Here is a 72089-nt window from a genome sequence, read left to right as displayed (position 1 = left end):
TCTTCAACTAAAGTAGTTCAATCTTTCAATTAAAGATGTAGTTCCATATTAAATACTGCATAGACTTACAGGGAGACTGTACCATTAGTTGATCCCTCATGTAAGAGATATCAAAGCAATGTAGGGTTGGGCTGTGTTTTTCTCTTTTGTTGTTCCTCACAGACTTTGGAATAAAATCCCCAAATCCAAATCATGCACATTTTGTAGATAAAATTGAGCCATATAAAAATTTTGGTAGGTAAACACTATATGTGTTTATATATATTTGTTATCAGGTTAAATGTGACTCTCAGAGTTTTATTAGAAAGTTCAACCCACTTGCTTTGTATCTCTTAACCATTTATTTTCCTTATCATCTGGGCTGTGAGAATGGTTATATGTTCAGAGTTACTTTTTATTGTCTATTCTTTACAGCACACCTGTGACTTAGAGAAATATGATTATTCATACCGTACAGATGGTGGGACTAAGGTATAATGCCATCTAAAACCCGAATAGCAGAGTCGGAACCAGAATTTATGATTCCCCAAACCTCATGTAGAGCAGTATTTCCTGTGATATCCCTGCCCTCTCTTTATTGCTTGTGAACAAAAGGCTGTGTATAATTGCAATCTTTATAAATGCCAATTACTTTTTCAGAATGGGTTGGGTTCTTTCACTGTGATGGGAATACATTGTTTATTAAACTGTAGATAATGGTTATCAGTATACTCAGAGATAAGTTTTAGCTGATTTTGGAAATCATTATCTTCTGTTTTAGGCATAAGTTTAATTCTTTCCTCATTTGATGTCTTGTTTGGGGCATGTTTGTTAAAACAAGCAGTGATCTCTGGTGGGAGAAATGTGTTGTTGGAAATAACATGGAGCTAAGCATTTAACCCTATGTACCAGGTTTGGAAACCTGCCAGCTTAGTCACCCAAGGCAAACGATGTTTTGTGCCAGAAACATATGAAAATTCAGATTAAACTTATTTTACTATGGTAAAGAAAAGGAGTACATAAGGAGGAAAATAATTTGGACTGATACATTTTTGGTCCTATTTATAAAGCAGCTATACATTAATAATAAAAAAGTTTTTTCCCCTCTAAAGACTAGGTATGGGAAGAAAAGATATTGGCCTAATGTATATATTTTTCCCGTTCCTGTTTTTCTGGGGCCAATTTTGGAGTCACTAAATTGGAACATATAGAATAACATCACAGGTGATTTTCCATAAGGTAGAAATCAAAATACATCTTTGCTGTACTTATCATCTATATAATATCCGAATCAAGATTTCTTAAAGGGTTTTCAAAGTGTAGTTTACCATCCATGTCATTCAGACTTTTCTTTCTGTCAGTTAATGAAGCGCAGGGGCTAACCTAATTCATATGATTCCCATCTGTCATCTCTGCAGCAGTGATGAAGCCCAAAATGAAATTCCATTCTTGATTTAATTCCTGTAGCTTGATATTAGTCAGGTAATCAAGCACAACTCCTGGGATCTTGCTTTTTCAGATGAGGAAACTAAGGTCAAGTGACTTGCCCTGGGTCACACAGCAAGACATCATAAGAACAAGGAAAAGATCCAGCAACCTTGGACTTTCTCAGACGTTAACAAGACCACTGAACCATACTATCTTCCCAGGTAATTGCCTTCTCTGACATCAAGTAGGTCACATTTTATTACCTCTAGTTTTTTCTTTCTAAACTGAATCCTTTTTTTCTTTCTTCTTTCTCTGCTTCTTTTAAACAGGCATTTAGAAATGCTATTCTCTGCTTAGTGTTTCTGGTAATTATCTTCAAGGAAACCAGAATACAAATTTAAAGTACTCATTAGCATGCTGATTAGAAATTTATCTCAAAGACTCAAAAGGCTGGCAGAGACCCCCAGAGATCATCTGATCCAGCCCCTGACTTCAGGCGTGCTTCACCTAAACAGTTTCCAGCAGATGGAAAACTATATTTATGACCCTCAAAGGGAGGGTCCCCAACCTCCCTTGGTAACACAACCCTGTGCTTAGATCTGCTTTACTACGTAATGGGTTGTGAGCACAATGTAGAAAAAGAAACTGCCCTCTCTTGTAATGTCAGATATTACTAAAATGACTAAGATTAAGCATAATTTATATTTGTATTCATATAAGTTATCTGACCAACATTTCTGACTTGATTTTGGAAGAGTCTTCCTTGTCATTTGGCATTCTTTTGACATAAAACTTTTTGTTTTACGTCAAACCATATTCTGGAAGAACCTTCATAATTTTAAACCATATTTTGGAAGAACCTTCCTAATTTTAATTGAGGTAAAATGTCTGCCCTTTTTATTTTTGTGCCTTTTGCTTCTTCTATGAAAAATGTGTCCCACAGAAATACTAGTACTTTCTCACGATCTCTATTTCACCACCCTAACCTGGATAACCTTACATTGGGTTTGAGGGAACTGTGAGACTTAAGAACTGTTTCTGATGGCTTAGAAATTAAAAGATGAGCTGGGTGCATGGGTACATCCTGACTTGTTCATGGGAATTGCCTTCATCACTTTCTAATTTCTTTAGTAGATTGTAGATAGGGCTTCAGAAAATCCCATTTCCATAATCACAATCCCATTTTGGCATCATTCCTTTCAGGGACTGATTGATCTCAAATTTGACATTTATGCTTCTGATCTAAAATACTTTTCTGTCTTCATTAAAGTCAGAATATACTTATAAAAATATTTACGAGTGGTCTCCTGAATCTCAGTTTTGAATGGCAGGAATAATTTGCTGAAAGAAAAAATTCCTAGCTCAAATGTGTCTAGGAGAATGGGGAGTTTATCCAAAGGGCTGGTCTCTCATATTTACACAACCTGTTTCAATGAGCTACATGAATTATATCATGGGCACTGAAAGTGGTGGGAACATTCTGTTATTTCTTCATAAGCCAAAATGTGTAAATGTATCAACAATGCCTGCAGATTTCTCAGAGACTGCCTTCCAGATTGTCTCTTTATTCTTCTTTTTTATTTACTGATTTTTTTTTTTTTTTTTTTTTTTTTTTTTTGCAGTACGCGGGCCTCTCGCTGTTGTGGCCTCTCCCGTTGTGGAGCACCGGCTCCAGACGCGCAGGCTCAGCGGCCATGGCTAACGGGCCTAGCCGCTCCGCGGCATGTGGGATCTTCCCGGACCGGGCACGAACCCGTGTCCCCTGCATCGGCAGGCAGACTCTCAACCACTGCGCCACCAGGGAAGCCCTTACTGCTTCTTTATTAAGACAGATCTATAGGACAGGACAAGCATTGACTTGAGACCTGAGTCATTGGGGTTCCTTGTAGAACTCCCACTGACGAACAGTGAGCTTCAGCAATTCCTCGTTATGGGGTCCTGACATCTATTTGTAAAATGAAGAGCTTGTAATGGATGACTTTTAAGATCCCTCTCACCTCTAAAATTCTAGCATAAGTGAGTGAACAAATGAAGAAATAAATGACTGAATAAATTATTGAGCATTCTGGTCTAGTTCTACCTAATTTGTCTTTTTTACAATAAAATTGAGTGGCATTACTCCAATATGCATTTTTGAAATGTATTTAAATTATATGCTAAATGTTGATTGAATCTTGTTGACTTGATGTAATAAATGTTTATTGAAACCTTTTTTGCCAGACATATGTGGAAGATAAAAGAAAAAGGCAGTCAGTCATTTAAATCTTTAAATATGTTGATTGTCAACACTATGAATGCAGCTTGAGACCAAAATTAAATATCAATTAAATAAAATTTGATTAAATACAAATGCACTGTATCCATAAGGAAGAATTTGGAACAAAGTATTAAACCAAGTCTGTTCCAATGAAAAACCCCATGTCAGGACTTGTCCAAATGTCTTTTACTACCTTTCCTAGAAATCTGCTACAGTTGATGTGAGAAAGCACCAAGAATACTCCCACCAATATATACATATGCTGTGTTGTGCTAGGGGGCACAAATCCTGTCTTGATTTACTCATGTGCAACTCCATTAACACTGTGAGAAATTCAGAGCAAAGTTTAGTTTATTTTTCAAAAAGGATCATGTTTTTACATATTCTAAATAACACACAAACTCTTTTTGACTGTAAAACCAATGATGTGCAGCCATACACATTTAGGCTACTCATTTAGCTTTTCATTGACTAAATGTCTGACTTGTTTGATTCATTCTCTATGGCAGATATTTTTAAAAGCAAGATTTGACAAAGAGAAAAATGAGGTGAATTTCTAGAACCATAAAAGCATGGAGGCAGAAATTATAGGAAAAATTTGAAATTTTAATGCCAAAACATGGTAAACATGCTAAAATATGGGAAAATGTCGCATACATTATTTGGCTTGAAATGGACAAAAATTATCTATGTGTTTGAGATAATCTCATTTGAATGGTATCCTTTGTTGAGTCAGATGGAGTAAGTGCTGCCTCTTCTGCACTGAATTTGGAGAAGTTGATAGAGGGGGATCCACGTGTAGATGTTGAGCCCTGACAAGAGATTGGAACCAGGAAGTAAATGTAAAACAGGCGGTCCTTCTCTAACTTTCCTTGCCCTGAAATCAAACCTGGTATTTCTCTGTGAGCAAATGTGGGAAGTAGCAACCTTAGACAGTCCACACTCTTTGATGTCCTGCCCCCTGAGCACACACAACCTACTCAGTCACAGTCACATGGTAATTGACAAACAGAGTCAGCATCATTGACTATGAAGTATGAACTCACTAAAGGAGTGTGTCTTCACATTTTCTGACTCAACACCTTGTTAGCTATATGACTTTGAAAAGCCTTTTTCTTTCTCTCAACTGTTTACATCTCTTAAGAAATAAGAGATTTTTTAACTTTGCCAATGACTCTTTCTGTCCTAAGTTTCTGTCTCTAAAAAAATGTTTAATGCTATGTAAGTTGACATGTTATTTTACCATAGCATTATTAAATATAAGGCAAGATATAGTGTGTAAGAATATAGTGTGTATATTCTGTACTGTAGCATTATTAAATATAAGGCAGAATGTATTGTGTAAGGTAGTTAGTGAAATAGCAAAACAGCTTATGGTCTACTCAAATTTGAACCTAAGTGAAACAGGAAACAAAAAAGGGGTTATCCACATTAATCCTTGGGTTATTTATTGACTCAGAACCAGGCTGTCTAGATCTATGTTGTTTACGGGGATGGATAATGTTGGCTGCTTTCAGATATATATAAAGCCTCGAAACTGAGTACGTCAAGTTAATACAAATGTACTAAATACACATTATGTCCCTTTGGCATTAAAAATACAGAAACACAGGTAATAAAAGATGCTACTGCATTATTAAGTTTTGACTAAATATTGATACATTTATATTCCAACAGGAAATGATTGAAGCATATGACAAGATAGTCTCTCTGAATCCAAGGAGCTTAGAATGGGATGCTGGGGAGAAAAGATGAACACAAACAAACCTGTAATGGATCCTCCCAATATAATAAATACCAATGTTAGACACATATTCCTATAACAAGTAAACTTCTATAAATATAATAGAATCAAGGACAAGAAAAACAGATTTTTTTTTTTAATTAAGGAGAAGGAACTTGGCTAATTGGGAGATAAGTGAGGTGGGGTGACTGACAGAGTGAAGATAACCAGGATCAGAATCAGAAAACACAAATCGAAGTTTTATATTTTCTCGTTTACAGATTAGTGAATTTCAGAGTGAAGTGATGACTCTTGAGGAAACATGGAAAGATAAGATCTAGGAATATTAACACAGAGACCTAATATCTTATAGTGCTTAATATGTGCTAGGCACCATTATGAGTATTTACATATATTAGCTCATTTAATTTTTTCAACAGCCATTTGAAGGTAGTACGAATATTATCCCTATTTTACATGTGATGAAATAGACATGGAGAGGTTCAATGACTTGCCCCATGTCTGATAGCTAGAAAGTGGCTGAGCTGGTTATAGACCTGGGCAGTCTATGTCCAAAGTCAGCACTCTCAACCGTGATGTTGTATAACAGCCAAACGAGTAAAAGAAGGTGTCCATTAAAATTATAGCCTATGACAGCAAAAGACTGGAGAATGGCAAATATTCTGGTTCTCAAAGAGGAAACTATGTTATAAAATACTTCAGAAAACACTCTTAAATAGATTATTAAATTGTGCTTTATTAATACTCAATAAACAAATTGTTGATCATGTGGAGTGAATGTTGTTTCCTCTGGAATAAATTACGCCAAACTCAACTCATCTTTTTTATCTTTCTGGTTGTTATAACTGATAAAATGTGATATAACAGGCATATTGTACCTTGATATCAGCAGAAGTTTTTCTGTCTTAATAAAGATTACAAAAATCTTCAAAAGGATCTTAAAAATGAAAATTAAATAAAATCTTGATGATTTTGTATAAATAGATTCATAGATAGCTACAATGCCTCAAAAGTACTTATAAGTGAATCAATACAAAGATGAATGGATGTCTCTAGTGATGCATGAAAACTTTTGTATTTGGATTAATATTATCCATAATCAAGAATAGGATGAGTGGACTGAGTAGGAATTTATATTTTTTTAAAAATGCTAAAAGTTTTACTTGACTAAAAGTTTGACGCATTTCAAAGAACATGATAGTCAAAAATGGTAATGCAGTAGAAGGGAGTGCTATCAGAAATTCCATGTACAGAACAACGGAGGTAATAGATGGCATAATTTTAGGATCGCAGGTAAACAATTACGTTCCATGTGAGTGACTCATAATGAAGGGAAATAATTAGGAGGGCAAACTGGATGGTAAAATTTTGAACATATAATGAATGAATAACAGAAGTTCAATCTGTAAAACGTGTGTGTGTGTGTGTGTGTGTGTACATTCACATATGTATATGTGGTCCAGACATAAGTATTGAGATTATGTTGATCTCTTTCTGAGAAACAGATGAGCATCATCAGGATGCTCTGATTCACATTTTAACAGGACCGCTCTGTCTCTATATTGTGACAAAAGAAGAGTGAGGTAAGGATGGAAACAGAAAAATAACATAGATCAGCGGTCTCCAATTTTTTTGGCACCAGGGTTCGGTTTTGTGGAAGACAATTTTTCCATGGACGGGGGTGGGGGGGGGATGGTTTGGGATCGCGATGGGGGAGCGGCAGATGAAGCTTTGCTTGCTCGCCAGCCGCTCACCTCCTGCTGTGTGGCCTGGTTCCTAACAGGCCGTGGACTGGTACCCCAGAGGTTGGGGAACCCCGACATAGATGGTAATGATCTAGAAGAAAGGTGAAGGTTACCTGGATTGGGATGATTCAGAATGGTAAAGTGCTATTTTTTTTTTAAACAACTTTATTGGAGTATAATTGCTTTACAGTGGTGTGTTAGTTTCTGCTGTATAACAAAGTGAATCAGCTATACATATACATTTATCCCCATATCTCCTCTCTCTTGCATCTCCCTCCCACCCTCTCTATCCCACCCCTCTAAGTGGACACAAAGCACCGAGCTGATCTCCCTGTGCTATGCGGCTGCTTCCCACTAGCTATTTTACGTTTGATAGTGTATATGTGTCCATGCCACTCTCTCACTTCGTCCCAGCTTACCCTTCCCCCTCCCCTTGTCCTCAAGTCCATTCTCTACATGTGTGTCTTTATTCCTGTCCTGCCCCTAGGTTCTTCAGAACCATTTATTTTTCTTTTTAGATTCCATATATCTGTGTTAGCATATGGTATTTGTTTTTCTCTTTCTGACTTACTTCACTCTGTATGACAGTCTCAGGTCCATCCACCTCACTACAAATAACTCAATTTCGTTTCTTTTAATGGCTGAGTAGTATTCCATTGTATATATGTGCCGCATCTTCTTTATCCATTCATCTGTCAATGGACACGCAGGTTGCTTCCATGTCCTGGCTATTGTAAATAGAGTTGCAGTGAACATTGTGGTACATGAGTCTTTTTGAATTATGGTTTTTTCAGGGTATACGCCCAGTAGTGGGATTGCTGGGTCGTATGGTAATTCTATTTTTAGTTTTTTGAGGAACCTCCATAGTGGCTGTATCAATTTACATTCCCACCAACAGTGCAAGAGGGTTCCCTTTTCTTCACACCCTCTCCAGCATAAAATGCTATATTTTTTTGGCTTACCATATCCTTAAAGGTGAAGTCAATAAGATTTGATGGTATTACCTGTAGGATATGGGACACCATATGCCAAGATATTTGGCCTGAGCTATATTTTATTCATAATAAAATTCCAAAATTTAAAGGAACCTTAGAAACCTTCTAATCAAACCTTTGATTCTTCAAAGGAATTCTTTCTACGATAACCTGCTCCTGCTTGAACACTTCTGTGACAAGGAACTCACTATCTCACATGGCACCCATCCTATTTTAGAGAAGCTCTGCTTTTAAAAGCTCTTTTTCTTATACCGAGCTAAAGTCTGTTCCTCTGTGATGGACAAGTGTGCTATCATGATTTATAAAAAAGAAATATATATTTGGTCTTCTTCCTCATTTCTCACACAAAGCTTCTAAAACTCTTGGGAATTCATAAGTGATAAGAGCAATCAATGTACGTTGACATTCATAACAAACACCTTTCAAACACACCTGAGTTTATGTTAATAAGGTGATTTTGGAAAGCCTCTAAGGATGCGGGCTGGTCATGAAGGGAAACAACCATGTGAATAAAGGCTTGGAACTTCCAGTCTCCTTCCTCCGACCTCTGGAGAGGGGAAAGGGGCTAGAGATTGAGTTCAGTCACCATGGGTCAATGATTTAATCAACCATGCCTATGTAAGGAAGGCTCCATAAAAACCCAAAAGGTCTGGGTTTAGGGAGCTTCCAGGTTGGTGAACCAGAACACATTCACATGCCACTGTGTCTGGGTCCCAAACTCCATGGAGACAAAAGAACCCACATTCAGGACCTGGCCCTATGTATCTCTTCATCTGGCTGTGGATTCCTTTAATATCCTTTGTAATAAACTGGTAGTCTAGTGAATAAACTGGTTTCCTGAGTTTTGTGAGATAATCTAACAAATTAATTAAACCCAAGGAGGGGGGATCATAGGAACCTCTGATTTATGGATGGTTGGTCAGAAGCACAGGTAACAACCTGGACTTGCGACTGGCACCTGAAGTGAGGATAATCTTTTGGGACTGAGCCCTTATGCTGTGGATCTGATGCTATATCTCTGCGTAGATGGTGTCGGAATTGAGTTGAGTCGTAGGACACCCAGCTGGTGCTGGAGAATGGCTTCATGTGGGAAAAAATCCCACATACTGGAATTCGTGTCAGAGAGTAACAAGTAAATGATAAAAGATGAAAAACCTGGTAGGAAGGCGGGTAAGAGAAAATGATGGAGGAACTGTATTTGTTTCTTCACACAAAACATGGTATGTGTCATTAGGTATATAACAAATATATTTTTCACTGCCTGAGCAGTTTGGAAGACTATTATTGGGTCATAATGACCATAGGATATTAGTTCATTATTTCTTAATGAGGTTTAAAAAGAATAACATTAAAACATCTTCTCTATCCACTATGCTTATATATATGTCTTGTTGATTCAGTGAGTTTGTATGCGATGATGGTGGTTTTGAACAAATGAAAAATACCATTGTATTCTAATTTATGGCACCTTGGTGTCCTAAGTCTCAGTTATATTTAAGTGTACATGCCCTTCAATAAGGAGTGATCTACAAAATATAAACCCGTAGTTTGGCCAGCAACTAATCAGAATGGATGCCAGTTTGCTTATCAGCTGCATATCAGCCTGCTTCAAACCAGGGGAGAATTAAACTATTTGAGTGCTGAGCTTAAATACTGCATATTTCTATTTTGTCTTTATTGTAATGAGGAAGCCCTGCCTTTAGCTCCCGCTGTGCACTTTTGGAGGGTCTTCCATATGGTTGCTAAGTATTTTGGCATTTTCCCAACTGTTACAATTGGGTCAGTGGGGGGGGATTGTGTGGGAGTAATAAAACAAGGGTGAGTGCAGCAGGGAGGAATACGATCACTAGACACATCACAGCTTATTGCCTCTCAGGCACTCAAGCACAGCTCAATGCTATTCATTACAACAGGCAGCCAGGGCAAACAGCCTTTTTGCTATAGAGCTTACCCCAAGAAAGGCCTGGACTTTCGGGGCAGAGGCTGTTTCCTGCTTATGTTTTTTTTTTGTTTGTTTGTTTTTTTCTGTTTCCTTACTTCTTTACCTTCCCACAATATCTCAAATAACTTGGGAATGAGTAATATAATTATCCCTTGCATACTACTATGTTATTCTGAGAAAGTTTTCATGAGCAGACTCTTAGCTAAATTTTAGCAGCAACAGCGGGATGATCAGTGGCCCTGAGGGCTTTGATGTCTCAAGAGGCGGAAAAATGGGGAAGGAAAGTCTGACTACCCCAAATACTTAAAAACCCTTGAGACATGATTCTTAAAGCCAGAGGTGACTGATAATACTGATACTATTATTGAGATGTCTTCCTATCATAAATCACATATTTGTAAAAAAGGTACCATGATTTTCATCCTGTGGAAGGCAGTGCTGCTTAAAGCACTAATAGATTGGGAGAAAAAAGTTCAAAGCAAAATTAAGATTCCAAAAAGCAAAATAATACATTAAACAGAGATGTGTAAACACAGAAAGAGAGACACACACACTCACAAAATGAACGATGAACTCAAGGTCTTGATCCAAAGACAGTATATTCCATATTTACGCTTATACACAGAAGGATTCTTGAAATAATTCATTATGCTTTTCCTTTCACATAATATGGAGCTTTTTTCCACAGTGAATACCAATGTACAGGTATGTAGTATTCTAATAGGTTCACAGTGTAGCCATAAATTTTTCTTGAGCACTTACAAGAAATTGAGATATTAAAGAAATAGAGTTGGAGACATTTAAACCGGTATACAACAAATGTGTATGGATTTCTTTTTTCATGTTTCCAGCCAAGAACATTAAATAAAAAATGTTGCCTTAAGGAAGCTGCTCCCCATTCCCTTCCTCCCCCGCCACTCCCAAGCCTAGAAACCGGATCCCCGGAGACCCACACCTGGTGGTCAGAGCCTTGGGCTCAGGGCCGCAGTGAGCGCCTCGGGCCCCGCAGGGGGCTGCGTGGGTGGCGTCGGAGAGACCGCTGAGCGAGTCAGGGCCCAAAAGAGCGTGAACTCCCGATACAAATACCACCGGGGCTCGGACCTCAGCATTAACACCAGCCCCTGCACTTATGAATGCCTTGATACAGACAGCAAGGGGATGGTCGTAAATCAACTGGTTCCAGGACGACCCATGCTTGTCCTAGGATTCTGGTGACCCCCCTACTTCCAGCTTCTCCAGGGCAAGAAGAGCGCTAAGTAAGGCTCATCTCTGTCAGCATTCAGCACGGAACCCGCACCTAGAAGCCACATGACACCGCCCGCAGTCTCCCACGCACTGCTGCCGCCTCTAGCCTCGCATGATTCGCCACACCGGGACGCCGCAGGCGGGAGAGCGGGCAGCAGCTGAAGTGAGGGCAGCGGCTGCAGCTTCAGGCGCCGCAGTACGCAGGCGCGCGCGCAGATCGCGCAGGCGCTGCCTGGAAGTGACTTCTCCAAAAAGTCTTAGTTCGCGGTCACCTGAGCTGAGGGCACCTCCGCCGCGGCAGGGTTCGTGGATACCCGCCCTCCGCGGGTCCTGTCTGGAGACCCCGCCCTCTTCCCTTGCCCATCCGCTCCGCCATCCCGAGCCCTCCAAAGGCCTGTCCTTTCCCTCCGGTCCATTCCCAGTCGCGGGCCGGACCGGGCCGATCCGGGCTGCCCGGGCGCCGTCCCTGACCATGGCGTCCCTCTTCAAGAAGAAAACCGTGGATGGTGAGTTCCAGGCCGGGCCGAAGGGGCCCAGCTCTGTCTTTTCCCGGCGTATTTTGGGGGCTTCCGGCCGCGATTCTTGTTGCTGTCCCAGGGGGCGGGGCTGGATCAAGTGGCCCCACAGGTGACCACTTGACCTACCTCGTGCGTCACTTTTCTGTTTGCCTATCTCTTCTGACTCGCCCCACCTCAACCTCACCTGGCTTCCTCTCTCTGATAACGTAGTCCTTAACAGCCCCGCCCCCAGGTTTCTCCTTTAGCGGGATCCTGAGCATCCAAGGAGGCAGGATGCGGCTGGCCCTTGAGTGTCATTAGAGTTGGTGATTTGATGAATTTCATATTGGTTTCCCCTGCTTGGTTTACTGCTCCTTCAGTTTGGAGCCGTACTACTTCTGGGCATCCCAACCGGAAACCTGTGTTGAGGTGGGGGAGGGTGTAATAGGCTACTGTTACAAAATGAACTTGGGTACGGGCCGGTCTTGCCCTAGGAACACCCCATCAATAGAGACGTGAAAAAAATGCTTCTTGACTGACACCGGTAGAAAAATTAAAGAAATCCAGGGGAAGTGCCTGGATTTAGTTTTCATAGTAGATTTTTCTCCCTTATGATTATCTTTTGCTATCTAAAGAGATATGGTATGCATTACATAGAAGTTTACATTTTAAGATACTTGCATTGCTTCAGACATTGAGCTCAATGTCATGTTAAGGGGAAAAAAGTGAATGTACAGGAATATACAAATGGGTATTTATAAGGAATGACTGTAATATGTGTTTATATAACTGTTTAATTAGTCTTGATACTTTCATTGACTCTACTAGGAATCAAATTCATTCAAGTTATTTAAAAATCGTGTTTCTCATTACATGTTGAATCTAGGTTGTTGCTGGTTCAGTCGAAGAATCACTTCTTTGTAAGGGTCTAACTCTGCCACAAAAGGAGCAGTGGTAGCTAGACAGTGATTGGTACAAACAGGGTGCTCAGTCCAGACCTGGGGTAACTCCTTCATTCCTTTGTAGTGACTTTTCCAATGCCAGCACAATTATTTTGTGGAGGATGACAAAAACATCATCTTTACCCTGCCACCCCACCCTTTACTTCAATACATAATGTCATTTTACCCCTAATTTATCACAGAGCATAATAATATTTTTGCTTATTCTAAGTGGGTGAAATTGACCTTTTATTAACTGAGAAATACCACTTACAACACCTGAAATAACTACCAAGTTGGGATAGGAAGTAATACAATTATGTGAAATGAGTTTTATGTGTGTTTTACCTGAGACTCCTATTTAATCTTTAACATGGCACTTTAGCTTTTCAGTGTTTCAATACCAGTAATATGATTTTCAGTCATTGTATAGTACTCCAGGGGAAAAAAAGGTTCATTTTTTTTGTTTCAGTTTTATAGAGTGAGAATTTACTAAACAGAGGAAAAGGGTTGCATCTTTCTTACTGTGATGTTACGAATTAAATTTTAAAAATTAACATTAAAAGCCAAACATCCTAGCCTTAATTGCTTGATATCTGTCCAATATTTACAAAGACATGAATATCAGTTCTATATTTTCAGTTCTGTGCTTCCTGGTGCTTTTGGCAATCTAGTGACTATTGTACTTGAAGTATAGAGCAGAAAAAAAAAAAAGACAATGAGGATGTGCAGTGAGGGTGTTTAACTGTATATTTATTTGAAGTTGGGTTAATTCATCCAAGAAATAATGTTTTTGCTAAATAGACTTATTTGCGAGAAAAAGATCCTAAGGACTTTTGGAAGGAACTATATTACTGTCTTAAAGATCTGTGTATGAAATTTCTGAATATAAATTTGGCCACTGTGTACCTTTACTATAACTACCAAACTGCATACTTGATGTTTTCTTAAATTATCATGTCAGTTCAGATCACTTAATGACATCTTAACTGTCTATCTGTACTTTCATTATTTTGATCTAGAGATTTACTGATGTTTTTTATTCTTTGTTTTATCAAAAATAAGGTGTTTCGTTTAAAAGGTGACAGCATTCTTCTTAGCAATAATGAGGCTATATATTATGAAATTAAATGTATTCTTATGCATTTCTCCCAGATCCTTAGACTCGTTGATTATTGATCACAAGATCTTTTACTGTATGCTATCTTTTTATCTGTTTCAGCAGTAATGAAATTCTGATATAAAAGGAAAATATGTAACTGCTTATAGAGCTGGAGAATAATTGAATCTTTTTGTCTTTGGATTGGCTAGAAGAGTTGCATACTATATCATTAAAGAACACTGCACATGTAAATTAAAAAGGGAGACAACATTAGAGCACTTATTACTATTCAGAGTTATGTTTAATTCATTTTTGACATGAAGATGAACAAGTCTCTGCAGTGTATACTTTGTTACAAAAATTAATGAGAATTGTACCTCAATGCTAAAGAAGAGATTCTTTTGAATTTGAAATTACAGTTGAGTACTTTTACTGATTTATAAGATATATACATATATATAAGGCATATATATGGCAATGTGTTTATCTACAGTTTTTTTTTTGTTTTTTGTTTTTCTTTTGTTTTTTTCCTAAGTGGACTAATGGTGACCTATTTATTGAAGCTAATTATGAACCTGTGAATCAGAATGCCATGAGGACTTGTCATGAATGCACAACTAAATATGCCTCTTAAAAAGTGAAGTTCTTGGGCTTCCCTGGTGGCGCAGCAGTAGAGAGTCCGCTTGCCGATGTAGGGGACACGGGTTCGTGCCCCGGTCCGGGAAGATCCCACATGCCGTGGAGCGGCTGGGCCCGTGAGCCATGGCCGTGGAGCTGCGCGTCCATAGCCTGTGCTCCGCAACGGGAGAGGCCACAACAGTGAGAGGCCCAAGTACCGCAAAAAAAAAAAAAAAAAAAAAAAAAAAAAGTGAAGTTCTTTGGGCACTATATACTTTTTGTCTGTTATCCTCAACAAAGACAAATTTGAGGTATTACTCTAAGCCAGCACTCTTAGCATTTTGTATCAGTATCTTATTTCGTACAAAACCTATAAGTACTATTATTATCCCCACTTTATAGGTGAGGAAACTGAGAGGCAAAGGACTAAGTAACTTGCCCAAGATCACACAGCTACTAAATTAACTTGGGTACGGGCCGTCTTGGGTATGGGCCTACAGCAGAGCCAGGACCTCATCTCTTTGGGTATTATCATTGTTATTTCTTCTTATTGGAGAACCTGTGGCACAGTTTAATTTTGCTGTTCTTGCTAAGTACATGGAATTCTCAGCTTTTGGTAGGTACCATGTACACCTACTTTTTGTCTGTGAGCCAGACTCTTTTCTCTCAGAATTAGTATTAGAACTTTAATTTCTAATGGTGGTAGAACTGGAAGCAACCCTCCTTTTCCTGACTCTCCCTTAACCCAGCATTTTCTTAGGAAATATTTTCCAGTCTGTTTTTGCTCTTCATCAAAACCTCTCAAAGGAGTGGTGATGTCTCCTATCTTCACTTCTTTACTTCTCTGATGCCCCCCATTGTACAGTAGTTTGTTTTACATCGCATGTAATGAATGAGATCTTGCTAAGATCATCAGTGACTTCTAGATCACCAAATCCAGTGGTCATTTTTTAGTGATCGTCTCTTGGGCTTATGTTTTGCATTTGATTTTGACAATAATTTCTTCCTTGAAATTTTCTTTCAGCTCGCATGACATAACACTGTCTTAATTTTCCTCAAATTCTTCTGACTACTCTTTTTCTTTTTCCTTTTATGTTTTTCTTTCTTTTTTCCTTTCTTTCTTCCTTCCTTCTTTCCTCCCTCCTTTCCTCCTTTCTTCCTTTCTTATTTGAACCTGCCCTTTAAATGTTAGTATTTTTCTTGGTTCCATCTTGAACTACCACTATTCTAATTGTGCACACTCCCTACATGATCTTATCTAAACTCTTATTATTTTAGATATAACCCAAGTGCTGATGGATCCCAATTGTGTATCTCTAGATATATTTTTCTGAGTTTCAGACCAATATATCCAATTGTTTGCTAAGTATCTCCGCCTTGATGTCCCAAATACCTCAAATTAAAACAGATCCCAAACAGAATTCATCACCATCTCCTTCAAGTCAGTTCCTTTACTGGGTTCTCCTCTTCTAGTGTTTGGCAGTTCTTGATTTTGCCCTCTACCTTCAATTAATTACCAAGTCCTGTTCCTTTTGCCTCTTAAATGTTTGGCACATATGATCTTCCTTGCTCTTATTCAGATCCCATTTATCTTACACTTTACTACATCACTTTTCTGTGTTTCTTTCCTGTAATTTCATAGCCTTTAAATCAATCTATTGGGTTGGCCAAAAGGTTTGTTTGTTTTTTTCTGTAAGATGGCTCTAGTAGCACTTAGTTGTCTTTAACTTCATTTGAAACAATTTTGTTAGATTGTATGTAATGGCTGTCATATCAGCGTGCATTTAAAAAAAAGACTTATCTGGGCTTCCCTGGTGGCGCAGTGGTTGAGAGTCCGCCTGCAGATGCAGGGGACACGGGTTCGTGCCCCGGTCCGGGAGGATCCCACATGCCGCGGAGCGACTAGGCCCGTGAGCCATGGCCGCTGAGCCTGTGCGCCCGGAGCCTGTGTTCCGCAAGGGGAGAGGCCACAACAGTGAGAGGCCCGCGTAACGCAAAAAAAAAAAAATAAATAAAAAAAAGACTTATCAAAATTGGTGAATTTTTGTGTAGCCATTTTAATATTGAAGATGGAAGAAAAAACAACATTTTCGGCATATTATGTTTTATTATTTCAAGAAAGGTAAAAACTCAACTGAAATGCAAAAAATGATTTGTGCAGCATATAGAGAAGGTGCTGTGACTGATCGAACGTGTCAAAAGTGGTTTGCAAAGTTTCCTGATGGAGATTTATTGCTGGACGTTGCTCCATGGTCTGGTAGACCAGTTGAAGTTGATAGGGATCAAATCAAGACATTAATTGAGAACAGTCAATGTTATACCACACGGGAGATAGCCAGCATGCTCAAAATATCCAAATCAAGTGTTGAAAATCCATTGCCCCAGCTTGGTTATGTGAATCACTTTGATGTTTGGGTTCCACACAAGTTTAGTGAAAAAAAGCTTCTTGACTGTATTTCTGCATGTGATTGGCTACTGGAACGGAAGAGATCATGGGGCAAGCGAAATGAACCACCACCAACCACACCAAAGGTTGGTCTTCATCCAAAGAAGGTGATGTGTATATGGTGGGACTGGAAGGGAGTCCTCTATTATGAGCTCCTTCTGGAAAACAAAACGATTAATTCCCACAAGTACTGCTCCCAATTAGACTTAACTGAAAGCAGCACTTGACAAAAAGCATCCAGAATTAGTCAACAGAAAACACATAATCTTCTATCAAGATAATGCTAGACTGCATGTTACTTTGATGACCAGGCAAAAACTGTTACAGCTTGGCTGGGAAGTTCTGACTCACCCGCCATATTCACCATACATTTCACCTTCGGATTTCCATTTATTTAAGTCTTTACAAAATTCTCTTAATGGAAAAAATTTCAATTCCCTGGACTGTAAAAGGCACCTGGAAGAGTTCTTTTCTCAAAAAAATAAAAAGTTTTGGGAAGATGGAATTATGAAGTTGCCTGAAAAATGGCAGAAGGTAGTGGAACAAAATGGTGAATACGTTGTTCAATAAAGTTCTCAGTGAAAATGAAAAATGTGTCTTTTATTTTTACTGAAAAACCAAAGACACTTTTTGGCCAACTCAATACAAAGCTGCCTGTGTGATTGATTTATATGAAATCCAAATCTTACTATGCTACTCCTAAGTATATATCCATTTATTGAGTCTCTAGCACTAAAAGGATCAAGTGAATGCTCTTTAATAAGGTATGTATGGCCCTGCTTGATCTGGTCCTTGTCTTCCTTTCTAGTCATGTCATTTTACTCTCCAAGAACACTTCTCATATTCATTTGTATATACCATACTCTTTCTCACTCTGACATATTTTAAATTATGATGACTTTATGCATAGAATTCTTTTTTTTCTTCCTCTAGCTTACTTGAACTGTCTCAGGTTTTTTCTTTTTCTAGAAATTCTTCTTTGACGCCACCTCAGATTATGTTAAATGCCTCACTCCTTGTGTTCCCCCCATCTGCTTCCCGATTTGCATTCACCAGCACCAAAGTAGATCCTCACGCACTTCCAAAGTTGGATTATGCTTTTTCTAAGTTTTTCCTTCTTTCCACATTTTCAAGGTTGCAGAGAGTCTTCAGTATAAATGAAAATAACTGCAGCAGTTTAGAACTTAAAGAGTAAATTCCAAAATAGTAGCATTTACTAACCAAAAGTTGTGTTCCCAGTATCCAGAGCTTACTATAGTCTACATCCATATTATCGCCACTCACCTCGAACCTTAGTACAAGTTTAGAGATAATTTGAGGAATGTTACTGACAGTAGAGGAACAAAGCTTCTTGGGTTTTGCCTCATTGGGGTGGTATCCATGTATGCTAGTTTTCCACAGTTCAGAACCTGTGAAGTTTTGACTAAGTTGGATAAATCTGTCAAGAGTCAGTTGTGATGCCACATTTTTTATAGCTCAAGAAGGAATACAATTTACCATCTATATAAATTAGATCCCCTTCAGAAACATTCTGCTTTCTTCCAAGTAAAATACAAAATTCTTATGGTGCTGCCTACAGTAAGTACCCAGATCTTTCCTAGCGTGTTGTGTGTTCCCAGAGTGATTATTATTCTGAATATTTAAAAACTCAAATTGCTTTCTGTTTGGTCCCTAAATTCTTGGCACACCAAAGAAAAATAATTGAATAAGGGATTCAGGAGCACCGTTCTCTCTTCTGAGCATTTTTTCTGAGCAAAAATTCTCCATACTTTATTTATTTGTTTGTTTGTTTTTAGGAATGTAGACTATTCTCTTTTTATTTTGAACAATTTCAAATCTACAGAAAAGCTGAAGTGACAGTATTCAATGAACACCCATATTTGCACTGCCTAAATGCACCAATTATTAACATTATGCCACATTTGCCCGCTCTCTCCCTCCTCTATGTGTGTATGTCTTTATATGTACTTACATACACACATGTGGGTTCTTGTTGAACTATTTAGGGTAAGTTATAGACATAATGAAACTATCTCTGAATAGTCCACCAAATATTTCCCAAGAATAGGATGTTCACCTGTATAACCACAATGCCTTTATGACTCGCAAAAATTTTAATAGTATACAATAACATTATTTAATATGGAATGAAATTCAAAATTTCCTCTATTGCCCCCCCAATCCATTATTGCTGTTTTTGTTGTTGTTGTTTGTGTGTGGGGAAGAGTTATCTGGGTGATGAAAAAAGATTTCCCTACTTATGTGGCATTTGAGGGAAAAACAGAATGTTGAGATGAAATAGTCATGTGATGATCTGGTACGCGAGCGTCCTAGGCATAGAGAACAGCGAGGCAGGAGGCCCTTTTAGAAGCCTAGGAACAGATATTTCTGTAGGAAAATATCTTCCCTCTGTATTTCTCCATCCCAAGCATGATACCAAGACTGGTATTTCTTTTCATGCTACCATTTTCTACCTTCAAGTCCATCCATATATCTGTGAGACTGTTCTTTCAAAGGATCATTCCCTCATTCCCTTACTTATCTAAGCTGAAAACTGCCCTTTGACAGTTTTCCGAAGCTGTTATTGATGATGATGCCAAAGGCTGTGTCTTTGAGAACCACATGAGACCCAAAGATGTGCCAACAGCTGACATCTCAAAACCTTCCTTCAGCTCTTGAAAACACTGATATTTTAATAATAATGAACAAATTCATTTCAATGAATTCCTCAGGGCTTGAGTGACTTTTGAGACTTTACTGGTGGGGGGAAAAGCATTCCGTATTGCTTCCTTTTATCCTACCTTAGGGCTAGACTCCTATTCTCTTCTTAGTATTCTACCTCTTCCTCCCAAGTGAGTCCTGCTGAGTTTTTCAACTTCAACCTTGTTCTTAAGTGGATCTATGTATAGAGTAAAGCTGTTGGCATGATTCTCTAATGTCCTTTCTGTTTCCTATAGTTTATTTATTTTTGTTTTTACTTTTTCTTTTTCATGTGTTTAAAACTGGTTAATTAAGCTGATACCTTTTCTCCCTGATTTCTTATATATCATGTCCAAAGCCTGAGAAACAAGTTTGCTTTGCATATCAAATTCTGATTTCTCTTCACCCACTCTCTCATTGTCATTGCCCTTCTGCCTCTGAGTAAATTTGGTTTTTAGAGCCGATATTTTCTGGTTACTGGCCTTTAGTATTTGTTTCTTACCCCTTAACCTTTGAGTTTGGAGCATTTTTGCAGTTTTTTTCTCCTCATCAACCTAAGAAAATGGTATAGCCCCAAATGGCCAGGACCCCCATCCCCCTTTATTGTTCATTGGTGAGCTCCACCATGACTGCTTTAGCTGAACTCACACTCCCAGCTCTGCTGTTCATAGCTGTGATCAGGATTTATCTAATATCCATTATCCCACTATACCAGTGCCACAGTACCCACTATTTCCACTGATACTAGCTTGCAGAGCTTGCACATGAAATATGAAGCGGAAGCTCACTTTCCTTTTGGATCTTGATCTCCAAAACCCAGTTAATGGAGATGGTAAAGCAGGATGTGGGAGCATTTTGTGCTCCTTTCTCTATCCATGTGATCATTAGATTCAGGATAATTGGTAGGCAATAAAGTTGCATAAATCAAAATGATTTTTCTCTGAAGAAATACATTTAAAAGCAGAAAAAATATATTAGATTAAAAAGTCCATCATGACCTTATAGTAAAGTAACAAACCCAGTACATGGTACGTGGATGCTGTCTAAGAGACCAGCTTGAATCCAGCTGAGTGGTACAGTCGGTGAGTTGTGCCTTAGCGCTCATGGGGCAGTAATCCTGAACTATCCGGAAAGCTTGAGACAGGCCCCCTCCCTTTTCTCAAAAGATAGGCACTTTAGAGGATATTGCTCACAAATTAATGAATGTCCATATTTGCAGTTGGTAACCACTTTTTGCTTTAATCCTCAGATGTGCAAATACCATGTAAATGAGCAGGGTCTAGAAAAACAGCCATAATTCAAGTTGGGGCTTGGCCTCAAATCCCAGTAGAGAATTCTAGTGAGCTAGACCACATGGGAGGCCCTTTTAGATTTTATTTTTTATTTTTTGGCTTTTTTCTTTTTTTTTTTTTTTCTGTAAGCAGATAGGCCTTATTGTCTCAGAACCAAAGAGTACAGAATGAGCTTTTCTGTCTGTATCTTCTTAAGTCCAGAATTTACCTCAGTGATCTTATCACTCTAATATATGCATGCCTTCTTTTGTTCAGTAAAAAGAGCCTGAAAGGCTTGAGACAGGCTTTAGCGCCCAGAGTGGAGCGGGCCTGAGTGGCTTTTTCTCAGTGTTGTGCTGGGGGGTGTGGGTGAGGAGAGGGTGGTGGGTGGGGGAGTTCCCAGACCCTTTGGACCTCACCAAATGGTAACAGAGAGAGCACGCCACGGGCACCCCCATGTATTTTCACAGTGTGCAAGGTCCCTATAGCCACCTGTTATGAAACACTTCACAATGCCCCACGAGGTAGAAGAAGTGCTGGCGTATGAGAGTTCAGGGAGTGCTTTTGACTAGAGGAGGAAACAGGGGATGGACAGGGAAGCACAGGATAGGCAGAGCCAAGCGCTCCTTCTCTCCTAGGTCAGCAGTACTTGCACATATTTCTGTCATGGTCATAACTCAGAATGAAAAAAGGGGACAGCAAAAAATTATAAGAGAAACATCTGATTATTTCAGTGTTACATTTTTCCATTGTAGAAAGGTATCTATCGTAGTTGAGATTTGACTATGATAATTTGTTAAATTATCAGCCATCTTTCTTGATAACCAGTAGATTTTATTATACATTTTTAAAGAAATGTGTTAACTTATGACTATAAGGCAAATCCTTTTACATATTGATATATATGTTTGTGCTGCCTTAGATTACTGTTAACTAATATATTGGTATAGTTGTTGACACAAAGTAAAATGGGAATACAGATAGGTAAATAAAATAAAATGTGTTCCTTGCTCTTAAAGAGCTTGTAATCTTAGGAATCAATCAGACCTATTAAGAAATAAATATGATTGGAAATAAACTTGGCCTTAAAAACATTAAAATTGTCTCAGAACCTTTCTCATGTTATTCCTTCTGAATTATCTAGAAGACCAACTGGGGGTTTAGTGTATGGATTGTTTTTAAAGAAAATTAAAGAGTAATTTGTTTTATAAGATATATCTATCATCTCATATGAAAAAAATATTTTACTGTCTTTGCCTACTTACCTTAATAGGTTTTAAAGTGTTATGACTCTGTTTTAGTATAACATTAGATGCTCTTGGTTTATAGCCTAGAACTGTTTAAATATTAATAGGTCTATTTAACAATAGGCTGTGTGGAATATGCAGTAGTTAATTTTCTTTATTTTCCTTCTCTTATATACAGTGACAGTTATGGTACACATAGTTACATAAAATTAAGAAAAGTAAAGTCAAACTATTTTAATTAAATTATGTTTTGTTAAAATTTCATGTCATACTTGTTTTTCAAGAAAGATGGCTATATCTGTTCTTTACTCTGATTCTCTGACACCAAGTGGGTGTCTGCAGCAGTTCAGTTCAACACTAACTGTCTGGAGTTAGCACAGACCCCACACCACAGGTTAATGGCTCTGTCCACAAGACTGTCCGCACTTAAGAGGCCAGTCACAGTCCTAGATTACCACCAGTACTTCTGACCGACCAACTATAAATTCTAGTGTCACCACAACTTCCTCTTCAGGTTTGGTAATTCACTAGAACAACTCATAATTCAGGAAAGTGCTTTACTTAGTAGTATCATTTTATTATAAGGATGCAACTCAGGAACAGCCAAATGGAAGCAAGTTATTATGCAGGGGGGGTGGGGTGAGGGGTGCAGCTCAGAGCTTCTCTGCCCTCTCTGGACATGTTACCTTCCCAGAACATCAATATGTTCACGAACCCAGAAGCTCTTCCAATCTCTTTGATCAAGAGTTATTATAACCTAACCTCTGGCCCCACTCCCCTCCCCTGAGGGATGGGGCTGAAATTCCCCACCTTCTAATCAAATATTTGGACTTTCTGGTAACCAGCCCCATCCTGAAGCTATCTAGGTGTACCCCTCTCTGAGTCAAAAGATGTTTCTATCACTCAGGAAATTCCAAGGGTTTTAGGACCTTTGTGCCAGGAACTCAAGCCAAAGACCAAATAATGTATTTTTCATTATGCCACCCAAGTAATGAAAAAAATGTATGTGGATAACATTCTAGATCTTAGCAGTCAAGGCTTTCAGTAGTGTTTCACAGTGCTTTGCACTGTGTCAATTACCTGGTCACAATTCGACTTATCAATACAGTGACTTCTCTTTCAGCCCAGTACTTTTGTAACTTTAGGAGACCGTCATCATTATTTTAATATTTCATCTTATCCTAGTTGAGTTCAGGGAGTTTTTAGTATACAAAGGGGCTGTACTCTAAAAGTTCATTTGCAACTTCATAGTTTTAAATTTAGGGCGTATTTTCTATTGAAATAGTAGGATAAGTGGTGAATGTTTTCATACCAATCCATTGCCTTGGGCAAAATAGGGAACTAAGACCAAAAGGTAAAAATTTGGAGGGTTTAAACGTTGAGGATGAAAAGGCTGATGACTGTTTTGAAAGGGGAAATGAGAGCTTTCTTTGTTATTTTGTTTAGTATGAATCTGTAGATGTCAGAGGAAAAATATCATGTGTTGTGGACCTAATTATGTCCCCTTAAAATTGGTAGCCCCAACTCCTAATGTGACTGTATTTGGAGATAGGGTCTTTAGGGAGATTATTAAGGTTAAATGAGATCATGAGGGTGGAGCCCTAATCCAATAGGACTGGTGTCCCCATAAGAAGAGGAAGAGATAGCAGGGATGGGCACACACAGATAAAAGGCCATGTGAGGACACAGCAAGAAGGTGGACATCTTCATGCCAAGGAGAGAGGGCTCAGGGAAAACCAACCCTGCCAGCACCTTAATCTTAGATTTACAGCCTCCAGAACTAGGAGAAAATAAATGTCCATTGTTTAAGCACTCAGTCTGTGGTGTTTGTTATGATAGCCCTAGCAAACCAATAAGTCATGTTATTTTGGAATAGGATTGCAACCAATGCTCCATGAAACATTTGTATCTGAGAAATTTTAATAGAGATTTCTCAAAAGGGATCCTTGGCTTAATAAATTTGGGAAACAATTTATCACATATTCTCCCCTTAAAGATTGACAATGTATATTCTTATGTTAAATGGTCTTAGAAGCCTTGAAGCAAAGAAATCGGTTTATTTTTTTTTCCAACTTGAACATTTCCCCAATATATTTGTCTATAGAATATCTCCTTCACTCTTTTTTACATGAAACACGTTTCCCATCCAGAAGAAAGTTGGTGGAGGGAGAGAACTCCCTCTCTTTTCACCTCCCATATAGATATTTTATGGTTTCATATTCTTATATTTAAGGAACATATAGAATGTGTTCTTAGTAAATCCTGAGCATGAGATGTCCACCAAGATAACTTCATTGAGAAACAGAGTAAGTAAAGGAGGAGAAATAGATGTCTTGTATGTAGGATATAGGAGCTCTGGCATCTTATTTTAACTTTTATTCAGAAAGTCATTGTAGTTGATTAGTTATATTCTATATAATGACATGAAATGTTTTACATTCTGTTTTAACAGTATTTTTATTGATATGGATCTATATTTATAAGGATTATGTCTCTGATAACTTTATTTTTTGTTTTCCTAAAAGTTTCACAGTGTAATAGCGTATTTAAAATCAGAGGCCTTGGAATCAGAATGGCTGTATGTGAATCCTACCACTTTTTCTCCCTTGGGCAGATTACCTCACCAAATATCAATTCCCCCCTCTGAAACAAGTGAGATAATAGTACCTACCTTTGGGGGTTGTTGTGAAGCACTTAGTATAGTGCCTATTACTCAGTGTAATTAGTTATTTGTATTCTGAGTAAAGTTTCATTAAAACAGAAATGTGTAGAATATAAGTTGTGATGCTCCATCACGAAAAAGGATAACGGTTGCTGACTTTGCTGCTGTTTTAATTGAGATGAAAGTCACATGACATTAATCATTTTAGAGTGAACAGGTCTGTAGCATTTAGTACATTCACAATGGTGTATAACCACCATCTCTAGTTCCAAAACATTTTCATCCCTTTAAAATAAAACCTTATATCCATTAAGTAGTGACTCATCCGTCCCCCCTCTCTCCAGCTCCTGGCAACTATCAATCTGCTTTCTGTCTTTGTGGATTTACCTATTCTGGATATTTCATATGAGTGTAATCATAGATGACCATTTGTAACTGGCTTCTTTCACTTAGCACGCTTTTGAGGTTTATCCGTGTTGCAGTATGTATCAGTACTTCATTTTTTTAAATAATTGAACAATATTCCATTACATTATATGTATATACCACAGTTTGTTTATCAATTCATCAGTTCACGGATATTTGGGTTGTTTCCACCTTTTGACTATTGTAAATAGTGCTGCATTTGTGTAGAGTATTTGTTTAGGTACTTGTTTCAGTTCTTTTGGGTGAATACCTAGGAGGGGAATTGTGAGGTGATTTGGTAATTTTATGTTTAACTTTTTGAGGAACCACCAAACTGTTATCCACAGTGGCTGAAATAATTTACATTCCTACTGGCAAATCAACACTTATTTTCCTTTTTCTGATTGTAGCGATTTTGGCAGATGTGAAGTGGTATCTGGTTTTCCTAATGACTAATGATATTTTGCATCTTTTCCAAGTGTTTATTGGCCATCTGTGTATCTTCTTTGGAGGAATATCTATTCAAGGCCTTCACTCATTTATTGAGTTGTTTGTCTTTTGTTTTCGAGTTGTCAGAGTTTTTTATATATTCTGGATACTAGACTCATATAATTTACTTAAATTTCCTCCCATTTTCTACACTGTCTTTTCATTTGGTAATGTCCTTTAATCACAGTTTTTAATTTTCACGAAGTCCAGTTTATCTATTTTTTCTTTTGTTGCTTGTGCTTTTAGTGTCATATCTAAGAATCAATTCCAAATCCCAAATCATGTAGATTTACTCCTGTGTCTTCTTCTGAGTTTTATGATTTTAGCTCTTATATTTGGGTCATTAATCTTTTATGAGTTAATTTTTATATATGGTGTGAGGTAGGGGTCCAGTTCCTTTTTTTGTGTGTGTGTATCATGTGGATATCTAGTTTTCCCAGTGCCATTTGATGAAGAGACTATTCTTTCTGTTGTGGTGGTGGTGGTTTTAAATCTACCTTTTTACTAAAAAGGTACTCTAGTGAAATGATTAAGATCACTGATTCAGGAGACAACACTTGGATTCCTTGGGCACATTATTTAAACTTACTAACACTTAGTTTTCTCATATATGTAAAATAATAGAAAAACCAACTCCATGGCATTATTGTGAACATTATACTGTATACTGTATGTAAAGCACTTAGCAAGATTCCTGACAATGAGGGAACAGTTTTGGCAAGCATTACTATCCATATCTGTGATCCTTTGAAGAAATCACTATTTAGTAACAGTTAACCCAAACGATAGTCTGTCAGTCTCAGACTAATATTTTAATTCTTCAAAAGGTAAGACTGGGACTTCCCTGGCAGTCCAGTGGTTAAGACTTCGCCTTCCAATGCAGGGGGTGTGGGTTCGACCCCTGGTCGGGGAGCTAAGATCCCATATGCCTCACAGCCAAAAAACCAAAACATAAAACAGAAGCAGTATTGTAACAAATTCAATAAAGACTTTAAAAATGGTCCACATCAAAAAAAAATCTTTAAAAAAAGGTGAGACTGGTGGATCCAGATGAATTGAGATAAATGAGAAAGACATTAACAATGACTGGACACTTACAATATATCAGGGCATTGTGTATGTTATTTACTCCTTAACAACAATCCTAATTTTGTAAGAAACATGAGGTTTAGAGTGTTAACTAACTTTGCAAGGTATCATCATATAATTATCAAGTGGCAGAGGTGCGATTCAAATCCAGGTCTGCTTCATTGGAAAGTTGGCTGCTTCACTCTGTTATGATGACTTAGTGTAGAAAAAAAGATTTAATAAACACATTGCTTGTCTTCCTTCTTGGAATTTCATGTAATACTGGAGTAAGGAGAGATGAGAAGGATGTGTGTGTGTGTGTGTGTGTGTGCACGTGTGCGCGTGCATGTGTGTATGCATATGACATATATATATATACATGCCATATAAAACATTGTATAATAATCAGTTCTCTAAGGGAGTATTTTACTGTGATTTATATATACTTTTGGCTAAACTATAGCATATTTGTACTTCTGTAGTTTTTTATATAATCAATATTTATAATTTGTTTTAACATTTGATTAATTTTTAGTATATTGAATTGAAACAAAAAAATTTAACATCTTGTAATTTAAGGTTTTTTTTTTATTGAGGTTTCTGAGTCCAATATTTTAAATGGTATTGAAGAAGATTTTACAGCTCATACATTTAGGTTTCTTTTGTGGTTCTCTTAGATGTAATAAAGGAACAGAATCGAGAGTTACGAGGTACACAGAGGGCTATAATCAGAGATCGAGCAGCTTTAGAGAAACAAGAAAAACAGCTGGTAAGTAAAACATTAAATTTCAGTTTAACTTTTCAAACAAATTTAGAAATCAGTGTTGGAATAATTAGCTAACTAGGAAAAAGACACGACAGGTGGTAAGTGATTTACTTTACTAAGAAATGACATTTAACGTCTTCCTGCAATTTCTGCTTACCTTTGTTTACTGTGTCATTCTGCTGACTTTTATCAGGATTCTGTGTATTGTGTATTCTGCTGATTATATTCTTCTGTTTGTGAAAGACATGAATGCCTAGGAAGAAATATTGCTCAAAATAGCCACCTTCTTGTCAGTTAACAGCAAAGATAAAATAGTCCTAGAAAACAAGAGAGTGTTACAAGAAAATAATTATGTTAACTCATAGGTGTTTTACTTGATATTTTAACTGTTATTGGGTCTGTGATAATAAATGTACTTTTTTAATAGATAGGCTATCTTTCTGTATTTTTATGTTATGCTTTTAAATGTATGTTGCTTAAAATATTTTTTAAAACCAGCATGTTTGAGGAATAATTGACATGCAGTTGACTATACTTTTTTAAAGTATACAATTTGATACATTTTGACATATGTATTAACTCATGAAACCATTACTACAGTCAAGGTAATGAACATATCCATCATCCCCAAAAGTTTCCTTTTTCCCTTTGTAATCCCTTCTACCCATCCCTCCCTGTTTCCCTCTATAGTTAGACAACACTGATCTGTCATTGTAGATTAGTTTACATTTCCTAGAATTTTATATAGATGGAATCATAAAGTGAATTCATTTTTATATGGCTTCTTTCATTCATAATTATTTTTAGATTAATCAGTGTTGTTACATGTATGAATACTAACTCCTTTTTAATTGATGAATATTATTTCATTGGGTGGACATTTCACAGTTTGTCTATCCCATTCGCCAGCCAGTGGACATTTGGGTTATTTCCAGGTTTCAGCTATTTTGATAAAGGTTGTTATAAACATTCAGTTGAAGTCTTTGTTTGAACATATGTTTCCTAGGGGTGGGATTGCTTGGTAGATCACAGGTTAAATGTATGTTTGACTATATAAGAATGCTAAACAATTTTTCAAAGTTGTTGTTCCCACCAGTTATATATGAGAATATATATATAACTATAATATTTTCTGTTCCCACCAGTTATATATGAGAGTAAAATTGTTTCACATCCCAGCCAATAATTGGAGTTTACAGTCTTTATATTTTAGCCATTCTAGTGGTGTGTAGTAGATTGTCACTTTAAATTGCATTTCCCTAATCACTAATGAAGTTCAGCATCTTTTCATGTGGCTGTTCACCATTTACATATTTTCTTTGCCAAAGTGTCTATTGAAATATTTTACCTATTTTTTTCATCAAGTTTTCTAATTATTTAGTTGTGAGAGTTCTTTATATATTCTGAGTGCAAGTGCTTTATTAAATATATGTTTTGCAGTTATTTTTTCCAGTTCTTGGCTTGGTCCTTTATTTCCCTAAGAGTGTCTTTTGAGGAACAGAAGATTTTTATTTTGATCAAGTGAAATTTATTTTTTTTTCTTCTGTGATTTAGTACTTTTAGTTTCCTATCTAAGAAATCTTTGCCTAACCCTAAGTCACTAATATTTTCTCTGAGATTTTCTTCTAGAAGAATTATAATTTCAGTTCTTACATTTAGGACTGTGAATCTTACTGAATTAAATTTTACTATGTTGTTAGGTAAGGGTAGAGGTTCACGTTTTGCATTTGGATATTCAGTTGTTCCATCATCATTTGTTGGTGACATCTTTCCCTATTCAAATATCTTGTCATCTTTGCGGAAAATCATTTGTTCAAATACACGTGGGCCTCATTCTTGACTCTATGCTATTCCATTGACCTATATGACTATTCTTTGTTTTTTTAACATCTTTATTAGAGTATAATTGCTTTACTATATAACTATTTTTAAGCCAATGCCACACTGTTTTTACTAACACTTAATAATTAAGTCTTAAAGTTATATAGCATTAACCCTTAAGTTTTGTGCTTCTTTTTAAAATTGTTTTGGCTATTTTAGGTGCTTTGTATTTCCCTATGAACTTTAAAGTAAACTTGTCAATTTCTACAAAAAGAATCAGATTTTGATTGGGATTACATTGAACCAATTTGGCATCTTAACAATATTAATCTTTCAACCCATGAGCATGCTCTGTCTCTCTATTTATTTAGATTAAAATGTTTCTCAGCAGTATTTGTACTTGTAATTATACTGATCCTGTGCTTCTTTCATCAGATTTCTGATTTTGTGTTGCTGGTATTTAGAAATACATTCATTTTTTTGTATATTGATCTTTTATCCTGTAACCTTCTGAAACTCACTTATTCTAGTAGCCTGTTTGTGGATTCTGTTCTATTTTATTCTATTCTATTGTCTATTTCTACATAGACAATCATGTCATCTGTGTAAATAAAATTTTTCATCTTCCTTTTCAATCTTGATGCTTTTTTTTTTGTACCTTATTACACTGGCCAGAACTTCCAATGTTAAAAGTGGTTTATAACCTCTTTTTATTGATTTTAGGGGAAGACATTCAGTCTTTCATCATTAAGTATGATATTAACTGTAGGCTTTATGTAGAGGCCCTTTCTCAGGTTGAGGAAGTTCCTTTTGTATCTAGTTTGTTGAGAGTTTTTATCAGAAATTAATTTTGTCAAGTCCTTTTTTTTTTTTTTTGCATCTATTGAGATGATGATTATGTAGTTCTTCTTCTTCCTTAGTCTGTTAGTATAGTGAATTACATCATTGATGAATTCCAAAGTTGAATTCCAAAGCTGAATCAAGCTTTTGCTACTGGGATAAACTTCATTGGTAATGATGAATTTTTAAAAAATACTTTTATTTCAATTTGCTGAAATTTTCATAAGAATATTAGCATCTCTGTTCATAAAAGCTGTTATTTGTAGTTATCTTTTTGTTTAGTGTCTTTATGTGGTTTTGACGTCAGAGTACTGCTGACCTTAAAGCATGAATTGGCAAGTGTCCCTTACTGTTTCATTTACTGGAAGGGTTTGTGTATTTCTTTCTTAAATGTTTGATAGGTTTCATCAGTAAAGCCATTGGGAGTGAAGTTTTCTTTGTGGACAGATTTTAAGCTACACAAAAATCTATCTTTGTGGATAGATTTTTAAATTCTAAAATTTTCAATTTTTAGAAAATAGATATAGAATGGATCACGTTATCTACCTTTCTGAATGAGATTTGGTAGTGTGCATCTGTCAAATAATTTGTCCATTTCTACTAAATTTTAAAAGGTAATGACATCGTGTTTATAATATTTTTTATTATTCTTTAACATCTTTAGGATATAAAGTGATGACTCCCTTTACATTCCCAATATTTATCATTTGTGTGTTCTCTCTGTCTGTCTCGGTTCTTTTCCCTCTTCTGACTGGCTAATGGTTTATCAATTTGATCAATTTCTTGTAAAAAAACAGCCTTTGATCTCATTAATTTTCTGTATTTTTTTCTTTCCTAGTTCACAGATTTCTTTTCTTGTTTATATTATTTCCTTCATTTTGTTTACTTTATGTTTTATTTGCTCTTCTTTCTACTTTCTCTGTTTTGAAGCCGACAAGATATTCATTTTTTTAATGTAAGCTCTAATGCTATACATTTCTAAGAATTATTTTTAACTGCAGCTCACACGTTTTGATATGGGGCATTTTCATTTTATTAATTTAAAATATTATCTTATTTCCCCTCTGATTTTTTTCTTTAACCCATGACTTATTTCAAACCACATTGTTTGATATTTGCTTCTGTTTTTCCTTTCTGCTTTTTTTCTATTTTTCTTACTGCTTTCTAGTTTAATTTTACTGTAGTTAGAGATCATACCTCATATGATTTCAATCCTTTTATATTTGTTGAGCCTTGTTTTCTGTTACAGAATATGGTATATTTTGGTGATTTTTATTTTTAGTGTACACTTGCAAAGAGTGAGTATTCTGCTGTTGGCGATGGAGCTTTTAGTAAATGTTGCTTAGGTCAAGTTGGTGATAGTGTTTTTGTAAATCTTCTGTATCATTACAGATTTTCTGTCCACTTGTCCTAACAAGTACAGCAATATACTGAAGAAAGGAGTTGTTGATACCCCTCATCCTAGTTATGTATTTGTCTGTTACGCCTTTCAGTTCTATCAGTTTGTGCTTCATAAATTTGGAAGTACTGTTTTAGGTGCGTACACATTTAGGATTGTTTTGACACCTTTATGTATTAATTCCTTTATTATTATTGAAATGCCCCTTTTTATTCTGGTAATACTCCTTTTTCTTAAGTTTTTTTGATCTGGTTAATGTAACCACTCCAAATTTCCAGATTTTAATAAGTATTTATATAGAATATATTTTTGTATCCTTTTACTTAGCTTTATTTAGCTTTGTTTTGGTAATTAAAGTTGGTTTCTTGAGGTAGCATATAATTGCCTTTATGTTCTTATCTAATATAACAGTCTGCCTTTTATTTGAGATGGAGATGGGCCTTTTCACCTAACATAATTGTCTGTATTACTAGCTTTAAATATACCACTGTGGTCTTCTTTTTTGCTATCTCCTACCAACTCTTCGTTTGATTATTTTTTTTTTCCTTTTTTTCCTACCTGCTTTTGGGTTGAGTTTCTAAATTCTCTTCTGGGCTTTATGTGAGTACTGTTTTGTAGACTTGTTTTGTATTTCTGGTTGAAGGTACTAGTTCTCTCTTTTCCATGTAAACATGTAGAATAAATCTCCCTCTCAAATTACTATTTCTGTGACTTTATACTAGCCTCTTTCTCTTTTCATAATCAGGGTGAAATGGTATATTGTATATGTTCAGTCTATTCTTCTTAAATCATTGAGGATTCCCCCTTAATGATTTTGTTCCCCTCTTTTTATTTCCTCTCTTAGGAATTAGAAATTAAGAAAATGGCCAAGATTGGTAATAAAGAAGCTTGCAGAGTTTTAGCCAAACAGCTTGTACATCTAAGGAAACAGAAAACAAGAACTTTTGCTGTAAGTTCAAAAGTCACGTCTATGTCCACACAAACAAAAGTGATGAACTCCCAGATGAAGATGGCAGGAGCAATGTCTACCACAGCAAAAGTAAGTGGGAATCTTTATATCCATAGCTGTATGATTTTATCTGAGATATTTAAATGTCAGTATTCAGATTAGATTCAAATTAAATTTCAAGCACCTTCTGATATATATGTGGTACAGAATCTTTGTAATTTTTAATAAAATAAGTTATAATACTACATAATCCAGATAAATATTTCTAGATGTTTTTATTGATTTGTTTTAATATAAAATTTTTTGTTCCAGGGCAGTTCCACTGTTCCAAGATTATATGTAGCTTCTAAATTTTTAAAATTGACTTAAAAACATCATTTTAAGATTTTTGGCCTTATTTCATTATGCCATAAGTTTTGGTATAATAATTTGAATAATAATTTTCTCTTGATTCATTTTCATGAATGTCAGAAGGACACATGAGTATTGTGAGAAGAATTTATCGGTTAATTTTTATCAGGAACTTAAGTTTAACTTACAGACTTTACATTAAAAAAATCAGTGTTTTTACTATAGACTTTAAAGGACTGTGAGCCTTTCAGACATTTAATAAGTAATGAGCTCTTTGATGTATATTAAGAATTGTGAGAAATCAGAAATTCAAGACAAAGGCTCTGCTCTCACAGATCTTATATAGTTCAGTCGGGGATGGGAGGAAGTTAAGATGTGTCTGAAAAGGAAACTCACTCTACATCAGTCTATGCCAGGTTTCAGTAAACTGCACAGATCCCTGAATAGTACTCACTGTACGTAAGATGGACACATTCTATTTCCATGTGTTCTGCAGTTTAAAAGGCAATTACACTTGATCTGAAAGACTTTGCAGAAGACCTAGGTCTTAAATATCACTAGGCTTTAAATAAAGGGAAGAAAGAATATGAATGTGAAGAGCAAAAGGAAGAAAAGTCACAGAGGAGAGAAAGTACAGGTTTATATTAGGAAAATAGTACATAACAGTTGATTCTCATTATTTGCAGTAGTTATGTTCTATAAAGTCAGGAATACTGAAATAGGGAGTATCAAACCATTGCTCCTAGGGGAAGTGCAGGCTTAGGTTCCTGTGAGCCTTTGATCACAATTTTTGTCAACCAGTCTATACCTAACCTTGTTTTATATGTTTCTGTTGAAAGACACCTTACTTATCATAGTTGATCATTAACATTGAACTCATGGTCAGTAGCACTGTAACTCATGCCTGAAAAAAGCTTATCTAACAAATGTATTTTTTCCACATTTGTATTTTTTCCAATTTTTCCACATTTGATCCAAGGCACGTCACAGGCTTCTTGCACTTAGAAACGCTAGACTACACTTCAGTACATTTTAACCCTCAACCAACCAAAGGCACAAAATAAACCGCAAAGAAGACACTAATTAAGACACTAGCGCTACAGTATTAGCGCTGAGTCAAGATGGCAGAGTGTCACCTTGGTTGAACTTAGCTGGAAACGTGTGTTGGGTGACTCAGATGTTTTGCAGCTCTGCGCATGTCCACAAATGAGCACAAAAGTACTGCAAGTATTGACTTGTTACAAATATATTTTAGTGAGTAGGCAAATTCAAAACTAAGGAATCCAGAGATAATGAGGATCAAGTATAATTGCCTTTTAGACTGCAGAACACATGAAAATAGAATGTGTCCATCTTATGTACAGTGGCACATTTGTTCCTTAAAAAAACAGAATGTTTCAATATAGCTTCGTTCTGTTAGTTTTTACTCTCTAGGAATCTTAGTCATTTTACAGTGAAAAACACAGTTAAAGGCAAAAACTTTTTTTCCCTTTTTTGGTTTTACCAAATTGACAGAACTAAACATCTGTCTAATTTGAGGAAAAGGTCATATCTGAAGATCACACGTCTGGACTGGATAACGTTTCAATAATGTTGAGGTGGAAGACTACTCATTTTGCAATTTTCTGCAATTGATAGGGGAGGAAAAGGTACCTAATGTGGTCCTGCCATATAGCAATGTATGAATTAGTTTTCACTTAAATTTCTCAGAATTTATTAATTCAGGAAATATTTGTTTAGGTCCCCTAAGTAGGAATTATAATAAGTGATGGAGATGAAATGGAAAGCAAAACCAGGCAAGGGCTTAACCTGTAATAGGTTAAAGTCTATTTAAAAGGCAGCTCATTTGAGATGTAGTTTAGTGCAGTGATTAAAAACATAAGCTTTGGAGTCAGATTACTTGGGTTCAGATCTCACTTGGTAGCTATGTGACCTTAGCAAGCTATTTCACCTTCCTATACCTTCATTCTCCATTTGTAGTAGGGGGGAAATGGTAATACCTAGCACATAAAGACTTGTTAGGTTTGAATGTCAATTAACTTTAAATATTGTATGTAAAGTGCTTAGAACAGTGCCTGGCACACAGAAAGCTAGTATATATAGGCATTAGCTGCTGTATTATCACTGTCAGCATCATTGTTGTTTTTAGTATATTTTTGTAACAATAGTGTAATTTGCGAGTAAAGTAATATAATTTACACCAATAAATAAAATTTTATCTATACTGAGTAGGATTTAACAGGGGTATCTATTCTAACCTAGGGTGTCAGGGACTACTTCCCTAAGGAAGTTGTATATAAACTGAAATCTGAAGTATTGATAGTGAAAGCAAATAAAGAAGAGCATTCCAGGTGAGGGACAGTATATGCAAAGGTTCTGTGGCAGGAGGAAACATGGCACATTTAAGGAAATGTAAGATCAGTGTGTCTGGAGGGCAGTGGTGTAGAATGAGACTGGCTTGTTAAGCAGAGTTCAAATGGTGCTTGGTATCACAGGTCAATTATGGAATTCGGCTTTTAATACTAAAAGCAATGCAAAGCCACTGGAGAGTTAGCTATGTGTGGGTTGGTGGTGGGTGGGGGGTACAGTGTCATACTTGCAAAGATTACTTTGGCTGCAGCATGCATAAAAGACTGTTTGCTTTGTATCTTTGAAACTGACATTTCATATAATACATACATATATACACAGACACATATATAATAATAATATATAAAATATTTTGGTCTTACTAGGTGGCACTAATTTCTTTTAATAAAAGTTGTGAATATAAAATGTAAAAGAATTCTTTTCATGTATTTTTGCAAAACTCAATGTTTTGAACATTTCTTGAAATCATGGTTTAAAATGAATTAATAGGTTAAATATGTATGCTAGTATATCCTTTAATTTAGACATTAAAACTTTTGAAAATTTTTGAAAAAATTAAACAATTCTTTTTAATTTAGACATTACCTGCTTGCCACATTATAGGCAAATGTAGTTTTCCCATTTGAGTATCAGTGGATTTTATGTTGTCAGTGTTTTTTATTATATAATTTTTTGCCTACTGTTCAGATGAGGTTTTTCACAGTTGTCTTTATTATATAGATGTTAAGCAGATGGTTTCCAAATGACCATTTCATTTTTTTCTAGAATACTAACACTATTATGTTTAATTATGGTAGAATATCTTTAAGAAACCTGCCTTTTTTTGATGTTCTCCTTTTGAACTTATTCCATAGTAAAATTTTCATAATTATGTAGCTAACATGAATCTTTTCATATATTTAGACAATGCAGGCAGTTAACAAGAAGATGGATCCACAAAAGACATTACAAACAATGCAGAATTTCCAGAAGGAAAACATGAAAATGGAAATGACTGAAGAAATGAGTAAGTTTAATAACTTGTAATGAAAATTACAGGTTTTTCTCTTTGAATTAGCAAGTTTATTTACTGGCAACCTCATATTCTCATCCATGAAGGCACAAATGATGAGAAAAGAAATGATACAGCTCCCTTCTAGATAGATGACTATATTGTAATTTCATTGTATTTTTATATAAGGCTCAAAATTCTATTAACATTTAACTGAAGGAAAAATATAAAATATGTGATGCCATATTTCTATGCCATATTGGCCTCAGCGGTTTTACTTTGTTGATTAGAGGACCAAAACCAACTTGTGAATAAAATAACTCTTCCTGGTATAAGTTAGATAGTTTAAGAGTTGTGTTGATTCTTTCATACTATAGAAGATCTATAAATATATATAGAAGATATATTTATATTTTTTTCATACTATAGAATATCTAATATATATCTATCTATATATAAATTTAATATATATATTTCATGGTATAGAAAATCTATTTATATTGGAGGTAGAGATTACGGAGTCCTTTCATTCTTTTTTCTTTTTCCCTTTCCAGAGTCTAAATTTAATATTTAATTTTCTTCTTTTTGAGTATAAACTACAGGCTGTGGTGGAAATATGAAGAATAAAATGAACAAAGCTATCAAAAAAATTTATCACACCACCCAGATATAGTTAGTGTTAACATTGTATATGTCTTTCCTATATTTTTCCATATCTTATAAAGTGAGATAATATAACATGGACAATTTTGAATCTTACCATGCCTTTAAAAAACAGTAGTATAACATAAACATGTACTCATTACCTTGAATTTTCTCTGGTCTATTTTTTTTAATGGCTTTAATATTATGTAACATCAATATACCCTGATTTATTGAACCATTCTTACATTGGTCAATAAGATTGTTTTAAAATGTTCAATGTATTTGATAATCCTTTGATAAATATGTTTCTTTGTCTGAATTTCTTCAATGTTCTTAGAGTATTAACTTTTATAAAGCTTTTGATTAATACTGCCAGACTTTTTCCAGAAGGACAATACCCATCTTTATTTCACCGATAATAAATGAGTGACCCTTCACAATACCCTGGTCAACATTGAATCATTATATGTATGATATGTCAAAGCTGGCATCATTATTTTGCAAAGATATTTTCTAATTGTTTTACAACTATGTCGGGATATGCCAGTTTAGTTCTGCTTATCTGCTAGCATTTTAATGTAACGGCATTTATTGCATAAAATAGTATCTAATTAAATTACTAGGATTACTAAATTTACCTTTGTTCTAGTATTCTATTTCAGGTATCTGTTTTCCTTCTAAGGTTTAATGATACTGTACATGTATCTTTGATAGTTCCAAAAATTGTTTACTTTAGTTTTTACGTTGAACCTTTACTTTAAAAAATATCATTTTTCGGGCTTCCCTGGTGGCGCAGTGGTTGAGAGTCCACCGCCGATGCAAGGGACACGGGTTCGTGCCCCGGTCCGGGAAGATCCCACATACCGCGGAGCAGCTGGGCCCGTGAGCCATGGCCGTTGAGCCTGCGCGTCCAGAACCTGTGCTCCGTGGAGTGAGAGGCCTGTGTACCGCGCAAAAAAATAATAATAATAATAATAATAATTTTTCGAAGACATCATTAGTGAATTTTTAATGACTGAGAGAATTGTCATGTATATAATGATCACGGTATCTAATATGTTTATGTGGATTCCAGTGATGGCACAGGTGTGAGCAGATCTTAACAGAGGGATTAACTATTCCATTAAGCTATAATGAAGAGAATCAATAAGCTTGTACTTAAAACTTGTATCCGTCACAGTTCTTGTTTGTGTTTTAGTAATTTGAAAGTGAGTCTGAAAGAATAGTAGTTATTGGTGGTTACTTGATTTTTCAGTAAGGTTTTTTAACATTAGTATTTTCACCCAAAGATAAATTCAATGGACATGTCTTTGTCCAATTAGAATTTATATTGTACAGTGTTGCTCCAACGCTTGTTCACATTTAGATTTTGGAAACAAGATCTTTGGGAAATTTCTATTACATCCTGATTACACCATTCTGGTGTTTCTCCTCCATCCTTTTCTTTCATTTTTTCTGCAAGTAGTTTTTCATTCAGGCCCTTATAAACTCTGACCTGGACTCCCCACCTCCCTTGTTACTTCACTACAATCTGAGTATCACTGCTAAATTATTTTTCTAGAAGCGTACCTCTGAGTGTGCTGATCATATTCCCACAGTGGCTTCTTTCTGACTACAAAATAAAATCCTACATTATAAATCAGAAACAATTTTCAGGTCAAGCCCCTTTATTTTGTCAGTGCAAATACTGAGGCCCAGAGAGGTAAAGTGACTTCCCCCAAAGTTGCACAGGTACTAAGTGGAAGAATTGAGATTGTAATTAAAGTCTTAACATTCACTTAACTTCTTCAGAGATGATATTCCACTTTTTTGGCCTTAAGCTCTTTAGCTTTTTCCAATTGACTTTATACTATTAAACTAACACAAAAAATTAAATTATCAAACCATACTCATACAAATCAGAGATCTTAACCAATATCAAGCTTTAGTAGCAATGTAAAGGATACAAGCTATTAAGATGCACATGCAAAACAAGGAGAGTGGTGGACATCCCAAATGACTCTCCAGATCTTTTCTTTCCATATCAGACATAAGCTCTTTGACCTAGCATAAGAGATGATGTGTCCAATAGGTTTGCTTATCATCTCATGTTGAAGAGAGCATTTTAGGAAATATATTAAATTTATACCTCAGATGGTCACCTACCTTATGTGTTATTTTCTAGGGAGTCATGGATATAAACCCATAGATAGTAGCTATAGCAATACCAAAGCAAAAACAGCCTGCTAGGAGCATTCCATAAACAAGGACTCTCTTGCTAGCAAATATTAGTCTGTTTACCAGGAGCCCAATTAGCAGCGTGCTTACAGAGAGATCAGACTAGGTTACTTGTCTTCCTTTCTCTGGAGGCGTTCCCCGGTGATCATGGTAGTAATGATCTCAGGCCAGTTGCTTTAATTCTTTCCTTCTCAACCATTTTCCATTTATACATCTTAAATAACCAAACAGAGGAACTTACTCTTTCTTACATATATTCCCTATTGCCTTCCACCATGTCTTTGCTCACACTACGCTGTCTCTGTTTGGTTAAATCCTATGTGTCCTTCAAGGACCATCTCACATATTACTTCCCCGCTGGTGGATATACTCTCTTCCCTTTGAAGCTTTATAATCATTTACCTTTCCATTTATCACAAACTGTTTATTAATTTTTTTTGTTCTACTTAAGTGTAAGCTACCTAAGATCTTTACTTTTCTCCATCTATTCATAAATTTTATTTGTACTGTGTAAATTACATACTTGGGCCTTTTTCTAAAAATATAAACCTAACCTGAAATCTGTTTGAAAGTAACTGCTTTGTTTCCTCCCCTCCTCTCAAGTCAATGACACACTTGATGACATCTTTGATGGCTCTGATGATGAAGAAGAAAGCCAAGATATTGTGAATCAAGTTCTTGATGAAATTGGAATTGAAATCTCTGGAAAGGTATGAATGTCTTACTCTCAGTTGGAAATATTTTCTCTACCATTTGTGTCACTTAATTGTTTTAAGTTTTCCTTTATGTTGGGTTGTATGTTTTTAATATTTGTTTGAAAATTAAATTACACCTGTTTGCAGCACATCCTTTATGTCCTATCCCAAAAGTTTGACAATACACATTTTTTCTCTTTTTCTCTCTTTAATATAGATGGCCAAAGCTCCATCAGCAGCCCGAAGCTTACCGTCTGCCTCTACTTCAAAGGCTACAATCTCCGATGAAGAGATTGAACGGCAACTCAAAGCTTTAGGAGTAGATTAATCAAAAAAGCCATTATATTTTGCCTATTATAATTATTTAGTATAAACCAGGCACAGTTCAGATTTCTTTTACAAAACACATTTATTTTGCAAAAATGAAGACCATGAGTAAACAGTTGTTTCCTAACCCATGGCTGTTTTGAATCTTTTGCCAAAGAATGACGATGATGCAAAAATGGGAACAGTTTGGATTTTAATTAAAACTGTTTAGGAGTGATGGTGTGTAAAATGTTGACTTCTGCATGGCATAGAGAAATCACATTCATTACTTAGTGTAGTTTATGTTCTAAATCTTTTTCACTGAATACAAATCTTGTTAAAGCCACTAGGCACCAGCTTAAAGAGACCTGTAAAAATATTAAACGTATATCATTAATTCTGTATCTGTTAACTTGTCCTTTGTAAGCGATATGTGTTATGACCATAGGCGGTTCAGCTGCCAAATTACTTTTAAATTACCTAAAAGCAGAGTGCTATTTAAACATCTGTCTTAAACAAAAACTGTTATGAGCTTTTCTTTTCTTTTTTTTTCCTTTGGGAGAACATTCTAGTTGGTAAGTTTCTTACCTTTCAAAATGTGCTTGGCACCTGCCTTAAATAGCACAAACATATTGTGCACATCTTTAAATCATTTTAACTGACAGAAAAGAATTACATTTTAAACTCAAATTGAAGCCATTTACAAAAATTATCCAGGCTCTTTTTTGTAAAGCTTATAAAAGTGAATTAAATATGATTAGCAAAAGAGACACTGAATTAATAACATTTTTAGTAATAAAACAATATATTTTGATCTTTCTTCCAAGAACTGAGATTTTCTCCATATGAGTTATAATTTAATCTCTTTAGTTTTGAACTGTATTAATGTGTACACTGAACCCTCTAAATTGAAGCCATCATTCTCAATTAAATAACACTACTATGACAGTACTCAACCTAAATTTTAAAAACTAGCATTTTTTCTTGGTAAATAAACTACAACTTTGTCAGAAATTACTGCCTGAATGTGTATTAATGTATTAGCTGCATTTTTTAAGGTAAAGTTGCTATGGTATTTAATGTATGGATAGAAAGTGAGAATAAGTGAAGAAGTAGCAGATTAGTTAGAATTTAAAATTAGGTTAGCTTTGAAAAATGATGTTGTCATATATGGGTTCTAGCACATCCCACCATAAAAACTCTTCTGGAGGAGATCAGATAGCTGTAACCTGGTTAATTTTGGATAATGGATATTTTGGACTAATATGGACAACATCAGTACATTTTAGGACTAGTAGACATGTGGCATATGGATTGGTGGGAAAAGCAAAAACCTAAACTTTACAGTTTATAATCCATAAACCATTTTATAATGTTCAAAGATAAGATTCCGTTATTAATAATATTAAATGCAGTCACCCTGAACATTGATGGGTGAAAACATTTTACTGGATTATGGAATGTTAACCCAGAACTTGTTTTGATTCTTGGATGTACATAATAATGCTAACTAACTTTCTTGTTTACTTTCTTGTTTACATGTGGGGGGTTTTGTTTTTAAAATTATTTTGTTAAAAAAAAAATCCCAATAAAGGTTTATTGCTGTTCTGCTTTTTTTCCCCCTTATCTCTTTAACTCTATTTTTGGTTTCTGCTAAAGTTAAAAGTTTTATGCATATCTGGTAATTTTTCAAAAGACTGATTTTTATTTCTTGGAAGGAAAAATTAGATAACTCTGCTACTTACATTTTAGCAATAATTAATTATCTAAGAATTAGCAGCTGATACAAGACGGATGTTTGTGAATGGAGTAAGTCTAAGAATTGGTGGTTTTACATGAAATTTATCTGACAATTTCTTTCCTAGAACTTCCAGGGGATAACCATTTTTAAACAGATAGGTCTTAGAGCTTATTTTTTAAATTTCAGTCAAAAATGGATGCCACAGAAGACTTTGGGATCCAAAGGAAAAAGTAGAGTCATTCTCATTTGGCTACATTTATAAAATGCTCTAGTGGCAGTGGCAGTTTTCACGAACAGTCACTATAAATTTGTAATGTTACACTATCCTTTGCTAAAAATAAAATTTCCTTTTAGACCCTTAAGGTGAGGAAACAAGGATTCTTACACACTGAGTTTAATGAAAATACTGTTTTTTTTTTAAACTTGATTTCCCTCATTTCCTACTTTTGGCAAAAGGAGTTCTTTAACAGCTGTAGTCAAACAAAAGTTTGTCAGTAGAAAGACAGCAGAGGAGTATAGCAATTTCTCTGTTACTGAAAGGGATGCAGCCCAATGTCATATTCTATTACTGGATGTAAAAGTCATGGATGGAGGAGATTGCTGAGTCTCAGAGAAGTAGAATGTGGTACAAAAATGTCAATACTCATCTTAGAAAACATAAAATGACCATCTGTCAGTCAGATGACTGTGTTGCACAGACTGTACTCTGTGCTCTGAGAAGAGCACCTGATCATGGTAGGGATAGTGGAAACAGGCTCGGGAAATTAATACAAAATTGAAAATCAACTATACTTCAATAAAATAAATTTAAAAAAATTTTTAAAAAGATAAGTGACCTTGTAGACCAGAGTGGGGAATCCAGTAGCCTGTGAGCTTTATGTTATTTGACCTGCACAGTGATGTGTATCTTATTCTCTGTAATGAATGCATTTAGGAGAAGCCTGCCCTTGCCCCTTGGCCACATGTGCATTCCTTACTAGCCCAGTAGCGACACTTCTAGCCTGATCCCAGTGGGCCCAATTTAAACATGTACCCCTATTTCAGACACTCCCATGTTAAAACAGTGTATGTGCAGATCTGAAAAGAGACCTGTGATGACTTTCTCCTTTGATGCCATTACTCTACATGAATAGGGTTTTGCAGCTACAAAAAAATAGATTAACTTTTCCAATTTCCTTTCTTTAGAAGCTGAGTCCCATAAAGATATTTAAGACCATTCCTGTAACTTAGTTCCTTCCAGAGTCGATTGGATTGAAGCCTGAGGATCCTGAAGTCTGATCTGAGGTACGCTGCTATTAGAACAGCACACACACTTCCTCCTCCCCCACAAGCCATCCTCCTAAGAGCCTGAAAACGCACTACACGCACACACACGTGCATGCGCACATACACACACACACACACCCCTCTGTCTCCAAACACTGAAAATGTTTCCTTTAACAAATAAGTACTTCCACCATTAGATATGGAAAGGTAAATTACATGAATGAGTTTCTCAACCACCTCTACAGGGTAAAATTGAGTATACCAATAGGTAAGTGACAGATCTTTCCATTTTAGTGGAACGCTACTGAATTCCTGAAGATTTACCACAGAAGAGCTCACAAAAACATGAGATGGAAAGGCTGTGTGGCTAAAGTCAGCTTTTGACGTTTATGCCCAAATGTATGAACACATAGATACTGCACAGCAAATCACATTTGTCATTTGTTTAATTGCAGTTTAGGATTCTAAATAACATGAACCATTTTCTATTTTTAAAAAGGCCAGTATCTGTTAAAATTCTATCAATATAGTTAGAAAATATAGTCTCAAAACTCATTTATACAAATGAGTTAATAGCAAATACCAGTGCATTTACAACCAATGAATAGCTAAATAACTAAGGAATTGCTATTTCAATATTAAGTATTGATTCAAAATATTTTTAGGGAGAAAAATTGGTTTCCAATGCTAATTGTATCTAAAGTTGCAAAGAATGACCTTTAAAATGAATGTCTGATAATATGATCTAAACATACATCTGTAATGATGACTAAGCATGTATACATGCTTGTTTTTGCTATATAATGTCAGATTAAACATTCCCAGCAGTTTCATATTTTAAGTGCAAAAAGTCTGGATTTTAAGTGCAAAAACTATTCTAGATTTATATTGCATTACATTTGCTTCTATTTGCAAGTTTCAAAGGCATGCATATATGTATTTTTAGGTGTGTATATATGTATGTACATTTTGCCCTGCCTTTTGCTAACTAAAGAATCACTCCCCCAACTAATGTATGCTTTAAGCAGGTGAAAAATCAAGAGAAAATACTTATAAATCCACATAGCTGAATAATTTGGAATTTACTCTCAAATAAGAAAAGCCTTTATATATATATATATAGTATATATATATATATATATATATATATATATATATTTATATATTAAATATATTATATAGTTAAATATATATATTATTTAACACCTCCTGGGTGCTAGATGTGTGCTTAAGCATGGATGATCAGGCCACTGAAAACTAATTTTTTTAAATTATTGGGGTATAGTTGTTTTACAATGTTGTGTTAGTGTCGACCATACAGAGACATGAAATAGAGTTCCCTGTGCTATACAGCAGGTTCTCATTAGTTACCTATACATATCAGTGTATGTATGTCAATCCCATGAAAACTAATTTTTTTGTTGTTCATGATATATCAAAGTTTCTAGCCATCCAGTTAATGCTGATTATGTGTGCACAAACATAATCTACATAGATTATGATCTGTATAATGCTTGGTTTTATTAATATTACAAAAAGCAAGAGACAGGACAGTATATTTAGTAAGCATTCTAAATAAAAAAATTTAGTCTAATTGTTCCCATTTTTGTTACATAAAATAAGTTAGATAAACATTGCTAGCAGATTGACATTCAAAATGCAAAACAAAGTCATTATTTGATAGTGCTATCACATTACAGTCTACTTCTGCCTACAAGTTTTAAAGAAGTGCATTCTGTTTTAAATTGAAGTATAGTTGATTTACAATATTATGTTAATTTCAGGTACAATATAGCGATTCAATATTTTTACAGATTATACTCCATTTAAAGTTATTATAAAATAGTGGCTATATTCCCTGTGCTGTACAGTGCACATTCTTATAAGTTAAATAAATATGTCCCTCAAGGTACAACTCTCTGAATTGAAAAGCTCAATATAGTAAACTTTTTTATTAATAATAAATCATATTCTAACCAATTACATAAAAGTGATCATCTTTTCTGATAGGACCCCAGATTTTCTAGGTTGTGAGATTTCAAAAATAAGTTACGTTATTAAATTAGACTCCCTTCAAGTTTGCAGCCATTGTTAAGAGCACACCCCTGTGTTCATTTAACAAGGACTGCATGCCCATTGTGAGCATAGGCTTTCCCAGACACTGGAGAAACAACAGCAAACAAGCCAGACATCTTCCTTGCACTTTTACAGCTTACAGAAATAGCAGTGTGGGGCTCAAGAATCAATAAAGCATGTTTTCTAAAGCTAAACATCAAAAAAGCTAATGTCTGGGAAGAATAAAAAGAACATAACTTAATATTTCTACAGATTTCTTTTGAAACACTTCTTTGGGCTCTATGCCCTAAATGTTAACTTCAAAGGTGTCACTTCTAAGATTTATTCCTAAATGCAATAATAAAATTCAAAGGCCCCTGTGGTTCTTAAGTGCAAAACTTTTAGTTCAGGACCTCCCTAGTGGCGCAGTGGTTAATCCACCTGCCAACACAGGGGACACGGGTTCGAGCCCTGGTCCGGGAAGATCCCACATGCCGTGGAGCAACTAAACCTGTGCACCACAACTACTGAGCCGGCGCTCTAGAGTCCGCGAGCCGCAACTACTGAGCCCATGTGCCACAACTACTGAAGCCTGTGCACCTAGAACCCGTGCTCTGCAACAAGTGAAACCACTGCAACGAGAAGCCCGTGCATCACAACGAAGAGTAGCCCCCGCTCACCGTAACTAGAGAAAGCCCGCACACAGCAACAAAGACCCAATGCTGCCAAAAATAAATAAATAATAGAATAAATTTATTTTTTAAAAAAAGTTTAGTTCAAACAAACTATCAGAGCTGATGGTAAGCAGGACATCAGTTAAGGAATTTTCTAATTGGATCTTCTCTGCTGATATTCTTTATGTGACATTACTGATTAAAATATTAAAAAGCAAATACACAGCCTTTGGAAAAGGAAACTTTAAAAGACCACTCCCCTGTGTGTGTATGTGTGTGTGTGTGTGTGTGTATATAAAGAGAGAGGGAGAGATATATTGAGAGAGAGAATCACTGTTTTATTCCTATTAGTCTCTGGCTTAAAAAGTACCACGTGGTTTCTGAGAATAATTCATCAATATAATTTAAATTGTCATATTGATTTTTAAAGTAGAAAAGAAAAGCTTCTGCAAAAGTTACTGATATGATTTTTTTGAAGCTAACCAAAAAAGGAATTTCTATTTTGGCTGGAGAAGAGAAAGGAATGAAAAATAGAAAAACTGGCTATTATACAATAGGAAATTTTATCTGCATTCAAGATGCTCCTTAGAAATAGTAAATAAACTCTGATTCAGACTTGTTTTCACCCGTTTTTCTCTCTGCCTTCGGTTGCAAAACCAAACCCTCACTACTTCTTTCTCCAGGTTCAGTTCTTCAGCCATCCGCAAGATCTCTTGAGAGGAAGGTTTATTCTGTTCTCCAAAATGTCTCTCCAGAGCGTCTTTAGCAGCAATACTGGGAGGTGGGGAGTTGACAAGAGAGAAAGGGAGATAGGGATGTTTTTGGCAGATCAAAATTGTTAGGTTGAATTTCCTAAATATTAACATAAAAAGGAAATTTAAAGACTCCGAAAACACCTTCAAAGCTCTTCAACAAAGATAAATGTGCAGTTTGTTGAACATTTGGATGCTTGCTAGTCTTACGTTGGCTACCTATCCCAGAGTCACAGGAAGAAAGAAGTAGGGGAACCCAGACATTGTGTTTATCCCACTTTGTGCCACAAGAGGGCACTGACTTACTGAGAAGGAAATAATTCTGTAGGCATTTCTAAATGTCCTCCAGAAATCATTTATTTACAATAAATGAAATGTTTTGTGTACAACTAACCCACTAAAACAAAAACTGTATTTTAGCAATTCCTCTGTGAGCCTGATGGAAATTACAAAAAGATCAATGAACAATCTTTCTGGCTTGAAATGCAAGGAGTTACCTTGAACTTTAAGCAGCTAAAATACTGGTGTCTAGTTTTGTTATTTTTAATAACATAGATACCATACTGCCAGAGCAAGAATTATGTCTAAAAGGACAATAGAAACGGTCACTCTATTTAGAAGTGATTGTCCAGTTTCTGTTTTATCCAAAACTTGCAGAGTAAAACTGTTCTTGGATCAAACAAACAATACATATTTTTCCATCAAATTTTAAATTTCCAGCTATATCTCACCAGTAATTTATTAAATGTTATGCTATTTCACCTATCTTATTTTCTCAATTGACTCTATTCATTTTTATGTTATATTGAACCTATATTATGCTTAAATGCTCATTCCATTTGTAAAATATCTTTTTCTTTTCCAGTAACTCTATTTCAAAAGTATACCTGATAGTTGTTCTCCGTTTCCTTTTTCTTTCATTTGCACCCACTTTCTCATTGTATAAAGCTGTGATGGGGAAAAGATGAATAATTACAAAAACAAAGTAAGTCTTTTTATTTTAACTATCAGATTTGGATTCAAAATTTTCTTTATAAAACAATGCAAAATAAAATTACCACACATTTTTGTTTTAAAGTTTTGCGGTCTACATCATTTTAGATTACAAGCGTTAGATTAAAACGTTAACACAGAAATAAATATTAACTTAGCAAAAACAATTGTCTTTTAAATCATATCCCTACTTTTAGTTGGAACACTTGCTCTGAATGCTCTCAAACCTTGCTCTTTATCCAGCCTTGACATTAATATAAGTGGATAATTTTATCACAATAAATTGCTCACCTAGCAATTGCTTGTGTGTGTAAATGCTCTGGCTACATTTATATTAGGTTATGAAAATGACTCATGTATAATTACTACCGTATATAGCCCAGAGGCAAAACAATCTGGATGTGTTAAAAAAAATCATTTTACCACTTCACACCTATGCCATATTGTCTAGAAGTTTTCCTTATGCCGTTTATTCTCTCACAATTTACATTCTCAGTAAACTTATTTCTACACTCGCACTGGCCTTGCTTTTTTATTTATTTATATTTATTTATTTATTTATTTATTTATTTATTTTTGCGGTATGTGGGCCTCTCACTGTTGTGGCCTCTCCCGTTGCAGAGCACAGGCTCCAGATGCGCAGGCTCAGCAGCCATGGCTCACGGGCCCAGCCGCTCCGCGGCATGTGGGATCCTCCCGGACCGGGGCACGAACCCGTGTCCCCTGCATCGGCAGGCGGACTCTCAACCACTGCGCCACCAGGGAAGCCCTGGCCTTGCTTTTTTTAGTGGGATGAAACAAGGTATTTATTTTTCACGTCAAAGAGAAAAAGCAAACGCAAACCAAATTTCAAGCCTCTCACTTTAGCATTAATCCAACCAAGGGAAGGCATTGTTTTCAGGTTAGAACATCACTGAGTCTCCAGAAACAACTTTAGTACCTCCTACTTGCTCGGCTTCCTCCAGCCATTTGGATAATATTGCTTTTAGTTTGCATGCATTTTTGAAGCTGAGCTGCAGGTTTTCAAATCGGCAGATAGTTGTTTGACTGAATTCAGAGCCATGCACAGCTGCCAGGGCTTCCCCAACATTTGTTTGGGTGTATCCTGTGAAAAAACAACAAAGGCCATTAACTTCAGTTTTTCAAGAAACATTCATTTTGATCCATTGTACAATTTTGTGTATCTTTGTCAACTATTAATTACCACTTTAAACCATATATTTGTTGGCAACTTAGAATAACAGTAAGGTTCAGTGTAGAATTGTTCAGTATTTCAAAAAAAAAATTCCTTCTAGTTAATAAATTACTTTTTTAGAAGTCAAAAGAATTCAGGTAGGAACATCTGCCATTCATAATATTTAGCCAGATTGGTTTGATGTGTCATAAACACTTTAGAAGACATTTAAAAATTCTCTCAATCATTTTTATTAAACATCTGATGATATATGCTCAAAATCTATAGTATATTAAATATAATGCATAAAATACATGGTGATATAGCATAAATATTTTTCTCTCAACTTTAAGAGTGAAAAATTCAACATGTTGAAGATAAAACTAAGAATTGTGTTTACTTTCCCTAAAACTAAGAATTGTGTTTACTTTCCCTAAAAACATGTTTATTATGAGACTTTGGTCACACAATATTTTATGTATACCTCCAAGCATATTTATGATATCATTCGGTAATGCTTCTATCTCCAGGCAAAAAGTTCTCATAGATTGTCTCAAACATTTTTAGAATATAAGTTGATATAAGCCATCAATATAAAATTTGAAACATTCACAGCAATATAAATAGCAAATTGAAAATGAATGTCATAAAGATGCCTACTGCTGTGTTTATGACAAATAGTTACTACATATTAATTCAGGGCCTAAGGCTATATACCTGTATGCAGAAAATGATTACATATGATGCCCATCAATAAATATCATTAAAAATTACCAGTGGTTCATTTCACAAATGCAAAAGTTAGCACCATCATTTCAATCCATTAAAAAATACATTTCAGGGCTTCCCTGGTGGCGCAGTGGTTGAGAGTCCGCCTGCCGATGCAGGGGACACGGGTTCGTGCCCCGGTCTGGGAGGATCCCACATGCCGCGGAGCGGCTAGGCCCGTGAGCCATGGCCACTGAGTCTGTGCTCCGGAGCCTGTGCTCCGCAAGGGGAGAGGCCACAACAGTGAGAGGCCCGCCTACCGCAAAAAAAAAAAAAAAAAAAAATACATTTCATGCATTAAAATCAAGGTTAATTATTATGGTTATTTACATTAAAAACACTTTTCAATAGAAAGTGAGCAAAGGCTAAGAACAGACAGTTCACAGAAAAGGAATTACAAATGACTGTCAAACACATGAAAGAACATCTTTCACTCTTCACTCATAGTAAGAGAAATTTAAAATGAAACTACCATGAGGCACCACTTTGACCTATATGATTTGCAAAGATCCAAAAGATTTAATAGCATCTTTTTCCTTCAACAACTATTTTTTTATTCTATGTGCCAGTCACTGTTCTAAGTGCTGAGGATATGCCCCTAAGAAGAAAACAAAAAAGAAATAAATAAACAAAAAACAAAGTACAAAAAACTGCTGCCTTCATGGAGCTCATATTCTGAAGGGTGGCAAAAGAGACACCCATGGTGGTAGTAACATTTGGTACAACTTCCACAGAGACCAATTTGACATCTATCGAGATTACAAACACACATACTCTTTGATCAGGCAATTTTGCTTTTAACACTTTCCCTTCACATGTATTTATATAGGTGCAAAATGACATTTATGAAGTTAATTAGTGTGGTATTGTTTTCAGTAGCATAAGATTGAAGGCCATATAAATTCCATCAGCAGGAGACTGGTAGTATATTCATAAAATGGAAATTGGCAGATGCATTACAGAAAGCTCTCTAAAAAACTAATATTGAAAGCTCTCCAAAACAAATAGTTAAATGAAAAAAAAATCTGTATGAAGAAATATATGTATCTGCTTGTATGTATATGCATAAAATATCTCTGGAAGGCCACACAACACTGATAAACAGGAAAAACAAGCAGAAGGTATATATTTCACATACCTTTTTAGCCTTTGAATCATACAAAGGTATCTCTTCAAATAAAAGATAGGTTAAAAAAGGCACTTCAAAACTTATCTCTGAAAAAGAGTACCATTAATTTAGAAATCTATGTATTTTGGCTACTAAGAATTTACAGGGAAATGAAGGTTTTTGTAGGTTTGTCATCATTTGAGTAACTTACATCCACAGTAGAGATGTAGAATGAGAACTGTCTTGGACTTCTGAGCAGAGTGTAAGAGACTGAAGAGTAACAGAGTAAGAATTTGCAGAGCAGGTTGTGTGCCCCACTGCTCATAACAAGCACATACCTAGCTTAATTCTTCTCACTTTAAATTCATTGGCAAACTTTTCAAGTTCTCGGATTTCTGGAGAATCCATGTCTATTGGCTCTTCAGCCAACTTGCTTTTCCGCCTGAGCTCCTGCTTGAAATCAGCGGCTGTGAGGTCCTCTGCCAGGAGAGGCTGGTGCATGGGAGGAAAGCCATGACTCAAGGTGTGGTCGGGAAACTTATAAAGACAAGGGGCTAAGCTCCCTGTAACAGCAAGAAAAGGAAAGGACCGTTTGTAATTATCCCCCATTTCTATACATGCAAGAGTTTGGCCCATAAGATTATTCTGTGACAGCCAGTCTCAATTCTGAAAGGTTACCTGACATTCAGTCTTTGAAATAGAAGAGTAACTTAGTATAAATGCGATGATTTATTTTCCACCTTCCTGGGAGCAGCAAAAACGAAGATAATGCAAAGCCAAAGGGAAGAAGCAGGGACTTGCCAATAATTAAAATAGAAATAAGCAAATTTCACAGAAGTGTGAGTTTTCCATCATTTTTTTCTCTTAAAAGACATCTATTCCTGGGAATCTGAGGTTCAACTTTAACCAGAATGTACATATTCATCTCTGTTTTCTTAATTCATTGAACAAATAATCTATGATGTTTGTTATAATCAAGGCACGTGGTTAAGGGCTATGCTGGGAAGTTTTCGTAGGATTGAAAAAATTGATTTTACATTGTTAAGAAACCCCACTGATTTTTCAGTAAATGCTGAATTTAGTAAAGGCAGGTAAAAAGAAAATTATGAGAACACAAAATACATTAATATGTTTAAATAGATTCGACGTTAACATGAGACAGGCATTAACAAAAAGTAATTTTTAAAGTTCTATTAAAAAGTCAGCAACAAGAGTTCTTGAAAAGTATAAAATATAATGGAATCACTTCTTGACAATTATTTAGGAAGCAAAAGTAAGTGGCAAGGAAGGGTTCAGTTCTAGATATGATAGGTAATCACCCATAAATGATGAAGCATTGAATCCATTTAGTGAGTTAAATAAATCACAAAAAACTAAAAGATTTAATTTTTTAATTGCTTCTAGATTTCATTCTTCATTTGGAAAGAAGAGTCTGCCTCAGTTGTGGAGCGTGGGTGAGAGGATGGTATAAGCCAAACTCCCACATATTTTATTTCTGTTTTCTTCATCAGTACTTTACATTTTTATTCATAGAGATTTAACTTAAATTTATATTAAATGATACCTGTATAACCAAGACATTTTGATGTAAATAAAATATGCAATAATAAATAATCTTTCTTATGAGTACAAATAAGTATTTAAACTAAAAATAAATGACTACAGAATACCTGCAGTAATCATTCTTAGAAGCTTACTGAAAAAATACGAGTTTATGCTACCTATAATTTCTCTATAAATACATTCACAAGTCAGACATGAGTAATAGTGTATTTTGCCAGAATATATAAAGCTTACATTAATATATCAACACATAATGAGCAAAGAATAGTGTAAGTCAGCAAATTGTTGGCTTATATTATTTACATGAGAATATGTAATTATATAGTGTACCCCTATCCAGTAGACTATATTACTTTTCTGAAGCAAAATACACATACGATTGAGAAATTAAACAAAATAGCATAAAATAAATTTAGCCATTTCACAGATGTAAAAAATATACAAAAGAAAATATTCCTGTCTAGAGCAATTAATGTTACTTCTAAAACTCAAAATTATCCAGTTTTATTTTTTCTTAATATCAATTTTTAATTTATTACATAACTCAATTTGTTAATGTTTATTACCTTTGGGGTTCATTTTTAGCTTTCTATTAGTTTTAGGTTTCTGTTAGTTGAACTAAAAGAAAGGACTAATATATAAAAAAGAAAAATGACCACTTTTATTTTAAATTTGCTTAATATTTATCTCAAGACTTTTCTTTTGCTTTGCTTTGAGTTGAATCTTACACATATGAAAAAATCTTCACTTCTTTCATCATTCAGAAGGAGCAAATGCCACTTAATGCACTTAATGATGAAATACTCTGAGAAACAGTAAAAACAGAGACAAATCAGGCTGCTGTTTTATTTTGCATATTTAATGTATTTTAAGGCATTTTGGATAACTCACATAATCTGTGTCAAATTATTTTTATTTCACATAAGTAATTTGTTGCATATCGTTTACATGAGATGCAGAAAGGTCTGAATTTGTTAGCAATCTTGATCACTCTTTTCAATTTTTCTTGCTGATAATAGTTGTGCTGCTACAAATCTCCGTGCTGTGTTCATTTTACATTTGTCATCTTCTTATACTTATATAAACAAATGAAGTAGAAAAAATATGTATTTTTTACCCACAATTTAAAATTTGAATAAAAACAAGTTAAATAACTCTCCTTGGGTGCTATGATGAATTCACCACACAGTTGAAACTAGAAGTCCAATGAACATTGCAGTAAACCACACCAAAATAATCAGTTCATTTTTCAGGTAGTCTGTACTCAGGGAAATCAAGTGACTTTAAAGATTTCTGCATCTTAAACATATTTGGCTACATTAAACAAACGCTTTCAGACAAAAGTATTATATTTATTTAATGAAATATTGGAAGTGTGCCATCTCTATTTCTGGAAAATTTTAAAGCTAGTTCATACATTATAAATACTCTGGAGAAATGCACATTTAGCAAATAAATTTGAACATGAGTCCATAAAAAGTACACAGGAAATATCATGTTCAAAAGTCTGGCATCCAGAGGAAAAAGGAAAGCACTAAGTGTGACAAGTTTTTATTTTCCGTTAAGTGAAAGTATCCACAATTATCTGCAAGGACACGGTTTTCCTGGAACTAACCTTAAACAGAAATTCATGACAGTCACAAGCACAGCCAAACAACCTGTGGTTTCTATCATATGATCCTATATTTGGCGGAAAATGGGGAGTGATTGGTACGGTATACATGACAAGATATTTAAATTTTTTTTCTAAAGCCTGGATTATTGAAAAGTCAGGTTGGGGAGGAGGAGAATAAGATGCACTGAGTCGTGTGCAGCAGAAGTTTCATGAACAATTTCCAAAACATTGCTAAAGCAAAATTGTCTATAAGCCTAGAACAAGCTCACACCTAAATAGGTTGGAAGTGTCTGTACATTCTTTACAGCCCAAGATGTATATTCACACTGCAGATTAATCCACCACAGCCTTTCTGAACTGCTCTGCATGTACTTATGGGTGGCGGGGGAGGGAGAGGAATAGAGGTGAGTCTTTTAAAGCAGGTGATGGGGAGGCCATGGTCTTGCCTTGCGGGGACATGGCTCAAGGTTCTGTGATACAGGGCAGGGGGCTTTTCTGCATCATGTGGCTCAGCCAGATGTTAACTGACAACAGCTCTGAGGTTATGAAGCTTTAAAAGAACAAACAGGGGAAGCAGAGGGACACAGTAAAATACTCCCACCTTGCTGTAGACATGCACAGCAAAGTGCATTCTAATATCTCCATTTCTTTTTGTCCTCATGCTTGACAACGTGAAACAAATCATAAATTTGAATTGATTTTTTTTCTCTTTTGTGCATTTGTACATCCTATTCATGTACAACAGGGTCCTCTTCCTGGTTTTATAAATTAGGTTGACTTGGAGCATTGCCATGCCTGTTTGTTTAAATATTGCCTGTGGCTGCTTTACAATCACCGAGTTGTGTAGTTGAGACAGAGGCTACAAAATTTAGGGAAAATACATAGTGTCAGTGCTACTGAAAGTCCTTTCATGATCCAGAGGCAAAAGATGGTCAGAATTACTCCTTCCCTTAGTGTCAACACAACCAGAATAAGTTAGGGAAAAGTAAGACTAAATAAAAGAAAAAAATGGAACAGAAAAAAAAAAAAGACAATTTAAGAATGAAGAGGTGGGCTCCAAAGTAGACTATTTCTCTATGTCACTGTCAAACAGATTTCTGTTACCCTTTGCCTTAGCCCAGGGAAAGGGCACTTGCAGTCATACTAATCTTTTCTCTTATTTTCCACTTCTCATAAGAAAACAACATCCATCTTCTTGATTAATTCTCCAATATCAGCTATTTCGCTTTCCTGATAAAATTAATTTTTAAGCAAGGACTCTTATAGCACATCTTGGGTGGCCATTATGTCATAACCTTGCTGGATTTAGCAATCATTACCATGTAGGTGATTTGCCCAGTTTCCACAGGACAGTGGACAAAGTACGCAGCTCATTAAGCTTGTTTTCTAACTTTGACCCAGCTTTAGAAACTGGAGAAGAGACACAATGTCAGATACCCAGGAATCAGAGTTTTGAAGGGTTTTTTTTTTTGTTATTTTGTTTTATTTTGTGTTTTTCCAGAAGAGATTTTTGAATAGCATTTATAATTCCCTGTTTCCTATTATCTATACTGTAGGCTGTTGAATTATCTAAGTTCTCAGGAGAAAAGAGACAGAAGAAGATTTAACTGAGAATATATCTGAAGAGAAGATCAAGGAGAAAGCCAGGTTGAGTTGGTACAAAGTTGCCACAACTCAACTCTGATAGACCTGTGGTACCCACTGCAACTTGGGTATGAAGAGACTGACACTTGGAGATGCTGACTTGAACAAGGTTTGTAATTAGTTCCTGGTGTGGCTAATTCATTTCATCCAATCAGTCATTCTCTTTGGTATGCCCACACCTGGACTATGAAGCACAGTGGATTCATCTGATGATTAGAGTCCTCCCTACCAACCTTAACAAAATATTAGCTATAGCTCTTGTCTTCCAATGGGTTATTAATTTAATGAAATGCTCAAACTAAATGTAAGCATCAGAGTATAGTGACAAAATAACCGTATTCAAAGAAAGCAATTTCACACCCTTTGAAATATTGTTCTTTCTGCAGCTTCACTTTCATATGGAGTATGTGACAATGAATCTGTCTTTGTTGTTGATGATTAAACGCTTCTGTGGATTGTGTGGAAGCAGCTGATTTGATGAACGCCTTGAGACTTCTCAGAAAATTCAAATGGCATTGCCAGGTTTCTCTTGTGTTTTTTATACCTTTTCTAAATTCCTGAATACTTCTGAATTCTTGTGTTTTACAACTCAATTTGTGTAGCTTCTCTGGGGATGACAGCAGAAAGTTTCAGATTCGCTGAGATTTAATCGGCCATGATGCAAAGGCTAATTACCAAATATATGTCAAAATAGTGACATTGTAACAAATTATAAAGCACACCATATTTTAATGATATCCCTCTCAAAAAATATTCAAATATAATCTCTATGCTTGCTATGGTGAATTTTTCTTTCAGTGACAAAATATATTTAATTTTGGTTTAAGACTACAACAATACCTCCAAATCTTAGGGCAATTTTTCTTGTGATTGTCACCAACCCAGGCTTTGAATCATTTTAAAGGTCTTTTCCAGGGGCCTCTGCTTTTTAACTTTTAATGAGGAAGAGAGTTTGCTGAGACTGCCAAGGAAACTTGTACCAGCACAATCTGAGCTGCCTGTGGACTCAGTGTGAACTTGGGCCTGTTCTCTCCAATCCTGGAAATTGGAAGGGTGTTAGATTTCTCAGGCCAGCTGTGAACCCCACAGACACTGGCCTAGAACTGGTGAGAGGGAGGTGGTAGCAAAAACTGTCAAAAATCATTTGGTCTGTGGCTGGTTTTATCTTTGTGCCAACCTCAATTCATTCCTGCCACTTGCTGGGTATAGAGGGAGCCTATAGTTGTACCGGGGCTCCTGGAACTTACTGTGAAGTAAGAACAAGGCCCCTTTCCTCCAAGAAAGGGCAGCACGTGGCCATGAGCTTGTTATTTCCAGTCTCCATAATCAAAATGTGGTGGAGGCCACAGAAAGCATTCTGCCTGCACCTCTAGTGGCTAAATGCACATTATTCTATTTTAAAATGAAAGTAGTTCATCATCGAGAGCTGTTCTCATTAACCATGAATACTGATTAACTACTACGTATATGAATCGTAAATGATCTGTTTTCAGAGAGGAAGAAAAAATATGGCTTTCTTTAGTTCTTATTAAAGAGAGACATTAGGATTTACAGGTAACCATTAAGAACATCAGTTTTCAATTTATATAAAGGTGAGGATACTAGTTTATTCAGAATGCTGCCTAATAGAAGATAAAAAGAAGCTAATTTGTCCTGGAATATTTTATTTTAAAGTTTTAATGTTTTATTGAGTCTTAAACTGAGAAATTCTGAGAAATGAAAGGTTGGTGAACTAAATTCTTTGTTCAATTTTATTTCAAATGTATAAGCATAAATCCATATTTGATTTTTTATTACCTATTCTGGATAACAAAACACAAGAAAAGATTTCCCTAATATGTGATTTCTCTATCCAGAGTTTCTCAATATCACACAAGCGTGCACACAAACACACACACACACACACACACACACACTCTCCCATTCTCCCATAGATGCTTGGTAGTTTATTGTTACCCACAGTATTTCTCTCCCTGCTGCAGAAATAAATATAAAAGATTACGGGATACCCAAAAAAACTTCTGTGCCGAGCAAAATTGTTTCTATGGCCATATCCTAAAATTAAGTCATAAATTTTGTAACGAGTGGATCTCTTAGGTCATATTTTCTTTTCCTTAAGAAATGTGCTATCAATATCTTCATGCAAGTGTCAACAAACAAGTAGTTTATCTTGATCTAGTGATGCTTTACTTATCCAAAGGGAAAAAAGATATGTAACTTCAACTATTTCAATCTCATCTAAGACTCAGAAGCATCTCAGACAGGGCTGCCAAAGACTCAACTATTGCTAAAGCAGCTGCAAATCACTCTTAGCCTTCAATGTCTTATTTATCTTTATGGACCAAATGGCCAGAAAAAACATTGTGATGAGGAGGATGCTCTATAAGTTGGTCTATCTGCTTTGGTAGGCACATAAGATTACTGAGCACTTGAAATATGGCTAGTGCAACTGAGGAACTGAATTTTAAATTTGACCTTATTTTAGTTAATTTACATCTAAATTTAAATAGACACATAAGGCTAGCGGCTACCTTATTATTACTGTAGGCAAGCCCACTAATGGCATGAACAAGTGACAATGAGCAGTTTGGCAGTAGAGAATTAAAATAAAAATCATACAAAGCAAACACAAGAGTTAAGAAGCATAGCAGTTCAGAGCTGTGTAGAATAGGGGCAATCAGGTATAACTATTATGGTCTCTGAAGACATCACAGATCAGAGAACATTTCAATACACGGTGGTTTTACCAGCATTTCCAAGGTTAAGAGATCTGAAATTCATGATATACTCTGGTCAAGATTCCCTCAGACCCAGGAAATCCATCCAAGTGTCCCCAGACTCAATCTTATATGTAAAGACAATTTTTCTTACCTGTCATCACTCCATAGGTCGATGACTGGTTTCCATAATGACAGGAAGGAACAGAATAATGAAGTCCTGTTGCTGTGTTTCCCAATGTTGTCACCAAGAAATATGTGCACAAACATTTAGGAGTTTGGATCAAAGACAAAATAGACGGGACTGGTAAGAAAATGTACGAGGATTCAAGACACATTCGTTTCATTTCAAAAGTACACATTTAAGCTATTCTTAAAGTTATACACCAATAATTTGTTCTCATTTGGGGGCTGTTCTCTGATGAGTAGGTTAAAACTAGGGGTTGAAATTTGTCTCAAATAATGAGATCATGAATCATCAAAGTGGACCAGAGCCTTCATTAATTATATCCTGTGCTCTGTGTTGGGGTGATTGACCAGTTTGAAACTTGGCTAATTGGAAGTAGCCGAATTCTCGCAGGTTCCACCCAATATAGACATTGCAAAGAACTGACGAGAGGATAGTTTCTTAAAATTCTTGTATAACATAGTATAATACAGTGGTCTTTTTCTGGAACAGTGAATACAGAAATCAACGCCTGATCAGTCTTTACTTCTGCTTATTCACCTAACAAATTTTTTCTATCATAGAGGAAATGGCAGAGCCACTAGCCTTTTACTGGATCTAATTATAAAAACCCCACTAAGTTCACAGGCTTATGAAAAGCCTGTGACAATGTACGATGTATTTAGGCTGGTGTTGAAACCACGAGGTTGAGGGTTTTCTTCATGTACACAATTAATTCAACAATTCTAATGATGAAGCTGGTCAAAAAATAAGTTCGTTGATTGTTGTGTAACTTGAGGTTTATAAAGGTTGAACCTAGCATATAAACTTAACCTCATTTATAAATAGTTATAGGTTTCATTGAATTAATGTGTATGTTGAAAGTATTATAAATTTGAATTACTAAACTTTTATCAAGCTTTAAACATGAATAACAATGGACTACTGACAATAAAATCACTAGCCAATGTTTTCTTATGTATTTTATTTTCGCTTTTTTTTCATGATATCCTGAATGTAGTGGTGGATTTTCATAAATAAAATTGTATCTTCTTGAATAATATGAGATATTATAAAGAATAAATTTAGAATCCTTTGAAAATATATAGTCTACCGATTAAAGACAAAATTTCTTCAGAAAGTAAAACGTATTTTCCCTAACTATAACTCAATTTTTAATATTTTAAAATATCTGCATAAATTTTCATTTTACAACTGACACAGAGAGAGAACTGAAGTCATTTTACTTTATAATGATCACTATGCATTCCAAAATTAAACAAATAAACATGAAACGCATTCAATATCTAAGTGCTCTTCTCATTATAATTACTATTTTTAATTCCTTACTTAGACAATTAGATGTATATGATTACAATTTGATGGAAAAATTATAAAAATCAATGTGATTGTTATTTAAAACACGTTAGGTCACTTTTACTGATTATGAATTTTTTTACTTCCAAGGTTTAAATACCTTTTGTTTTTCTGATTTGGGGAAGTAGTGTAAAAGGGTAGGCTAACTTACTAAGTACACTATTTATTTATTTTAAAATTATTTATTTATACATTATTATTTATAATTATTTATAAATTAGTTATAAATAATATTTATACATTAGTTATAAATTATTTATTTATACATTATTTACTTATTTTTAAATAAATAAATAGGGTTTTGACCTAAACTTGCTTAATTTTAACCTCAATTCCAAATTTTACTTTTATTCTAGCCAAATACTATCCACACACAGTAGATTAAGCATACAATGCATTATCCTTCTCATCACCAACCTATATAAATGCCTATTATGTAAAATATACAATTAGCTATGTGATAATTGTTTAAATTTATTTATACCACACCTCTTTGATAAAAATACTTTATTACATTTTCCAAAAAATATGTTTGAGGATATTTTCATTAGTACATTTTAAATTAAATTCTGAGAATGCTTAGTAGATAAATAATCACTACATTAATAATTTTCCCAAAGTCTAAATATATGATCTCTAGATACTTTAAAATTCAGCTGAAGATTAATGCCAAACTTACGTATAAGTTTGAAAACTGCTTAATTATAAAAAAAGATAAGGTTAAAATACTTTAAATCAGCATATAAATGTATCAACTCAAATTTTGATTTTTAAATGTATAAAATTTAGTTCATATTTAGATTGCTTTTAAAACAAGTGGAAAGTGCTGTTAAACAGAAGACATTTACTCAACTCAAGACTGTTTATAAATCAACTTCAAAACACTTTGTTACTGCATAAAAAATGGACACATTAACAAAATATACTTATTTGCTTGGTTGTGTTTGAGACACTATATTTGAATTCTAAAGTTTAATTTTCATTTCAGAAAGTTATATAAGAAAATATAAAAACTTTGAAGTCTCTTCAGGATTCAATTTTGAGAAAATTCAACTCAGTCCATGGGCTCTAAATATTATACTGCCTCTAGATTTGATTTCTGAGTTTTTAATTATGCTAAAAATGTAAGTGTATTTAAACACTTAATTATTTTATTCTTTGAAACCCATTGTTGTTGGTATTGGGAATCATTCAGTTGTGTTTACTGCGAGGTGTATGACTGTTTTTAGACATGGCAGTAAATGTAAGCTAAAAACCAAATAAATCTCAGACTCACTGTTTACTTATATAGAAAATAGATCTCTTTTATAATAAAACCAACAATAATAGAAATTACTACACTTACTAATATTTCTTGAAATTTTTCTTAGGCATTTTGACCTCTTCAATATCCTGAATATTTAACTTAACACCAATGAAAATAAAAGAAGCAATGAGATTCTAAACTAACAAGATTCAAAGCGTCCACCCTGACATGTTAGGCCCAGCCACACGGTAGACAGTTATTGGAGTCAGTACCTGTGGACATCACGTTGGTGGCATGGTTGGAGACTGGTAGGCACTCGGCAGCGCTGTGATGCATTATCAGAGGCAGAGTTGCAGAAGACTCAGAATTCAGAGGTATAAAGGTATCAGCCGAAGTAAAAGGTTGGCAACTCATTCCCACAAAAGAGTAGAAAAATGAGGAGAAGTGCTGCTCCTCAAGTCAGAGTTTTATTATATCACCATCTCAAAGGGCTGTTTCAAATCTCACTACCTGCATATATACATCAGGGAGGCTCTGAGCACCAGGAGGGCGCGTGCTGGTATTTATACTGCAGGGAAATCCCTTTATACATGTTAATCGTCTTTTCCCAGGGGTATTGCTTCATCAATCTGGACAGTCTTCCTTCTTACCCGAACATAATCCATGCTCAAGAGGGGAAGCTTGTTCTTGGGTACAGACTGAAGGCAAAGGAGAAATATGAAACTTTATTTGACAACTTCAGTAATTCAGGTCTTTTAGAAAGGAATCAAGAACTTAAAAAAAAAAAAAAGTGTCCCTCTAAGAAATAACACTACAATGAATTGAAAAACACTAGGTGTGTTTTTGCTACTAACAAAATGATAAATTTATACATATGAGATTTTTCTTTTTTTATAACCTCATTAAATCTGAAAAATAACAAGAGAAGTACACGCTACATAATTTTAAGAAGCAGAATTTTTAAGTTTAAATTGAAAGAAGCATAAAAGACTAAATGTGAGAATGAATATATTGCCAACTAGTGATTCACACTCAATATAATTCGAAAAACTATAAAAACAATTGAATTTTTACTATATCACAAATAAAAATGATAAAATATTAAATAAAATTGTAGTAATTTGTAGAGAAGATGAACATTAGTGATAGTATCTCTCCCTTGGTTTCAATTTATTCAACAAGAACATACACTTAGTGAGCTCTTACTAGATGTCAACACTATTCTAGTCACTTTCTACAGTTATGTCAGCAAATGTCACATCTTTGTGAGATGTGTACCATTGTCACTAACCTTGATTGTGCCAGAGCCTCTGATCTTTGCCATTCCACTCCAGAACCTGCACTGGGTGCAAACTTTCCACACAAAATATATTGACATTATAAGACTATGAAAAAAATAATATACTATAAACAATTGATTCAAAGATAATTGTCAGTATAATGATTTCACAATGATCATGATTTCTACATATAAATGAATGAATGCAATACTGTCTTTATTATGTATACTAGGGATAATATAGGGACCAGAAGTAACCTGACAGGCATAGATATTACTGACATAAGCAAGGACTTATGCTCCATTAGATATTTTTGAAATTTTATATTATGGAATATTTACCTTGGAATTGGTTGCTTTGTGCTAAATTTAATGTTGATATTGATGAGAATACACTTTCAAAAACTTGAAATTTGAACGCTTGTCATTAACCAGTTAATATTTTGTAGGAAAAAGATGTTATAAGGTTGCCTAAATCATGAGATATTGCCTGAAAATATTTATTGTAAAAATGACATATTTTCCATTCTGAATTCTCTTTGAAGCTCCATTTGTCTTCTCTAATGAGAGAAGAAGGTTACAGGTAATCAAACATATTTATTTTACTCTTGCAGAATTCTTGTAATTTTCAGACTTCACATATACAAAAAAGTATTTTTTTGATGTGTTTATAAAGAGAATTTTTTTATAAAGAGATTTGCTAAGAAAATTAAAAGTTTATAGGGCATCAGATAATTTTAAAAATAAACTAAATGATATTTAGAGAGAATAGTACTTGAAAATTGCCCCTAATAATTTTGCTATAGTTTGAGTCATTGGAATATGTCAGTAAAGTATATGAACCAAATGATAAAGAGGAGCACTGTAAAACTTGCCTGGAACAGCAACAAAGAACTTCACCAGTATTTGCCATCTAAAATTCTAAAATTGCAATTTTAGACATAATTTCCTTAATAATGGTTTAAAAAATTTTAACTATTTGTGCTGTGAAGTGGAAACCAGACTGTTACAGTTAAAACTGTGCAAAGCCAGGAAGTAGATGTTCCCATTATAATCTTTACTTAGCACTGTACATTATTAATTTATCAGATTTTTAAATCTGCTTTTGTACACAGTTTTGCTTTTGCATAGTATTGAACTATATAGCTCTATTACAATTTAGCCACTTATTGTTGGGGGTTTGTATTGCTTTTTGCTTTTCACTTTTATAAATAACAGTTCAATTAACTCTTTGTCCAAAATGTTTTTTTTACACAATGCATTTTTACAATTTATCTATAGGATTATTTTGAATATCCCTCCTTATGATGGGTTCTTAGAAGTGGGATTATGAGTTTGACTTATGATATTTTTAAAGTTCTTGAAAACATTCTTAAATTGCTTTAAAAACGAAGGACTTTTTTTTTTTTTTTTTTTTTTTTTAGAGCAGTTTTAGGTTCACAGCAAAACGGAGCAGAAAGTACTAAGAATTCCTATATGTACTCTGCTCCCACACATGCACGGTCCACCTCACATCTGCACCAGAGTGATACGTTTGTTACAATTAATGAAAGTGAAATAATACATCATTATCATCCAAAGTCCATGGTTTACATTAGAGTTCACTCCTGTGTATTCAACTAGTTTGAACAAATGTTTAATGACCTGTATCAACTATTGTAGCATCATACAGGATAGTTTCACTGCTCTAAAAATCCTCCTTACTCTGCCTATTCATTCTCCCCTTCCTCCTAACCCCTGGCACCATTGATCTTTTGACTGTCTCCATAGTTTTGCCTTTTCCATAATGCCATGTGGTTGGAATCATACAGTATATAGCTTTTTCACATTGGCTTCTTTCACTTGGTAATATGCATGTAAGTTTCCCCCAGATCTTTTTAGGGTTTGGTAGCTCCTTTCTTTTTAGCTCTGAATAATATTGCATTGTTTGGATGTGCCACAGTTCATCCATTCACCTACTGAAGGACATCTTGTTACTTCCAAGTTTTGGCAATTTTGAATAAGGCTGGGGTATACACCTGTATGCAAGATTTTGTGTGGACATAAGTTTTCAGCTTTCTAGGATAAATACCAGGAGCAAGATTGCTGGATTGTATAGTAAGAATATGTTTAGTTTTGTAAGAAACTGACAAACTGTTTTCCAAAGTGGCTGTACCATTTTGTATTCTCACCAGCAGTGAATGAGAGTTCACGTTGCTCCACATCCTCCTCAGCATTTAGTGTTGTCAGTATTTTGGATTGTGATCATTCTAGTAGGTATGCAGTAGTATTTCATTGTTTTCTTAATTTACTATTCCCTGATGGTATATGATGTTGAGCATCTTTTCATATTTATTTGCCATCTGTATATCTTCTTCAGTAAAGTGTTCAGATCATTTGTCCATTTTTAAATTGGGTCGCTCTTTATCCTTATTGTTGAATTTTAAGGGTTCTTTGTATATTTTGGATAACAACCCATTATCAGATATGTCTTTTGCAAATATTTTTTCCCAGTTTGTGGCTTTTCTTCCAAGTTTCTTTTCCAAACAATTTGTTCTGTTATGATTTGGTTTCAAATACCAGGAACAAGTTGAGCAAAAAATAATTGTTTATTATTAGGTGATACAGAGGATTCTTGGAACTCACAGAGGTCAGGCCATAGGGAGGGACTGAATAGGAAATGAAAGCCATCTACCACATCTCTCTGACTCTCCTATCTCCTTTACTCTGTCTCTCACTTTTTAACTCTCTACAACACAACCTATGTTGAGTCCATCTATGGCCACCTCACAGATCTCCAGATCACACCTTAAGCTCTTAACCAAAGAGATTATTTTGCCATTTCTCAGTCTACATTTATGAGAGAAACATTCTGATTGGCCATGGCTCTTGTTGTGTTCCAGAAGCACAACATGGTTCCCTGTGTCCACATTTGTGAATGGATTGGGTTGCACTGGAAGCGTTCAGGCATTTGTAGACAATGAGGGATGGATTGCTACCTGGGACGATACCCTTAAAATGTGACTGATGCTGTGCTGCAATTTCATAATAGCCTCAGTAGAGTAAAACTTACATTTTTGTTGCTTTCTCAATGGTATTAATAAACTAAATTTAAAACACTTAGCTCTATTAGTCACTTAAGACAATAGCATTTTATTAGTTTAATTTGCATTTTTATTGTTAATATGCTATATTTTCATATTTATATTAGCTATATGTATTTATTGTTTTGTTAATAACAGATGTTATGTTTTACTTTTACTTAATTTTATTTTTATTATCAATTTGTATGTGTTTTTAAAATATATTAAAACATTAATTTTAATCATTGTTTCATTTTCATTGTTTCCATCATTTCATGATTAAATTTTTTTAAATTTCTTGTTTATCTTTTAAATTTATATTGGATATTGACATACATAATGTTTTGTCCATGAACTAAATATGTTGATCTTTTCCTTTGTGCATTTCTTAATGATTTTAAGTTTTAAAATTCTCTTTTGTCTAGAGGTTTTGTTTTTGTTTTTGTTGTTTTATGTTATTTTGGAGCCTTAAAAAATTCCTCTTAACATTTTAAGCTGGTGTATGCATTATGTTTCTAGAGTTGATTTATTTAAAACTTTTTTCTACTGAGATATAATTGATATACAGCACTGTGCAAGTTTAAGGTGTGCAACATAATGATTTGACTTATATACATAATGAAATGATTACCACAACAAGTTTACTTAACATCCATCATCCCATATAGATTCAATATTAAAGAAATAGCAAAAAAACTTTTTTCCTTATGATGAGAACTCTTCGGACTTACACTCTTAACAACTTCATATATAACATACAGCAGAGTGAATTATCTTTATCATGTTGTACATTATATCACTAGTGTTTATTTTTCTTATAACTGGAAGTTTGTACCTTTTGACTACCTTCATCCAATTTCTCTTTCCCCTAACCCCCACCTCTAGTAGCCACAAATTTGATCTCTTTTTCTATGAGTTTTATTTGTTTTTGAAGTATAATTGACCTACAACACTATGTTAATTTCTGGTATAGAACATAGTGATTTGATATTTCTATACATTTCAAAATGATCACATTGGTAAGTCTAGTTGTCACCATACAAAGATACTACATAATTATTGACTATATTCCCTATACTATATATTTCACAACTGTGACATTTATTTTGTAACTGAAACTTTGCACTTCTTAATCTCCCTCACCTATTTCTCTCTCTCCACTCACCTCCCCTCTGACAACCACCTGTTTTTCCTCTGTATTATGACTCTGTTTCTGTTTAGTTATGTTTGTTCATTTGTTTTGTTTTTTAGATTTCACATCTCAATGAAATCATACAATATTTGTCTCTCTCTGCCTGACTTATTTCACTTAGAATAATACACTCTTGGTCCATCCATGTTGTCACAAATGGCACAATTTCATTCTTTTTTATGGCTGAGTAATATTCCACTGTATACATATACTGTATCTTATTCATTCATCTATTGATGGACACTTAAGTTGCTTCCATATCTTGGCTGTTGTAAATAATGCTGCAATAGAGTTCATTTATAATTGCTTAGATACTAATGAAAATTATAACATAATTTGAAAACTATCAGATAAATAAGGAGAAAAATCCACTTCAAGTTAAGGTAATAAAAGAAAATATAGCAGACGTCTTGGTGAGGCACATTTGTTAGTTTGTTTCATTCACTGTAGCTTCTCTTCAATAAAGTAAACAATTATTTTTAAAAAATAAACTGAGTTTTGACAGAATAATCAGATTTTGACAAAAATATATAAACCCAGAAAAAATGCTGTTACGTTATTAGGAAATAATACTCAAATCTATTTGTCTCCAGATAATAGAAGTGAAAATCTTTTTTTTCTTTTTTCACATCTTTTTTCTTAATTTTTCCACATTTTTGCATGAGTTGAGGAATAAAGTAATAGTTCAGCATGTAGACAGATTTTGGAGCCAAAACCTTTGGACTTGAGCTCAAGCTTGACACCTTAATAGCTATGAAGTGACAGGAAAGTAACTTCACCTTACAGTGTCTCAGTTTACTTTTTCTATAAAATGGAGATAATACTAATAAGTTCTCTATAAATGTTAACAATTATTAATATGTGAATTTTAAAATAAACATTTATGCTTATTAAGCCTATGTGATTTATGGTTATTATTTTCTTTGATCCTCACATTAATCCAGCAACCTAGGCACTGTTTTACAGACTGGGAAACTGAGGAATAGAGAGGTTAAAGCCTTACCAAAACTCATATAGTAAGTAACGGAGATGGTATAGGAATCCAAGCCATCCATTTAAAGCCCGAACAAGCTACATAATATTGCCTTTTATTGTATAAGGAAAAGGTGTATTGATTTTGAGATTTATTAACTATAGTTCCCTGACTCTTTCTACGTATCTTTATATTTAAACTTTTTGCTTGTCACATGACTTCAGGGAGAAAACATGGAAAAAGAGCCAATTCTCTACAAGATATAGTATTCTCACCTTCTCAGCATATGGGTCTCTGTATAAACCTATATTAGTTCCCAGGTGTATTACATGAATAATATAGATATTATTTCTTGTGGGGTAATGGACTGGCACTACTAAATAATTTAACCCTATTCAATATGTTCAATTAATGTTAATATTCTTTTTTTACCAATTTGTAATTCAAATCACTTTGAACTAATTAGAATTTATATAAATATATATATATACATATATTATATATATATATATATATATATATTACATATGTTCTCTCTATATATAAACAGAGAGAGAGAGAGAGGAGAAGGAATTAAGATGGGGGATTCCCATCAGGATATGAAAATGATATGAAAATGAATCTAAATTAATTTATTCAGTTAGTGTAAGTGACAATAAAATGTAGTATTCCCACAACTCAACATTTGAGAAGATGATAGATTTTACTCAAAGCAGTTTTTAAAGAAAAGATTATACAGACATATGGCTTGAAAAGAAACTCTGTTACATTGGAAGCAGACATTATTCAAAACATGCAGCAGTCATGCATGTCATATTTAGCTCTTTGTTGATTGTGAAAGCAGCAACGAATGTGTGCATTATGCAGTTTATTCTTGCTTAAATTCTTTTGTATCCAGAAATCAAGGTTCTTTATTGCCCAAGGAAGAGATAATGTCAATGACTTGCAGCCTTGCTGAAGATGAATGCTTTCTTAATGCTGTCTAAAGGGTAAACTTGGTACTTATGGAAAATAAATGTCAAGGTGAGACATTGACTTAGGAATGATGCTTTTCCACAAGGGCCATATCCCTGTTGTACTACAGTTCATGGGTAGATTTATTATTTTCCTCACTCACTTAATAGAGTAAGTCTTGTCTAAACAATGGACTGCTGCGCTTGAATTAACTTAGTTGGAAAACATCTTTGCTCCAAGTTTCATTAGACAGCGTTAATACATGATGCATAGAGGTACGTTCTGGAGTGAGTAAATCTTTCACAAGAGGTGTTTGCTATTTGAACCTAAATTAGAAATTATATTGTTATTCCTTATACTCATGGTGTAAAAAAAAAAGATTAGCTCCTTAGTAGTCTTATTGGGTGACACAAGGATATCATGTGGTGTAACAAGAAATGTATACAGAACACAGCAAATTAATTGATACTGTGCCGAGTGAGTCTGACTCCTTTTTTCATTTAGGTATCTCTGAAGATGAAAGAAGCGAATGCCTTCCTTAGTTACTGCAGTGAGATTATTTAATTATAATCATCTGGCTGTGGCTTAGTTCAGGACACAAGATAATCTAATGTAGGGGTTGTAGAAGGGGGACAAGGTAAACAGGGGTGCGAAGTAGGAGAAAGAAAGGTGTTTCATTTTCTCTGATAGAGATCAAAAGCTAAGTTTGATTATTTGGGATTGCCTCAGTATTTTGTGTTCTTTTTGAGGGGAGCTGGAATATGTCAACTAAAAAATTCAGTTATTTATGAGTGATTCACAATGTTTACTAAAAAATATTTCACTCAAGTTAATGTGGTAATCATTTCATGATGCATATAGTCAAATCATTATATTGTACACCTTAACCTTATACAGTACTATATGTCAATTATACCTCAATAAAACTGGAAGAAAAACATGTTCCTAAAGTGATGGTAAGCAAGGCAGTATAGTTCATAATGAAGAATTAGAAGGCTTTCATAAGACAAATTAATACTATGTTCTGCTTTAAGACTACCTCTCCTGAAATGTTATCTATACCATTTACTCCTCTTCTGCTTATCCTATGGTTTTTTTTTTTTTTACTACCATGTTTATGCTGCTTTTATATTTCCTACTTACCAGGCAGCAATGTCATGAGCAGATAAAGTGTTTTTAAATTTGTGTGATCATTTGAGAAACAGATCTAATAACCTAAACTTTCATAAATCTATATTATTCTGAATCAGATGTGGCTATATCTATTTTCAGTCAATGATTAAAATGGGGGAAAAATGAATGGCTTGATGAATGTGGGAGAACTAAGTAGCAGCTTATCTAAATTTATTGAAAACCCCTGGTGCCTGAGGGTCATTATTTAAGAATAGTGCTGAGGGCTGCTCTTGGCTCACAGGCACACAGTTCTGGTTAGTGCCCAATTATTAGGAAAGAACATTATTTTATTGTAAACAATAAGGTGTTTTCTAATTTGAATTCAGATTCAGTTATTGTCTATTGAACATCTACTCTGTGACCCATTTGTGCTAAGTGTTTTGAAATATATCATGTTACCCCAGCATATGTTATTTAATTGAGTGTAATTTTAACAATATCCAAGTGATTTTATGCTGATCTCTATTCTATATTTTCCCAACATTGTTAGATATATAAATTATTAAACATAAATTTGTTATTTATATTTCTTTAGTTGAAAATACTTCCTTTATGTTTCTTGTAGTGTTATCATCACAGAAATATCTAAATATTCTCACTTGTACTTACCTTAAATATCTTAATCTCGCCACATATATTTTCATCCAGTACAAGAACTCCTTCAGTGTACTAAGTGAACAAGTCTGTGGAGGTAATTTCAATTCTTTATTGGGTGTTGTATTAAGCAAGTAAAGTGCATTTGTTTCTGCAGGGGAAAATGGAGAGAACAGATTAAAACAATTTAGCAATTAACCACATATGTTTGTGTTCTGTGTATGTGCATGTATGTGTATACAATATATATTTTTTATGAATAATTAGTTGCCTAGATCTTAGGTCTCTGAATTAAAATGAAGGTAATTACATTACTCCTGACAGAAGCCTAGAAGTTTAATTAAGGAAAAATGAAAGATTCAATAAAGGGTAAATAAAATTAAAATTTCTTTCACTGAGACACCTGCCTTGAACCAGATTGATTCTGCAAATGAAAACCACTCTGTTGTACATTAAAGAAAGGAACTATCTCTGAGGATAAAGCTGTTCTTCCCACGGTTCTCAGAGAACATGTAGAGTGTAAACAAAGTGTTTTGACAGAATTTTTTAAAGCTAGATTAGCTAAATTTTGAATTTTAAATAATGATAAATAATGAATCTTAGTAAAACAATAACTGACTTGGAAATGTTTATGACAATAAAGTTGAACACATAAAATAAATAAAACCAATAAATGTCATAAAACCAATGACATTGATATTCTTAGAATCTATGGAAGAATGAAAATTAAAAAGTGAGTTTTAATGGAGTCATCTATGAAACTGAATATGGTCAGAATCACCTAATTACTTCACTGTATGAAATAAGATCATTTAAAAATACATTATAAAGTGAATATGATAATTCTATTTCTAATGAAAAATTGAGTCAATGAATCAGATGTCATGAATGATGAGTGATTAAAATATTGATAATATTTACAAAATATAAAAAACACATGACAATTATTTTGCAAAGTACATTTCCCTTTAATAAACAAATGTATTGACTAGTTGATACATAGTGAAATAAACATGTTTCTTACTTGCCTTACTTTAACTCTACATATTTTCCAAGGGGTCAAATAGGTTGGAGAGGGTGAGGGGAAAAATGAAGGGGAAAAGCAAGAGGGAGTTGGGGGAAGGGAGGTGAAGGGACCAGAGAGGGTTAATGATATGCCATGTGTTTAAAAGATCCACTGAGAATCTTGTGTAATGGTAGGTAGGAACAGACACATGAGACATATATAGCAGTAAATTCTGGTCATGCTTCACATGTGATAGATATAAAAGATAAATATATCACATCATATGATTCAGGTAATTATGATATAGTAAGCACCATGTAAAATATTACAAAGAATTTAGTCTTTTTAAGTTATTCTTCTTAGTACATCCTTTACTTGTATTTGATATCCATAATCTGGAGAGATAATTTAGGGAAATAAGAAGGATGAAAATAGGAATAGAACAAGTTGCTAGAATTAGCCAATTACGCAAGTTTGTAAAGCTAACTACAGAATTCCAGTTTAAAAATGATTAGTAATGAGAACAAAAGTTCTTCAGAGTTCAGGGAAGCTTTGTAATATTTTAATTGCTCTTTTTATATTGAAGAACAAAGTACAAATCATAAAGATATTGAGAAACGATGACCTAATGGAGATTAACATGTAAGCACCGAGAAAATCCATTTCATTTTTATTCATACCTGAACTTTGGACACATACTTCTGTTTAATGAATATTGGTGCATTAAGCAGAAAAACATCATCTGTTCAAACACAGTTGGTAGTTTAAGGTTTCATTTTTTTATCAAACCAAGCGACTTCATCAGCATATTCAAATCAATACCCATCACCTGTAAAAGGTCACTTGTAACACTTTGAAACATAAAA

General features: G+C 34.7%; 2 protein-coding genes across 3 annotated transcripts; one reads left to right on the top strand and one right to left on the bottom strand.

Moving 5' to 3' along the window:
* Positions 1 to 11807: 11807 nt before the first annotated feature.
* On the top strand, positions 11808 to 40363 carry CHMP2B (charged multivesicular body protein 2B; the record flags this gene model as incomplete). Its single annotated transcript, XM_079705033.1, has 6 exons — positions 11808 to 11841; positions 27459 to 27550; positions 32452 to 32646; positions 36181 to 36283; positions 39734 to 39840; positions 40043 to 40363. 6 exons carry the CDS (start codon positions 11808 to 11810, stop codon positions 40151 to 40153), a joined length of 642 nt encoding a protein of 213 aa, XP_079561159.1. The 3' UTR covers positions 40154 to 40363.
* A 6067-nt stretch (positions 40364 to 46430) lies between these two features.
* On the bottom strand, positions 46431 to 61404 carry POU1F1 (POU class 1 homeobox 1; the record flags this gene model as incomplete). 2 transcript variants are annotated; one of them, XM_079704719.1, is made up of 6 exons in its annotated part: positions 46431 to 46641; positions 47507 to 47567; positions 48553 to 48717; positions 51001 to 51225; positions 58356 to 58505; positions 61263 to 61404. In XM_079704719.1, the coding sequence occupies 6 exons, from the start codon at positions 61402 to 61404 to the stop codon at positions 46431 to 46433; spliced, it is 954 nt and encodes a 317-aa protein (XP_079560845.1). The 2 variants fall into 2 exon arrangements, with proteins under 2 accessions (XP_079560845.1, XP_079560846.1); XM_079704720.1 differs by having other exon boundaries at positions 58356 to 58427.
* Between the last annotated feature and the right edge of the window lie 10685 nt (positions 61405 to 72089).

This window comes from Hyperoodon ampullatus (assembly GCF_949752795.1).
Source record: "Hyperoodon ampullatus genome assembly, chromosome: 5".
NCBI lineage: Eukaryota > Metazoa > Chordata > Mammalia > Artiodactyla > Ziphiidae > Hyperoodon > Hyperoodon ampullatus.
Note: the sequence above shows the minus strand (reverse complement) of the source record. Positions and strands in the feature narration are given on the sequence as shown.